The following is a 60,948-nucleotide window of genomic DNA, read 5'->3' on the forward strand; positions in this document are numbered from 1 at the left end:
TCTGTTTTAAATAGTCAATAGCTGTCCCCACACAATCTTTCAAGCAATTTTCTGCTGAATTACTCCTAAGCAAAGCTCCAAGGAATGGTGAGAACACATATGAAAATATTTTTTTATTGTTTTTGAGGTCACAGAGGTCCTTCTCCCAAACTTCTCTGAAATCCATGTTTAACTCAAACATCCTGGTGAGTGATGTGTAAATTTGTTGCATACTGTGGCAATCCAAGTAACGTCAGTGGATCACAAAGGTCATTCTGCAGGGCACCATTAGAGGTGTAACCAGGCTATTGAAAAGACAGCGCCCTAGTCCTGTTGGAAATATTTTTATTTCTGGCTCTTCTCTAGACAGAGTCTTTCACTGCTGCAAAAGGAAAACATATTTTCCCATAAAACAATTAGCAGTCAGTCCATTGAACAGAAGACCTTCCAAAATGAAAGGACAGTTTCATCTCATCTGCAGAGGCTGGAGCTCCCCTAACACACAGAAATATAAAACATTTTCAGGATAGTGGAGACCATACGCGGCTTCTTAGGGCTGTGCTTCCACTGCAGGGCTTTGGTCACAGACTGAGGGCAACACGTAGGGAAGGAATAAAGAAGCCCGGTCTACTACAGCTGGTCAGACACTCCATAACCCATGAGATTAAACTAGTGTTTAGCCTGCTCAGAATTAAAACTGACACAAACATGTTGAACTGCTGAAATCTAAAAACATGTTGTAAACTTTGATATTTACATTGTTGCAAGGAAATTCTTGTAATTTTTGCAAGCCTCCATGGCCCAATAAAACCCTGAAAAGATGGTGTTTTGTCCATTTTTTTTTTCAATTACTGTTAAAGGCAGGAGTGTATGTTGCTGGGACTGCATTAACCTTGGCTCTATTTCTGTTGCCAAGGGGAAATGGATGTCTAAATCTTTGATGTTTGTCTTGCCTCCTTTATTCTGAATATTTCCTTCCCAGAATGATGCCCAGATCCATCCTTCTCTAACAAAATCCTGACTGCTTCTGGTTATTCACAGTTTGACTTTCAGTTAGAGGACTTTCTACAGTTTATTATTATTATAGGATGTTTGGAACAATTCATTGAGGTTTGTAAGAAGTAGGAAAATGTCACCTGGATGTAAAACAAGATGTGTTGCCTGACTCCCTGAATTTCTCTTTGGCTTTGTTCAAGGCTTTGAAGGTAATGGCCATTATTGTGTAAATTTCCAAATGGAAAATGGAGATATTTTGGTGTTTGTTAAGATTTCAAAAATGATATTAAGAATGTGATTTTTTTTTAAGAATTCAAGCAATTTTAAAAAATATTGAGCCCAGATATTTTATTAATTAAATAAATTAATAACTAAATTAATAATTAAATTACCCCATTCCCAGCAATACAATGTTTTTTTCCCCAGAGAACTGTTTGCACCTATATTTGCAAAATGAGTATGAAATTCTGCAACATTCATAAATGCATCCTTTAGACCAGGGCTTTTTTAAGGAATAAGTCTGACGTGTTTGTTGAAAGACTTAAAGTACTTCTTTCCTTAATATAGTTAAAATTTTACAAATATATTACTATTGAGTAGTATTATTAGCTGTGTTTAAAAGTCCATGTTGTTTATTTGCCTATTTTTTTTTCCTGGCTTATGAATAGTAAAATTAAATATCCTTCAGTATAATATGAAGAACAGCTTTCTGTATTCCACCTTCACTCCCAAACTATCATACAAAGATGAGGAATTCTATGAAAGAAAAACCCTATACATAGGTCATCAAGAAAACAGTTTGCTTTGCTGTGGTTTTATAAGTCTTATGGAAGGTTGCATTTATTTAATTCTTTTTTTCTTGGCCAACAGTTATTCTTCATTGCATAAGTTGGTAGTATGTCAGAAATTGCTCAGGAAGCAAATATATTCTTTGGTTAAAAAATCAGAGCCTAGTCCTTCTGCCTTTAACCTGTATGGAGGACATGCATTTCATTCCTCCATGAGAATTCAGTTCCCAGGGTGCTGGGGGATGCTGTCTACCAGTGGGGAAGGTGCTGCCAAGTACTTTGGGAAGGAGCAGGCTCTGACATCTGCAATGTGCAGATTTCACCAAGAGCAAAAAGGCAGGAGTCTGCTGGTGAGCAATGGGCTTACTTGATACTTAATTTTTAATGAAGTATAGTGAGACACAAGCATTAAAAATCCCAGTGTTCTTCTCTTTTTGAAAAAAGCAATCATTTTTTTTTCAATGTTCCTTCAGTGCCAAAAGAAACTCTCATGCATTATTTAAATAGTCTTTCTTTATTTCTTGAATGTTTTTCCCATCTTCTTGGCAAGATTCTAATTTTTGGGTTCTTATTGTTTTGGATACCCAATCTTTCAATCTAGATATTTCTCAATTTTTATAAGAAAATAGCCTATATATTTTTTAAACCATCTTAAAATCTCTGTCATTAGATATTTGCTCAATGCTTGTCTGATGTTTAATGGCTATGATTTTCTATGACAAGTGCAAGATCTGTGCCCAGCCACCTTAGTTGCATAAGAGGTGACTGACAGCTTTGCCTGCTCAAATTTTTCTAAAGGATTCAAAGGAGGAGATAATATGATAATTAAATACCCTAATTTCAAGTTTTCCATTACTCTTTGTGGAATAGCTTATCTCAAATGATGGGCAAAGCTGAAAGCTCTAAATGCCTATAGGATCTTCAGCAATAGGGAGTGAGTTTTAATACCTCACTGGCTTCTAAAAGACACTTTGCTTAAGGGCTTAAAAAAACTCAGAGTAGATAAACCATCTTTAGCCAACTTTGTTGGGAGCAAAAAAAAAGGAAAAGAGAAACCAGAAAATTATTATGTTATTAATAATTTAAACTTATTTCTTTTGGTATAAATTCATAAATTGAATTGATGTGATAACAGAGTGGTTGAGACATCTATGAGCAATGGAGACAGGAATTTCAAAAGACAAGAAAAAAGTTTTCTTCTGTTACAGCTTCAAAAATGATATCTCAATCCTTTTGCAATGGATTGAGCATTGCAAAGCCTACGCTGGCTACAGCAGAAGGAAGAATTCACATCCATTTCAACAGATGTTCTGCAAACAATGATTAAGGCTCACCCCTGTGAAGTAAATGAATGCTGTCACTCTCATTTTACAGATGGTAAAACTAAGCTACAGAGGAACTGTAGGATTTGCTTACTGCTGCATGCAAAGTTGAGTACAAACCAGGCCCTTATCTTGTAATATGTCTCCTTAATAACTGGACTGCACATCCTTCCTAAATAAGAAATGCTGTCTGGACTCTTTAGAGATATATTTACCTGGCAACTCATATACTGGCAAAAATTCTTCTGTGACATACATACCCTGAAATACTTCTGAAGTCAAAGCAGAATTCATAATACAGACTTTTTTTTTTTTTTCTTTTTGCTCACAGATTTCTTAAATGTTTAGGAGAGAATTTTTAATAAGTAAAAAAGTCAGACATAAACAATGGAGGTGACTGGAGGTCTGTGCCTTTAGAGGCTCAGAGAAGATACATAAAAACACACTCTTTGAGGAAAAATCCCCTGCCTTTCACAGCTACAACAAAACACCATGGATCACAACACCAGGATTTGTTAGATGCTGTTTCCCTGATTCCTTTAGACTCCAAAAGTTACCATAGCCAGCAATGACCACTCTAGAATGCAGCATCTGTAAAACAGACTATGAGCTGACTGGCTCAAATGTCTCAACCCATGCAATTATCTTCCAGCAAATATTCCTACTAGAAGTTTCTTCTTTTTTCTGGCCTGTTAAGCACAGGCCCTTCTGCTGACTGTAACCTCTTAAGCAATTTCCAGGTCATCCTGTTCATGGCTACTGGGGTGGGATAAGCCTGGCCATAGCTGTAATGCCTGATCCTCCTTGTTTGGATGCAGAGCTTTTGCTGCAGATTTACAACCAACAGGCAAAAGCAGGAATATCTATGTTGCAGCCAATTCCATCTTAAAGACAATTAAAGACAATTATCCTATGCCAAATTTAAATGGGTTAAGTGAATCACTCAATAGGCTCCTACTTCTTCTCCCTGTTTGCAATTTGGAAAGCTTGAGCTTGCACAGCTCAGTTTTGTCAGGTGAGAGGGACCCCAGCCCTGGCAGGTTTGGTGAATTATGTACATGGTTTTACATTTTTCTTTACATGTTTTGGTTTTTTTTTCCCTGAAAAATATCCTGACATCCTGATAAGCAGTTGTTCCTTTCCTTCTCCCATGTGGCAGACCAGCTCTTGGAAATCTGTAACTCCCTCCTGTGCCAACCACTAATGGCAGTCACTACCCCAGTGACACATTCCTGAATACATACTCTATTTTGTTCTCCTCTTTGCACTTTCATGAAAAAAAAAAAAAAAAAAAAAAAAAAGAGAGTAGGGGTAAGTAAGAAAGATGAGGACAGGAACATAAAGAAAAAGGAATAATGTACGAAAATCATCTTGCAGAAAGTTTAGTGCAACAAGGCTGGTGCAACATAGTGGGATGCATTTTGACCAGCTTACCAGCAGACATTAACAGAACATCCAGGCATTGACAACTCCCAAGTGTGTCTTCCTCCTCTGACATATTGCAAGTAGACTTATCTCTGCTGATGACCTGGTTAAAGAAGTTGAGACATCTTTCCTTTTCAACTGGTGTCATTTTATTTATTCTGGTGGCTTTTATCAAGGAAGGCTTGTCAGAGTAGTGCATCTAATTTTTCTAAGTTTTCTAAGTTCAGGACAAGCATTTTTTCCCATTTGATCAATTTCAGGTGTATTTTTGATTAGATCTGACCGGAAAGTAATGTTGCCAATCTGAAAGGAATGTAATTTAAAAGAAAATATAAGTGCTTTTGAACTTATTCAAGCCAAAGTCTGTGATATTACCTGAAAGAAAGATAGATGTTCCATGGATATTTGCACTCTCTAACTCTGGAGCCCCTTGGGCAGCTCTGCCTGGCAGCCTACTCCAGGACCACTGATCTCAGAAGCTTGTCCACCCCTCTGGGTGCTCTCTTTTTAGTCCCTGCAATGGGCCAGAGGAAGATCTTACAGATGGATTCTTTAGACTGCTCAGCAGAGACCAGAAAAAATTAGTGCTGAATCAGCCTTAACAGTGCTGAAGCAGGAGCTCAATGAATTGCTGCTAGGGAACTTGTTTTACTGATATATCTCATTTGCCCTCAAAAGTCTGATGCACTTCTAATACGTGGTACAATAGCAGGGTAACTGATGAAATCAGAAAGAAATAAAAATGCTTTGTACTTTTGGTCATTTCCCTCTCTGCAATCAACATGAGGTTTGTCATGACTTCAAAGGGAAGTCATGGGAGAATTAACAGGTCTCCTGTTCGAAGTATAGCTTGCACGATTTTGAAGCATTCTGCGATGGCTCAAATGCAAGACAAAAATTTAAGGATTGGAAACCTCAATTAAAAAGAAAATCAACAACCTGAACCCCTAACTTTAAAGTCATAAAGAAAAGCTTTGGCTCTAAAGAATTTCTCTGAAAACCCTTCTGGGACAAATTATTGTAATTGTTAGCTTTGCACCAATGAGCAGTCACTTCCACTGGAAAGAAAGAAAGCAAAACAAAAGGAAAGAATTTTCATCTTGATTTTGTTGATTCATCATTATTTAACAGTGAAAATAGAGAAGAAGGAAAAGGAAAATACTTCCTAGCTGCTATAAGGCAGATCTACTGCTGACTTCATCTTCTTTAGATCAAAGAAAATAAAAAAGAGACTTCTCTTCTGAAGTGCCCTAGTGAGGGTTCCTCTGAAATAAACAAGTGCCCCTGCAGGGAGAGAAAGAGATTTTCTTCTTGCTTGTGTTGATCACAATTCCCTCAAAGAGGAAAAGGGAGAAAGGGAGACAATGCTCTGGCATGCTGTTCTGTGCTCCTCTAGCCCAGCAGAAGTGTTTCATGCTGGATTACTCTGCCTGGCACAGGCTCTCCTGCTTTCTGCTTGGCTGGGCTTACAGCTGAGGGAGCACTCACTGGCTCCTTCAAGATTTTCCTTCTCCTTCTTTCTTCCATACCCAGTGCAAAAAAGGATTCAGCATAGAAGTGTGGTCTGAACATAGGATCAGAAAGCTGACAAGGGTGGGAAATATTTTAACATGTTTGTACTGACATTGTCTTCTTAGAGGTTACTGTATGGACTTTACATAGGAAAGAAAAGACAGAAAAAATTGACCAGGATAAATGGCTGCTATTACTGAAGTCCTTGCAGGCATTGGCTTTGACATCAGAGAAGGTGTCTCATCTGAAGGGTAAATCTGTTCATAATAGCTATCAGAGGGCTGATAAATAGCAGCCAAGGTGACAAAACAATTATATAGTAATTTCCATATCCTTTGTGTTTATTTAGTAGCACATTTAATCATTTTGTAAACTATTGGTGCATCTGAGATAATGAACACTATATGGAGATAGATGAAGGACAGTGATGATACATGTCAGCCGACAACAAATACAGCAGTCAGTGTTAATCAATGAAAACATTGCTATGATGAATCTGAAAAGATGCTCTTACAAATACTTTTTCACTTTTCTTGAGAAATGTGTCACAACTTCCAATATTCCAGCTTGTCAAGACAAGACAGATGAAGTGTCACTGCATGATTAGTAATAGAGAAGGGCAATGGTTATGGTAAATAAAATCTGAACCCACATTCCTGATGCTAGGCCAGTTACTGAGTGTCAGAGAAAGGCCAAGGACACGTGAGACACCCATCTTCTGACATTCTCTGTTGCATCATCCTTCACTTAATCAGTCTCCACCCACTCTCCATACTTAGAATCATCTGCTTTCAGCCCTGATGCTCCTGCAAATACCTTTCCTTTTCATGGGGAGCATCATGTCCCTCGGGAAAAGCCTCTGCTGGGACCTGGCCCCCATCAGTTTGGAGTAGGCGTCCTGCAGGAGGCTAAAACTAAACAAAAACTGAAAGATCCAGCATGCACTGTCTGCAACCACAGCTTTCCAAGCCTGTAAATCCCTGTTTGCCCCCAGGATGTGCTAAACAGCAGCCCAGCATGGAGTTTTTCAGAGACATTAGCTGAGAAGTTGCAGAGAAGCAAAAAGGAGATACATAAGGAATTTACTGTAGAAGGTCAATAAGAGCTGGCTGAATGACTGGCTTACCAGCAAATAGATGACACTGAGCAGACATAAGAGAAGGGAAACCTTGAGATTAACCTCTGATGACAAGAAGTAAGAGTAGGTATACATCTGCTTGCATTTATTTTTCTCAGGTGCAGTATACAGCACAGCTGAGAAAACAGTTCTACAAATGCTGCCAGTGTTAAGCACTATTATTTTAAGTTAATTAAAAAGTAAAATTTATGTCTCTTCTACTACCTTTTTATTAGCTTTCCTCTGTAGAGATCTTTCTCTTCCTTTCACATCATTAGGAAAAAATGTCCAGCTTTCAAAGAATTCGTTGCCGGACTCATTTTTGACGAATTATTTCCATTTCTTATTCACTACCATCTTGCAGATTATGCCTGTGACTTGACTAGCTTCCCAGCAGAAATTAGTTCAGCTCCCCTTAGGCACTCTTGAGAGTATTAGAGTAGAAGAAGAAGTTAGATTTTTTTTTTAATTTTTAGTTTATAAAAAAGGAGGAGTTGGGGAAGAGAATCTTTCAAAAGGGAATGGAAGTATTATGCTGGGAAGAAAAGTGAAATATGATGAGTTTCCAAGACAAAAGAATCAAAAAAAGGAAAGCATTGAAAATCTTATAAGATTATAAAAGTCTTTTGCTTCTGCTCCCTCCAAATTTGAAGGACATTCTTAAATGCTGTGCAGACACACACAATTCTGAAAGCAGTTCCCAGAACTAGCACATATTAATTGGTAGAACTGGGAAAGAGGCATCCCACCCTGAATGATTAAGGGCATGTGCTTCTGGCCCTAACGATTTATAGTAATGAGGGTTTAAAGTGGTGTCTTGTCTCACCAATGCTTGTCCTTGGTGCTGCATGAATAAGTAAGACTCAAGTGTTTCAAATGCAGGATAGTCATTTGATAGTCATTGATAGTCATAGCATTAGGTGCTACCATGCTGACCAAATTGTTTTCTTTGAAGACACTCTTTTATAGATCAGTAAATCTAATAACTTCTTTTTCTGGAGCACTTCATCTCTCTGTAGGTCAGATGTATAAATTTTCAACTGCTCCTACCCTGTAGTCAGATTGGTAAATTTATAATTGTCTATATGGTGCTCCACTATAGTCCTCTCACGTATGACTGTACCAGTTTCTGCTGGTTTCACAAGCTTCTTTATCTCAGTGTCATATAGCTTATGGCTTTTCTGGTCATCAATTCACCATTTTCTGTTTTCAGAATAACATTATCTCAGAATTAAAGTTATCATCATGTTTATTGTTGCCATTAGATTGGTCTTCTATATAGCTGAATTCCTACTCCAGCAAAATTACAACAAATAACATTTTCCCCTATGAAATATAAATAATACCTTTTTTGTCTTCTAGGGCTGAAGCATTTCTACACGTGTTTCATCTCCTCTAATTTTAGGAATTTTCACCTGACAGATTGAAAATATCTGGGTTTGATGTCAATCTATGTGTTATCCATTTCCACAAGCATTCAAGTTACTGTCTCCAAACACTATTGTCCTCCACTTGATCTTGCAAAAGGACCTGATAGCTGCGGTCAGAAATGGCTCATATGAAGGGATTGTATCCTCATATCCTACACAGAAACACAGAAGGCCCACTAGCTGGTTTTTATCCACTGAGTTTATTCCTACTCATCCCTTTCAATTTTTTTCTTCAGTTTTTTTTTTCCAATTCTGCACGATGTAACAATCTGTTCTTTATTCTATACACCATGAATAGCCCATCAGCCAATTTTGGCTTTCCTGGGAGGAAAACTATGTCTATCCAGAAGGATAAAATCTAGATTTTATAGCACCTTCCTGAATTTATTGTAAAAAAAAAAAGCAATTATTTGCAGCATCATGTTAAAAAAATCCCTTCTGTTATTTCAGAGTTTTAGGCAGCTCAGTCCTACTCAACTTTAATTTGGTTCAAACATTTTCTCAGTTAAAATTAACAAAGCACACAGATGCTTCTCCCTCTAACCCTCTGCCCCCAAAATACTTCTTTTCTTTCTGTCGTTCATATTTTAACATAAAAAGCTTCATGTCTTGCCATTGAAGACAATGGATCTCATAATATTTCAAGTCTCATTTGGGAACAAAATGCAATTCATGATCTTCTCTTGCATAGCAGTCTGACAGGGACAGAGATATTCTGTTTCTTTCAACTCATTCCAATGAGCAATCTCATGCTACAGCATGCAACCCCACTGCAATGCAAAGTCAGGACAGACAGCATCCTGTTTTTACTAGCCAGTTCTTTACTGTTTTGAAGGTGATTAAACTTCTTCCAAGAATTGTTAATTTTAGAAGAGATTATGTTTAGATAAAACTTTTTCTATGTCACATTTTTCCAAGAAAATGAAAATGTGAAAGTCTATTTTGTCAACTCACTCTGTTGCATCATATTTTTTCAGTAAAGTAGTAGAGAAACAGACAAACAAGGTGGAGGGCAGAAATGGGTGTGGAAAAAAACCTCAGCTTTGTAAAATCTCAACTGAAAATTTCTGGTTGTATAAGCAACCATTTTCCAGACTTGAGAAATAAAAATGTTGACTATTTCTTTTTTTTTTTTTTTTTAAGATCTAAGAATTTTCTCTGGACCTTAGGCAATAAATGAGTTAATTCTCATTAGTGTTTAATTTCTAATGAGAAAGATCCCTCAGCCTTTCTAAATGCAAATCATATTTGTTACATAAGAAAAACTCATTCTGCAGTCAAAATAGCCTGAAAGACAGGCCAGGTATTATTATAAAATTACTTCATTTTACTGGAAATAGTTACGCCTGGAAAGTCAAGAATAGAATTTGTCAAGAAAATCAGTCTATTCCTAGGTCTGTGACAAAGATATATATTTCTTTTTTTAAAAAAACCTTTTCAACTAAAAGGTATGTGGTGTCAGTAAGAGACTTAAAAGAACAACATGCTAAATTCAAACCAAATTGGCATTTTCAGAGCATTTGTGTGCTCTGAAAAGTAGAGAAGGACACTGAGTTCCCCCAATCAGCTCATGGCATGGAAGGAGATAATCCAGTCCATGAGATGTTCTGTCTGAATAAAAAAGCTGTCCAGAGCAGTAGGGTGAATTAGGGCAGGGTCAGCACTGTGCTAGCTCCTCCACCCTTGGGACTGGTGCTGGTACCTGCAGAGCATTGTCCTGCAGAGCATGGATGCATTCCTTAGCTTGCAGCTGCCTTGGAAATGCTACACAATGCTTTTCCTCTGGAGCTGTTCTCTTCTGAAATACCTGTGTTCAGCCATCTAACTTGAATTCCTGAATCTTGATGTGATGCCACAACTCTAGTAAGTCCTAGCTCACTTCAAAATATATGTACATTCCTGAGTTTTAGCATTCCTTTCAGCAAATGCATCACTTGAAAAATGGATGTTAAACCAAAAAGACATAAGCCAAACATACAGATTTCATATCTCAATGGAAATGTTTTGACTAACTCTGTGTTCCTCCTGGCACATATGCATGTCTCAGCAATATTCAGACCTTTTCTTGACTTTTATATTTTGACTGAGGAGACTATTATAGCATTTGATTTGGAAATCTGAGAATATATTTGACACAGGAAGCAGCAGCTCCACCCCACACAAATTCTCCTCAGTCTTCTTAAGGTCCCACTCTCCCTTCCTCAACAAAACCATCACAGGACCAAACAACTAAAGGAAACTTACATAAAGTTGTATTAAGAGTAAAGAGTACCATCTACCAATTACCGTGTCTGCAGCTTCTACAAGTGAGTCAGCATCAAGTAAAACTCTGCAGCTACAAAAAATGTGGAAGTTGTGATGCGTGAGAATGGAGGTACCTTGCCAGGTTCCTTGAAAGGTTGCACACTGGCCAGGCTCTGCAGGTGACCCTAGACAGGAAGACATTGTCCACTGTTGTATTTAGCTTGTCACTGGGTGTGCATCTGGCGATGTCCCCTTGGCTTATTTGTAGATTGCTGTAGTGATGCACTAACGATATACAAGCAATTTCTCTTCAGCAGCCAGTCTCCTTCTTGTCCAGAAGGACTGTATGGAGGTTTTGGGGTAACTGTTGAATGCCCCTTTTGCTTTTCTTTCAGTGACTCTGTATGCCCACTCTAGTATACCAATTCAGTTTTCTAGGCTATGTAAAATCTCTTTCAAGGAAAGAATGATCCTAGGGTGCTTTTCTTATCAAATTTTTCTACTTGCTAAATTGTAGCAGCTCCTTATATCCTGCATGGAAACATAATTTTACGGGATCCTTGTTTCATCCCTTGACACTTAAAAATCGAGCTATCACTTTTGTCCTTCCATTTTCCTCAAGGCACCACAACCTTATTCATATGTTCAGCTTGGTTCTATATTCTAAAGGCTAAAAAGTCTGTAATTCAAAACAGCGTTTCCTGGGAAAGAAAAGTCAACAAGAGAGTGGCAGCTCTCTAGCACAGTAGGTGCTAAAAGGTCTGATATAATGGCATGAAGAGAAAATTCTCTGGTTTTTCTTTTCTCCTTAGTCATCTGTGTACTTCTTAAAACTGAAGTGCTTTATGCCTCCTTCCACCAGCATGGTACCTCTGTGCCAAATAGAGTACAGGTCTGAGGCATGGAGTTATTTAAAACCTCTGAGCCTGAAAGTTCAATTCATTCTTGTCTGTTTTGAAAACTATATTTTGCAGGAAAGATGGAAAATGTTCCATTCTTACAATCAAGACAGGAATCAAGAGAAATATCTGCTACCATCCTCTGAGCTTTCCTTGTCAGATAAAGAAGAATGAGCCACAGAGTGTATGAACAAATTCAGAAAGATAAACTATTCTTCACTCTTTTACCATAGACTATCCTCTGGCTTTAGCATATGGCCAGGATATCATACAGAACAACAGTTTCTTAATATAGATTAGGAACAGCACTGAGCCAACTGCAGTTTCAAACCCATCTGCCCATGCAAAAATACTTTTTCACTGGGATCTTCCTTCTAATGCTGAATTATTTCTGCCCACAAACCCCTTCTTCCCAAATAACTTATGAAACAATGCACTTTAAAAAGATATAGAGGACTCCCACTACCCAGTATCCCTACAGTGGCCTGTCATTAGGCATGAGGCTCACATTCTTCCAAGGTCCTGTCAGGACAACTTCATAATGCTTATCGTCATTGTGTTGATTCTGCATTCTGTGAATATCCATATGCAAGCTTTCTCCTGTAATCAGATTTATCAGAGCAGACTAGTGTCTATGCAGAGTCCCTCCATAGTCTGTAACATTCAGCATCTTTGCAAACATCTATGGCACTCCCCGGGCCTGCATCCACTGCGCCATTTCTTAATTTTCTTGTTGCCTATCTAAGATTTCTCTTTCTAATTGGAAATAAAATTGTGCTAGCTTTTTTCATGTGCTTGCTGGATTTTTTGGGTTTTCCGCAATCTGACTGTTTTTTGTTCTGTGGGGTGCTTCCCCCCCCCACCTCAATTTTCCTGTTATTCTTCCCAGACTCCTGATATTCTTACTCAAAATTTCTTTTTTGCATGATAATAAAAATACATCCACCATATTTTCAATCTCTTCTAATCATTATCAGCTCAAAACTACATTTCCTTCCAACAGAAACAAGACTTATTCAACAATTTGTCGTGAGCAAAAATGTTTCTTCTCTAAATTGTCTAATGAAAACATTACTCATATTTGTAAAAGGGAGTGCGGGTGTGGGATTAGACGGTTTAATATGACTGCTTTCTCTTTCGCATTTTGAATTCAATACTGCAGATCAGGCACTGCACTGCAGCATTCTTCCCAAAACTCACAGGAACCCAGCTCTCATCTCTCTTGTTTTGCTATCTATTGGTTTAACTCCATGCAAGCCTAAGAGATTATACCAATAAAAGCTTGAGATGACACATTAGAGAATCAGGTCTATATTAACTTGATTTTGACAAAGCCAAATCTTTTCCTAACTCAGTTCAAAGCATTCAGAATTGTTTCTAGCTATTCTTCCAAATGATTCCCTTCAATTTGGAGCCTGCTGTTGAAGTACCTTGTATATATCTCAGCCACTTCTGTGCTTTTGCTGCATTTTAGTGAGCATATACATCACTCCCAGAATGGAGAAAAACTTTTTGGACAGGCAGAAATGAAGCTGTATAAGCTGAAGTGGCTGTATGAATCTTCTTACTCATAGGTAAGTAACTATAAGGAAATTGAGATTGGAATCAAATACTACATTAACAAGTTAACAGCCTACGTAAATCGTAGCTGTCCATCACCCATTAACTCGAGTATCTATTACAGAATCCTTGGACTTTAGGCCTCTGATTCATTTCTAACTTTTTTTTTTAAGTGCTTTTTAGTAATTAAATCATTGTCTAAATACACATTACAGATTCATTGAAGAAGGATGAGATTTATGTTTTCCATTAGCTGTTGAAATGGTCCATTAGCTGTTCTTGGTCCCTAACAGGAAAACTTCGTAGGTACACAGTTTATAGTAGCAGTAGTTTGTAGTAGTTGGGAGTGGGGCTGAGACCAAGCCTCATCCCCAGTGGGCTACAGCTGTGAGAAGCAGGTGAACAGCATTGACAGCAATGAGCCATAGAGCGCCCAGGTGCACTGAGCAACCACCAAAGGGAAGAGGGCACGCAGGTGCAGTGAATGAACCATAAGGGGTATCAAAGATTGAGCTAAAGAACAAGGAGGGCAGCTGCTCAAAGCCTTCTGAAATGGTGTGGTACTGCTCTGTATGGGTTGAAGCCTTCTGAAACTGTGTGATGTTACTCTGTATATCATGGCCATCTCAACTGTGACATATGCTGTAACAAAACCTGTGAGTAAGTAAAGGTAAATTCCTGTGGACCTTATCTCACTTTACTCCTCACTGAGTAAAAAACTGGCTGGATGGCTGAGCCTAGAGAGTGGTGCTGAGTGGAGTTCCAACTGAGTGGTGGTTCCAGCTGGTGGCTGGTAACAAGTGGTGTTCCCCAGAGTACAGTAGTGGGGCCTCCTCTGTCTCAGAGGAGGGGATCAAGTGCACCCTCAGTCACTTTGCAGATGGCATTGAGTTGGGCTGGACCATTGATCTGATGGAAGGTAGGAAGGCTCTGCAGAGGAATGTGAACAGACTGGGTTGATGGTCTGAAGGCAATGGTATGAGGTTCAGAAATTCAAAGTGCCCAATCAAAAATTCAGAGTGCCCAAGGATTCTGCCCTTGGGTCACATTGGCCCTCTGCAGCACTACAGACTGGGGGAAAAGTGGCTGCAGGGCTGCCCAGTGCAAAAGGACCTGGGGGTGTCAGTTGACAGCAATTGAAAAAGAACCAGCATGTGCTCAGGTGGCCAAGAAGTGGCCTTATGTCAGAAATAGTATGGCCAGAAGGACCAGGGCAAGTATTGTCCCCCTGTACTTGGCACTGATGAGGCCACACCTTGAATCCTGCATTCAGCTCTGAGCCCCTCACTATAAGAAAGACATGGAAGTGCTCTAGAGAGTCCAGAGAAGGGCAGCAGAGCTGGTGAAGTATCTGGAGCACAGGTCCTATGAGGGGTGGCTGAGGGAACTGGGAGTGTTTTGCCTAGAGAAGAGGAGGCTGAGCAGTGACCTTACCACCCTCCACAACCATCCTAAAAGGAGGCTGTAGCCAGGTGAGGTTGGTCTCTTCTCCCAGGCAACCAGTGGCAGGACAAGAGGCAAGTCCTCAAGTTGCACCAGGGGATGTTTATATTAGGTGTTAGGAAAATTGCTTCATCCAAAATCATGCCATGCACTGAAACAGGCTGTCCACAGAAGGTAGAGTCACCAGCCCTGGAGGTATTCAAAAGACATGCAGATGTTACACTAAGGGACATGGCTTAGTGGTAGAGTTGGCAGTGATGGGTTAATGATTGTTCTTAATGATCTTGAAGGGATTTTTAACCTAAAGAACTCAATTACTTTTATTCTGGCTCTTTATTTTTTAGAGATTTTTACTAATAACAAGCTTTGAAAATGAGATTTTGTTTGAAAAACATTAACTAAAAAAATTATTAGTTTTTCTTCATGGTGGGGACATGTCTTGCGACATATGACAAGACATAATGCAAGTCATAAAAACAATGAATTTTAAAAGGTTTTCCATCTATTCTGAGATGGTTCTTTTCCATTCAGATGTCATGTGTTCATCTCAGCTTCTGTTACTTGGCCTAAGTAATTAGCAGACATTTTAAAAGAGATGACAACAGAAGACATTTCCACTTACTCCTACCCTTCTCCATAAGAACTGAAATGCAGAGGATTCCTGGTGACAGCCCAGATCTAAAATACACTCCAATAAAAGGTATCAACAAAAATATCCAGGTTTTCGGAATTTCCCCTCAAAAGAGATGAGCATATAGCAATTTTAGCTTTACTTCCCCAAAAAATGAGAATAAAAAATCTCACAGCCTGTGTGCCATGTGCCAGACCAGCCTTTTACCTGATAACTACTGACTGCAATCACCTATATTAAAAAGAAATTATTAAGGAGAAAAAGCCAGCATGGTATTTTTTTCCTGAGAGTGTGAGAAAATAGGGAGACCTTAAATTGGTGGTGTTAATGTTAAGTGCAGCAGTAATAAGACATACATTACTCTTTTTTTTTTTTTTTTCTCTGAGAATTTATAATAGTAAGAGTATAATATTTGCCATTGGAATATTCCATAGTAAAAAGAACTGAAAATGTACTTAGATATGTACATGCCTGGCAAAGACCAGATTTAACTCAAGAGCAAAAGTTCTGATGGACACAGCCAGGATGGGATCTGAATTCCTAGCATGCAGGTGGTTAACTGTATTGCTACTGGACTCAATTGGAAGCACCTTTTAGGAGGCTTCAATCCCATGACTTATGAAGTCTTCTGGGCTGCACTTAGTGAGTCTTAAAAGAGAGATTAGAAAACCCATTTACTTAGGAAAATCAGGGTAAAGCAAAGAGACAATAGGTCTTGCCTTAAAACTTGTTGATATGGATCTGCTATATTTCACAGAATTACAGAACAGTTGAGGTTAGAAGGGAGCTCTGGAGATCATCTGGTCCAATCCCTCTGGTCAAACAGGGCCACTCAGAGCTGGCTGTCTATGGCAGGTTATAAGCATCTGCAAGGATGGAAACTCCACAACTTCTCTGGGCAGTCTGTGTAACCTATTTCTTAGGTTATATATAGATTCTGCAAAGAACACCTGATTTTTCTCTCTAAGGATGATATAAGGAGGTTTGTGGTTTATTTATCAATAGTTCAAAAATATACAGAACCATACTCTAAAAATCCAGTTTTTACCTAAACTGACAATATACCACCTTTTTGACCAGCCTTTCAGTGTTTTCCATCATATTCACTCAATTATGCACTTTTTCCCCACTTATCTAGTCAACCAGTAATTTTTTAGATACTCATCTTTCTCCTTAGTGATTAAATACAGCCATTAATGAAAGATTTGCCAGAATAAAAAGTGAACAATTACTGCTCCGTACAAAAGCTAACAAGAACATTTCTTAAACAGCTGGAATAAAGTACATGGGAACTGTAAATGTCAGTCTTCTGCAAAATAAAGATAATTACAGCAAGATATGCACTCTTGAACTCTTTTAATGGGAGGCCTGAAAGAGTGATATGAAGCTTATGCTTTTTATCCAGGTTCTTACACCCTTCATTTTCCTTCTTTTGGTGCATCTTGTCATGATGAGGCAGCTCAGCCTCTGCCTCACCAGCTGCAGTGCTGGTGCTAAGCAGGGAGAGCCCTCCACTCCAGCATCCACCCAGCCTGATTCCAGCTCGGTTTCATCTTCCTCTTTGTGTCTCCAAGCATTCATAATACCTCTTACTCCTGGGGCTATCTGCATGTTCTGGTTGCTTAGAAACCATTCCTGAATGGCTACAGAGGATGTACAAAAATTGTCTTCAATAATTCTCCCACCTCTTTTCTCATAGTGGAGTACTGTTTTAAGTACTGCAAGCATTTCTTTTTAACTTTCATTTCCATTAAGTTTAATGTGGTGCTTGTTAGGTTGTCCTCTGATCTTACGAACACCACACTTAATTTATTTTTTTTTGCTTTCCTTTTCTTTCATCCTTATAGTCCCATGTAACTTTCAGCTCCACATTTCTGCAGGATCCTTCAGACGCAAGGCAACTGAAAAAGTCATCACAGCCAGAGCCCTGGAAACAGGATTTGTCTGAAGGGACAATGCAAAATCACAAAGGTCTAGTCCTAAAAATATTATAAGAGCATAAAAAAGAGCTGCTTCCTTTACCTATGCTAACTTGATGTTGTCATCAAATGCAGAAAACTGCAGGGCCCTCCCAGGCACTTCTGAGGCTGAGAAAAAAGTGTGTGATAAGGTCTTACCAGATTAACACCTTTGTGAAGATCAAAGGCTAAAATAGGTAGCAGATCCATTGTGAGAACCCAAATAAGAGCAGAAAAAAAGGCAAGAAGGCTCTTTGTCTTCACAATGACTTAAATGGACAGAGCATAATTTACCAGTAGCCCTGTAGCTACATTTTGCTTTTTTTATGGACACCATAAAAAAAAATGTATATTTTATGCTGTGTATTGATTTTCAACATTCTGATACAAAATAGCCAGCGTTAACTGTCCAGCATGAGATCTTTTAATACATGTTATTAAATCTGTGGGCAGAGTTAATGTTTTCAAAAAGACAACATATTTGTTTCATTTTTTGGAACTCTCGAATCTTTATCCACATTTCCTATAATTCCTTGGGTCAAATATAAATTTTATTACATTCTTTTGCACTACCAATGTGTGACTGAGTCTTATGGATATTCTAGCTGCCTGTCTAAAAAAATCTGTGAATAAGTAAGCAATAACTTACTGTGAATAACAGGCTATTTTGATTGTCCTGGATCACAAATAAACTCTTTGGTAGCTGAGCAAATAACTGCCCAATTAAAATGTCTGTGGAAAAGCTTCTAGTTAAGACCAAGAATAGTGACTACTGTCAGTTGTGCACCTTCCTCATCATCCTCGCCTGGAATCTGAATTTTCCCAGCATCCTGGCACAGGTCATTTCCTGATACTCTGTAGTTATAAGTGCTGAAGGATCTGCAGATGGACAGACTTGTGTGAAGGTTCATGAAAACACCTGGCTGTGCTAGTGCAAGCCAGGGCTAGAACCCCCTCTCTTTATTGAACACCAAGATACAGTATTAGTTTGTTGTTTTTCTCATCTGTGTTTTATGGCATTCCAAAGCCAGAACTACTGTGTCAGCTGTGAAGCTTCAAGAGCTCAGAAGTCAGATTTAGATAACTAAAAAAACTATTTTGAAAAATGAAGCTATCAGTGCTAAAACCAGAAGTGTGTTTGACACATTATGATTACAAAAACTATATCCCTGCCTGGAGGCAGCTATGTCTTCAAGTGAAGACACAGCATGATGGACCCTCACAAAGGGTCTCCCAGACTTCACTTATACTACTATGATTTCCATCCTGCAAGACCTGCTTCTGTAAGCTACAAGAGACAATGTGACTCTTCTGTCCTTCCCCTGGAACGTCACATATGTCTTGCACTGCAGAAGAGCAGCAAACAGACTAGCCCTTGATACAGGGCAATGTCCTTCTCCCTGCCATCTGAACATAAAAAACTGAGAAGCTCTTATTTCTGCCACTCTTCAAGTGATCTTATTGCTGCATCATACCCCATCTTAAAAGCAATGCTTATAAGCAGCATACATTCAGGGTTTAAAATTTGTGCATAAGCACCAGTTTAAGCACGGTGGACTCTTCAATAGATCTGAGACAATTCAATGGTTAATTGTTGTTTTAGCTTAGTCCTGTAATCCTTTTACTTCTCTTACTTTTTCTGCCATCATTTTAAAGAACAGCTGAGTGCTTACACCTCAGTGTCCTATACGCTGGGGAAGGAGGGAGAGGGAGGGAAAACTATTTATTTTGCTGCCTTTATTCCCATGAGAACGACTAATCACGTGGGAGTAGAACAACAAGTTCTGCTAGGCACACAGAATCTGCTTATGAGACATCTCTGCATGCTCTTGAGGTTTCATTAGCTTAAAGTGGATTTTTTCCACTCCTCCAGATCATTGTTATTTCAAAACCAAATTTATTCAAACTAGGAAAAGACACATCTCTTCAAGTATGTCAACTTCAAACTCAAGCACAAAATGTACTATATGTATTTTTCAATTATTAAAATATGCATCAGTTACAACAATGGGTTTATGGAAAACTCTCTTTTCCTGCTGTAGGGAATGCTAATAACTAGCAGGATTTTTGTCATCCTTCTAAGACACCACTGAACCAGGAGTTATTATGGAGAAATACTTTTTTGATAGGGGCTGTCTTGCAAAAATAACCAGTTCTGCGTTTGTTCTACGATAGTCTAGGGAGAGAGTAACACAATAGCTACACCCAATGGCAACTTCACTAACAGCTAGTTTTCAAAGTAAACTAGGATTTTCTTACCAGAGGCTCAACTAACAAGGTCAGATATAAGTACTGAGGCCAGTTTTAACAGTTGTTTTTTCTTGGAGATAAATGCATTTTTAAATGGTGATACATTGAGTAATCTTTGATAATTCAATTTTTTCTTGCAATTTATCTATTAATGCACGACAGTGTTGTACTTTTGCCTGGTTTATTATTTTCACTCAGACTAATAAAACTAATTGAGCCACTTATTCTTCTCCTTACCAGATTCTCAGGTTTTATTATGTCTATGCCATTGTTGTGACAAAAGCAGCTTTCAGATTATTAACCACAGGAATTTTTGCTGTGTTACATTGTGGGTTTGCAAAGAAAACTGTAAGTGATGCTCTCATGTGCATAAAGTATGTCTCCAGTTCTGTAGAACAACATACTAGTCCCTGAAACTATAGAAACCAATAAAAACATAAAGGACCCCAGTTCTTGGCTTCTGAATTTTATTAGGACAATGATTTTTCCTACTGCAATGTTAGAAAATTTTCATGGAAGTTAAGAATTTCCATTTTGGCTTAAAGATAATGAAAAACCATATTACATAGTTTCTCAGTAGGTACAAAATTGCACATTAAGTAGAAAGAAGTACATTTGGGAGCTTTGCTACTAATTGAACCAGACCAAGGAAAAATAAAGTGAAGAAAATAATAGTCTGAAATTTTAGAGTCAGCAGTGCATAGGACACAATTTTGACATCATAAAATTAATGTCAAAGAAAGACCTGAGAAATAGGAAGAATAAAACAATGGACTTGCAGCCAATGTTTCTGGTGAAAGGCAGAGACCTCCATACTGTGATTTTTCTAAATTTTATTTTTGCATCACTGCTATTTTAAGTTTGATGGATTAACTTTTGCCTCAGAAAAAGTGTCAAAATATTGAATTTCAGTTAAGTTTCACTACTAGGAATTTTGGGGTAATTTCTCTAAAATTTAATACATGAAAGGCTAGAATTTACATATGTCCTTATAGCTTCTAAACTTGTATAGTTCATACAAGTTTATACATTCATTTTCCAGTCACATTCTGCACCAGTGTGAAAGAAAAGGGATTCATGAGCTGTATCATGCTTTCAGAGCCATGAAATTCAATGGAGAACTGATACATGGTCCCTGCACCCCTGAGCAGTTCTGTTGCATGACATGTTGCATGTCACAAAAACAACAGTGATGTTCCTTCTAGACATATAAGAAGAGTTGATCCTCCTCTGCAGCAAAGACTCCAAGATATAATAAAATATAAGGGCAGAAAAGGTGCAAGGGGATCCTAGGTATGGGATTAGCCAGTTTGCTTCCCCCATACCCCGACTCTAGGAAAAACCCAGAGAGATGCCAAGACAGTCAAAATGACACAGAATGATTGAGCACAAGTCATCACTCAAATACACCAACATGTTATCTCAGCTTCACCTCAATAGGCTTTGGGGCACCAAAGCCTCTGCTAAAATCATCTGGATATTTTCCTTTGAAAATACCTTCATCATTGTAACAAAAAAAAAAAAAAAAGCCTTCATGATTGCCCATGGAAATAAAACACTCTCACTGTTTCAAGCATCTTTTCATACTTAGCCTACATATTTCCTCAAAGCTTGGAACTGCTCTTTGGATTCATAATTGGAAGTTCAACCCAGCTTAATATTTACCATGTGGAAAACTTAAGTCCAAAGTTACTTGCTTATTAGCAGAAATGCTTTTACTGAGAATCTTGTAGATCGTACTATTTAACCATATGTAAGAGCCTCCCACACCACATTCCTCAATCCAAGTTCTGCTAAAACTAGTTATGCTGATTGCAATTTGCTTAAAGGACAGTTAAAGGTTGCTGGAAGGATAACAGTGAGTCTATTGCTGGAATATATGCATTAAAAGACCAATGACAGGCAAAAATACAACAGGAAAACTTCAACAACAAAACAGCTTAATCAGAAACCCCTGTTTTAGCATAACAATGATAGCATAGAGTTTTCATTTTTCTGCATACAGTAAACCACTTGTTACATAGAAAGATCCCTGAAAAAGCATTTTTTTCCTCAAGATTTATCACCAGTGTTAGCAGACACCTTGCAAGGGTGGCTCCTCCTCACACAGCAGTGTCCTCATAAGCAAAAGAAGCAACTTGGTTCTGATAAGCATGTGTGTTCCCAATGTCAGGAACAGCTCTTCTTCAGTATTTGTCATTTATCAAGAAAAATGGGAGGAGTTTCTGGTGAGACTGATGACACCTCAATGCCTCAGTTTTAGATGCAGAGCACCCAGAGATTACCCTGTCACTTCCAACACAGCTTCACTTCAGGCTCTTTCAGATCCTCAATACAAAATTCATGCAGAGAAAAACAATAAGAAAAAAATTATGGGATCCTTTTGAAGGAGAGGTGGCTGGGTTTTAGATTAAGCTTATCCATCCAAGCTGATAATTACCTTCCCTATAAAGAAGCTGATGTCTTAACAGCAAAACAACTTCAGCATTCAAACAAACAGAAAGGACTCTGAGCTCACTCTGCAAAACTTTCCAGCAAAGACACTGTTGTGGTAAGTCCATGTCACAGTCCTTTTCCTACTGAAATCAATTAATTCACAGGAGCACTGTGTTTAGGGAATTAGATCTGACAAATCGAAATGCCCCATTCTTGCACTTACTGAAGACAAGAGAAGAATCATCACTGACTCTGAGACTGGAATTTTTTGACTCATCAAGCTAAAATATCAGTTTATATACGCAGCTTAGCATACTGACTATGACTAAGCTATTTGCTAACTTGGGGAACAAAGCAGCAGCATGAGCAAATGGCAGTCCATGGGCATGCCCTGGTTTTACCTCTTTTTCCACCTTTGCTTCCTTGCACATCTCCAAATTCATCCTGGGAACCAAAGGCCCCTTGTTTCATCTTTTTGGCAAGCCTTCTTATTTATGGTGTAAAGGTCTTCAGGACTGAGGACATTTATGGTGTAAAGGTCTCAGGTCTTCACACCCTGAGACCAAACTTTCTCTTGAGTTCCAGCAATCTGTGGACATGAAGGGTGTTTTATAAGCACATGAAGTGACAGCTCCATAACCTAAATATCTGACTTTTTATAGCTGGCTTCACACAGCAAGGGCCACAACAGGGAATGGCAGGGTTGAAAGAGGACAGAATTATGAGCAGGGCAAGCAAGCACTGAGATGGGCTTGGTGTTGTGTGTCCACTGTGAGAAAGATGTTTTTGGGAGATCTCGCAGGCACACATATATGGGATTTTGTTTTTCCCCCAGCATATAACATCGGCTGGTTTTTGTAGTACTCCTCAATCAAGAGTAAATTAACATTTTCTTGGTAAAAACTGTGGAGGGTTCACATCTAGGCATTTAATTCATTCACTTAAAAGGGTAATTAATTCACAGATACCACCGGTTCCTTCAGGCTACTTCTTAGCATGAAACTAATATAACTGGTACCATCAAATAAGCAAAATCGTTTCTCTGAACTGTTTTATTTTGGTGGTGATAGGGGAATAGACAAAGATCTGAGTCAGCCCCACACATCCCTGCTGGCTGTTTGGTCAGCCTCATTTCACTATTTGTGTTCGTGCCTGGCTGCTGCAGGATATAACACCACACTTTCCCTGGAAAGTGAGCAAGCATTCAGAATTCATTACTCACAGGCTGCAGCTCCTGGCAAAGTCACCTTCATGCCACGTAACTTGCAGGTAGGAAACACTGCACAGGGACTGCAGCTTGAGGGAAGTCCTCAAAACCACTTGCACAAACTCCTGCACTATCTTGCGGATAACTATAGGATGAGATTCTACTTGAGATTAAGCAGCTCATTAACTGTGTCCTGTTACGTGTCAGGACAAAAAAGACCATTACAGCCTTATGATTTAATTTTATGCCTATCATAGAATGTGACAAATGGCCAACTTTCCTCTTCTGAGGCTACTTTCTCCTTGTGCTCCTCCTACAACCAAGGGAGAAGGATGCTCCTATGTATGTCTATGAGTTCAGACTTCTTCTGTACCTGATTCATTCCATCTCCTCTGACTATATAATGAGAGATTATAGTGAGATTAGCCCCACAAAGTTAATAGTTTTTGCAAAGACTTCTTAGTCATGCTTTGTTGGCTATTACTGAGCTCAACAACTCAGTGAAGTGAACATTCATTTCAGAAAGGCATCTGTTCTTGAATTGAAGGCACTACAGATGAGATTATCTGATATCTTTGTCTCAGCCATCACCCTCATTTTGCTTTCTAGTCCTTCTAGAAAAATAGGGCATGCAAAAATACTTTGGAGAAATGGTACTGTGGAATGCCTTAAACAAAAGGGATCACTTTCAGAGACTCAGATGAGATGAGTCACCACTGCTTCACTGCTTTCATTACCCCTAAAATTTAATTTTCATTTTTCACCTTGTTGGAGGTTTTTCCTGATATCCAGAGAATCACAAGCAAGTAAATATCATCTCTCAGTAAAAGGGAGAGACAGAGAGGCTTCTAAGCCCATGTATCTGTGCAGACATGCTCATAAACATAAAAAACCATGTCCTACACTCTCATAAATGTGGAGGTTTAAAATGTCAATACATTTTAAAAATAAATCTCATGATTTGCAGACCTTCCTAATCTTTGAGCAGTTAAGGTTGACAACATTGTAAATAGCAGCTTCTGGGCAAAAACACAAAGCAAATTTTAAAACTTAATGCAGAATGACACAAAAGATAAATAAAGATGACCTTAAATTTCTGTCAAAAAGTTCATAAACAAGATAAGCCATTCAGGAGAAAGGTATCACATTTGAAATATCTGCTTACACCATAAAACAATCTTTCAGATCCACAAGGCAGATTAGCAAAGAGTAGTAATAAATTTCCACCATCTGCCCCAGGGCAATGAAAAGAGAAATATACGACTTTGTCAACAGATCCAGAAGGAACTCCAAACCTACAGTCTGCACAGCAGGTGAAAGACAAAAATTTAAGTTTGGGCTGAGTCTTCAACAAAGTCATCAATCCATTATCATGACCAAAAGCTTCTTCCAGTCAAGTTCTCTTTGCAGTGAATCGTTCCTGTTGACAGCTCATTTCCAGAATCGGTCCACCTGGAGCTCTAGGCTCTTCTTCTCTCAACCCAAACATGCATCCCTAGCCCAAACCCTAAATGAACCAAGTAGATTGCCCTCTTTCAAACCCACACTTCCTACATTATCTCTACTATGCCATCTTTGTGCAGACTGGGTGTATAGATTTTGTGAAGGAGCTGGGAAAGCAAACTGCAGCATGTCAGGCTCAGGTCCTTATTTCAATTGCCTCAGGTTAGTTACTTGTCATACACCTGGCATTGCCTTCTTCCTGGTACTTATACTGCCCTCTTCAGCAGATCTTATGTGTCTCCTTCAGTAGTCTTGTATGATCTAACTCTCCAAGTTTCCATTTCCAGGTGTGTCAGATCAGAAGATCCCTGATGTACATCCAGGTGCTCAGAGAATTAGGTTTCAAGACAACAGGACAGGCTTACAAGTTCATTTACATAAACACAAATAGCTCATCCTGAGAAGGTAGGCCCAGGAGAAGGCTGCACTTTGAAAGCCATTAATTAGATTTATAAGAAGTCTTTCTGTAGAAAAACTCAATATTTTTTTCTCTTTTACTTAGCATTGATTTGTTAATCACTACTATTCACCTAGACTATATTTTCAGGACTTTTCCTTTGAATAAGGTAATTAAAAGATATTTAGAAAATTAGAAAGGTATTCTTAGGCACAGATCACTCTAGAAGCCTGAACTTTGACATGGTCATCACATACACAGAATAAAAATGTTTTTCCCATTAAGTGCTTTCATCTACCACCTGCAATGAAGGATAAAACATGAAAGAAAGTGAAGAAGACATTACCTTCTCAGATGCAAAGCACAGATTATTCAGATGTTTACTTTAGTTGTCAATACCAAATCATGACCGTGAATCCCTACATAATTATATTTTAAATTGGTGTACTGGGTCTATTTGAGATGGGGTTAATTTTCATCATAGCAGCCCGTATGGTGCTGTATTTTGATTCTGCAATTTAAGCAGCGTCAGTAATACACTCAAGTTTTAGCTATTTCTGAGCAGTGTTTGCTCAGGGCTGCCTCTATTTCCCACTTTGCTCCCCCAGTGAGTAGGCTGGACAGCTGACCCAGATTGACCGATGTGGTATTGCATGTCATGCTCAGAAATAAAAACTGAGGGGTGGATGGTTTAGGGAAGATACTCATTGCCTGGGAATGGCTGGGAATTAATCTGCCTGTGGGAGGCAGAGAGTGACTGCCTTTATATTACTAGTTTGTTTTTCATTTCTTCTAAGTTTTTTTATCTCTCTTTACGTCAACTCATGAATTTTCTCACTTTTTGTCTTCATATTCTCTCCCCGATCCTACTGTGGGAGCTAAGCTGACAGCCAAGGTCAAAACACTGTCATTGGGACAAATTTGAGTCAGGGGAAAACATAGTTCCTTCACAATCTTCCTTCACTGATGACTTTTGCCTTGAAAAGAAGTCAGAAATTGTCCAGAAGTAAACAAGCTCTGGTTTGCATGTGTTCACATGCACTTGTTGAATGCAAGTACATGACCTCAACTACTGTAGGAGACAGTCTTGCACTGCATGGACTTGGGCACAACATGCATTCAAAGACGTGAGCTAATAACACATACTGTGTGCTCACCACAGGCTACTGTGGGTACAGGAAGTTGAAGAAAAACTTCAAAAATATTCCAGCTGTATCACATGGACCACAGTCTACAGTCCATATGTTGACACTCGGTAGTAGGGGAACTCTGGAATGACCACATCCTTGGAAAAACTGGTTAAGTATCATGATTAGACCATACCAATGACATATACCAGTGGAGTTTCTCTGGTGACAGTGCACCCACATGGTGTTGATGGGGTTGCTTCTACTGCTGTCTTCACCCTGGGCTGTGGGATGGGTCCAAGCAGGTCACATCGCCCGCCTTTGCTGCTTCCAGCCACAAGCAGGGGCCATAACTTCCATTGCACATTGCCTTGATGCCTTAAAGTGTCCTGGGCAAAAGAAGCCCATCTAGGAACACCTGCTGTGCATTTATGGCAAATGAGAGTGCTCTGGCTGGGGGCATTGCTGGCCAAGCAGATGCTGAGAAACAGCCAGAGGGGTGGCTGTGGTCGCAGGCAGGCTGGTGAGAGAGGCCAGACCCCACAGATGGGACGGGGCAGTTGTGCCTGGTGAAGCAGCCTCTCAGGAGGGCCAACAGAGATCCAGGGGTGTTAGGAATGCCATGGGAGACAGCCAGGCACTGCAGGGGGGCAGCAAAGGCAGGTCCTGCATGGGGAGAGAGAAATGAGGGCCACGAGGCCTGCAAGAAATATGGGAAAGGGGGTCATGCTGATGGCTGGCACAGGATACCATCAGGGTCCACACTCTGCCAGGGCCAGGCAGGGACCACCCCTGGACACGTGATGACCCACACCAGCAGCAGCGCCCATGGCCAGGGAGAGCACTGAGCCATCGATGTCAGCCTGTGCCAGTGTGGGACCCTGGGATCCCCAGAGGCGTACTCCGGAGTCCCTATGTCACATTGTGTCCCCCACCAGGCAGGAGTGGCTGAGAAGCACCAGCCCCATGGTGTAAGCGGGCGCTGCTCTTGCAAGGATGTTTCTATTCATAGAGCAAGGAGAAGAAATTAAACATAAGGGCCATGTACAAGCGTTGTTTTTCCTGTGGTGATGTAACAGGGATTTACAGCCCAGCTCTGTAAGACTTTCGGTGAAGAAGGGCCCTGGGCTCAGCTTGACAGTAAGGAACGATGGGCTCATGTTGTCATCTCCATCATTTCACACAAACAAGGTTTTGCTCCTTCTTCCACGCATGAGCTGCAGGACAAAACCAGGTCTGGATTTACTGACAGCTGGGTGCAGAGGCTCTTTAGCCCCTTTTACCTTGACCCTCAGTGCCCAAACTGTTTCATTTAGGTGGCACTTTGTCTGTGACCGCAAACGACCGCGCAGAGCTCGGTGCTTTTCCCTTCTCCGCGGCCGATGCCTCTCCCCAGACCCGCGCAGCAACAGCAGCATCTAGTGGCGAGTGGGCTGGTGGATGCAAGCGCAGCAGAAACCACCTCCCAGTTAAGGAAGGATAAACCAGGCACAAATAATCAAGGTTAGAAAGTAGCAAACAGAAAAAAATAAAAAAAAATCTGCATTAATTTATATTTAAAAGTTTTATCATGTTTGCATGCATACATAACATATAGAATATATATATATATATCAAAAATAAACTAGTCTTAACTCGTTCTTTGCTTCACACGACTGACACTCATTACTTCAAACACCAACTGATTTGATGACAATATGTTTATATCCTAGTTAGCATGCTTAGATTTTACACATCAGAAGCATAACGACAGAATTTCAAGGGAAATTATACATGCAATTATGGTTTTGTTAGGTACTCAGACAGTGAACAGAGCTGTACAATAAGACATTCAGTTCTCCTGCAAGGACAGGATTTTACCTTGTCTTTCCTATGTAAGTTTCAAAACAATTCAATTTTGTTTCCTCTTTTTCCCTTCTGGCACAAGTCCTGGGTTTTGCAAACTACCATTTTTCAAGATAGATGATTTTTTAGTTAAAACATGCACTTAATCTACATATCCTCATTGCCATTGTACTGAGTCTGGCTGGGATGGAGTTAAGTTTCCTCACAACAGCCCATATAGTTCTCTGTTTTAGATCTGTTATCAAGCCAGTGTTGATAACACAGGTGTATTTTAGCTATTGCTGCACAGTACTTGCACAGCGTCAGAACATTCTCTGTTTCTCACTCTGACCCCACACTGATTAACCTTGGAGTGGGAGAGGGGGTGGGAGAGGACATAGCAGGTCCACAGCTGACCCAAACTGACCAGAGGAATATCCCATATCATGAAACTTCATGCTCAGTGGTAAAAAACTATGGGCAGTCTTTCCGAGGCAGCTGCTGCTGAGGGAGTTGCTGGGCATCAGTCTGCTGGTAGGAAGTGGTGAGTGATTGCCTTTGCCCCCCTTGGAGTTTTTTGGTTTGTTTTTTTTTTTTCCCTTACTCCTTTCTTTCACTTCTTAAACTGTCTTTATAATGACCCAGAAGGTCTTTCTTGCCTTTCCTCATTCATTTTCTCTCTCACTGCTGGGGTCAAGGACTGAGCATGCAGTGGGTCTGTTGTTGTGTGACTGCTGGTCAGTGTAACCCACCACAACCAAGCTTCCTTTGCTTAATATCCTGTTTTATATATGCACATTACACTGTGCCCAGAGCTACCCAGTGTGATATTTCACATACTGCTGTGATATTGCTATGAAGCTCCCAGTTTTCACAAGTTAAACTATAGGAACTAAACTAAAGGAAATACAACATCGTTTTTCATACCCAGAACGTTTCTTGTGTCTTGGCTTCTTCATGAACTCATCCCTGGACACTGCTTTGCCCTTGAATTGATCACTTACAACCAAGGTTTCCACCCCCTGAGATTATCCCAACAAAACTCAGTCTGGACTTGTGCTCCCCCAAGTCCATTCCTCATTGATGATGCTTTTTCCATGAAGAACACTTTTCATAGATGAGAGGAACTATAACAAAAGGGCACCTTTACCCTTTATTCAGTTTCTGGTTAGAGAAAAACTGTCTTCAGCAGCAATGTAGGCAATGCATATACAGAAATCCATGGCTTAAATCCTAAGGAGGATATACAAAGAGTATGTTTATTTCTCTAATAGCAAAACATATTACTAACCCTGTCCAGACCATGCTGTTCTATACCCTGCACCTATATGTGTCACAAGGAGACTTAATTCATTTGCTAGGTTCTTTTATTTTTTTAATTTCCTGTATCACTCATTCCTATGCTTTAGGACAGAATTACAGGTTCCAAAGAGGCTCATCAAAAGGAGTTAATATTTTCTCTGTGCTGTATCAGTCCACAGGGAATGTGAAGAAACTGGGAACTCACTACAGTGAAGACTTTTATTTTACAGGAAGCAAACAGAGTACAATTTGAAAATTGTCTTTGTCAAGTACTGTATTAATGTTGGAAAAAATATAGGGGTAGAACATGAAGCAGAGACTGTGAACAGATAAGGAAGTATAATCTCTACTTGGAAGACTTTTTTCATAGGTAATTTCTTATGAAGTACATGTTAATTTATTTTTCCCACTCTCAGAAAACAATCTGTATGTGTTCAACAGTCAGTGTTTCTACTGATAATGTGTCAGCTTACCAAAGGGATGATTGCCCTGAATAAAAACTAAGTGGATAGCATATTTCATTTTCCCACTTATGCATGCAAGATGGCAGAAGAAAGAAGAGAGAATTATTTCCTTCCTAAAACAGCATCATAGAGTTTTCCTGTCCTCTTTACTTGAATCACTCCAAAGCCAGCTGCCTCCAGGAGCTTGCTGTACTCTGCTGCTGTCCTCTCTTTCCCTTCTGTCTGGACCAACATATTCATTGAATACAGTTGGGTTTCTACAGGCCCACTTTTATCTTCCTTCAGAAGGGATTCAACCAGCAGCACTCCCCGTGAGGAGAAGAGAAAGAAAACACAGCCTGAGCAGTGAAATGTTGCATTAAGTCGTATTTCAGCATCACAGAAGACAATGAAAGAACCAAAGCACCAGAGCATGTCTTTGCTTGGGCATGTAGGTACTGATGCCCCAGGGAGGAAGGGGGTGCTATCACCGGGATAGAAATTCCCCATTTTCCCCAGCTGAAATTGACAGGACCTTACTGATTTTGCTCAGAAGATGACTCTGTAGGCAGTGCTTTCAAAGCCCCTAGGGTTCAGTTCAATGCTTAATTGGATTTTTTCTATGATGTATACACCTGTCTAACAGCACAGTGTTATGGCATATATCTGATATTCCTTCTGAGAGCAGTTATTTTTAAAATAAAATACCACAAAAATGAAAGTATTAATCCTTCTCAGAAAAATGTCTTTTAAAGAGCTCACAGAATTTTCTCATAAAAAAGGAACAAACATTGGTAGACATTAGATAACCACTCTGTTAGATTTCATTATCTTGTACAAAAATAAGCTAAAATATGGCAGCTGAATCTGAAGCACAAAGACACTGCAGGGTCTCTCCCCCTAGAGATGGCTGAACCTTATCAGAGGCACGTATGGAGCCCTCACTGCCAGTCATGCAGACACAGAGTTCATGAGAGCAAAGAGACAAAGGCTGATGAAAGAGAACTGTGTCACCTCCAGCCTAATGGTAACACTCTAAGTGGCCCCTGGCATCAAAACACTGGCAATCACAACTTTGGTATTTATAATGTGAAAGGAGTCACTGCAGACTAGCCTTCTTTGGCTTCTTCTTTCCAAGATGGGAAATTAAAAACAGAGCCACTAGACCAGGCACTGGGAAAGCAGCAACGGAGCCCACAAGGGAGCCATATGACTCTTAGGAATCCTGGCAGTGCTCAGCAGCACTAGGACAGCAGTGTAAGAGGCTTCTGAGAGTCTCTCAACCTAATGGCACTGACTGAAGGGCAGAAGGGAGAATCTGGCACCAGAAAAATGTATCAAACAGGCAAAAAGAGAAAAAAACAACAGTTGCCATTTATGCAAGGGGATAAACCACCCCTCGCACAAATGAGATGGTAGAAAAAACATTGAGCTTCCTAAAGCTCTCATCACTCTCACATTCTCCTTTTTAACCCAACCAAGACAGTAAAATGCTCCCTTTACAGTTTACAAGATTCTGCCATATGTCCTGTTTTCCAATGTCATACCCATCATATATTATAGGAGTATTTTTTTTTCTTTTCATAGTTTCTGAAAGACAGTTCAGAGGCTTGTTAAGAAAGATCTATTGTCAGTCACGTCCCAGATCACAGACCTACCTGAAAGGGAAAAAGTATAATGCAGCAAGAATATCTCTACCACATTTATCCACAGAGTTCTGGCCAGTCATTAATTTCAGCATTTCTATTCAGCATTAGTTTAATTGGAAAACAGTTGTTTTTATATCCTTCTTATATTGTGGAGCTCAAAGCTACACACAGTGCTCCAAATGGGACTGCACCTAACCTGAGTACAGTGGGCCAACCACTTCTTTCCACAGCTCAGTTACACTGTGCTTCAGAAACCCAATGAGGCAGTTGTCCATTTTGGCCACCACAGCAATCTGGTAGTTCCTATTGAGAACCAAAACCCCCAGATCCCTTTCTGCAGAGCTACACTCAAGCCCAGTACCCCAGTCTATAAGTACATCCAGGATTACACCATCCCAAGTGCATAATCTGGAATTTGTCCTTCTAAAATTTCATATGGTTGGTGATTGTGCACTGGTCTAATCTATCAAGATAATTCTGTAACTCCTCTCTACCCTCAAGGGAGTCAATGCTTCCCCCTAACTTAGCAACATAAGCTACCTAGTTTAGCATCATTGGCAAGTAACTTGGTAACATCCATCTGAGGGAAGACTCCTTTATCTCCAGTTAGAATATGGCTGAGATTTCTTCTCAAAAACATGACAAGAATGTGAATTTTGAAATCACTATAGATTGTTAATGAGGAACATTCAAACTGAAATTGAATAGAGGAATTTTATGCAAATGCACATACACACAGGAAAACAGCATCAGCAAACATTAAGGAAATTGAAACTGCTCCCTGTCTGCCTTAATGATATGCTGTCTGGGAGAGAGTCATTATAAGACACTCTGTATTCACAGTCCCTTCCATCTGAAGGGACATAATATACAAATGTTATCAAACTTAGCCATCTGCATGACAAATTAGGAAAGAGCAGAAAATAGGTGAAAAATCTTGTTCTTTGCATAGTTTAACAGAGGGGGGGAAAGGTAATTGAAGTCAGCCCTTTGTTTCTAAAACTTCAAAAACTAAAAGTGGGAAGAAATCCCACCACAGAGGAAACCTTCCACATTTAAAGCAATCAGACAACAAACCCTCATGTACAAACCTCATGTTTTTAAATCTTCATGCAGAGACAAGTTCTACTCAACCAAGCCTCCAAAGGTGAGTGGGGTCTCAGTAAATGTTAGGTCCATCCTGAGGGCTAGATCTGCCTTAGTTTTTTGCTGGGGATTTTTTCCTTTAGACTTCTATCATGCTTGTTCAAGTTCAAAGTCAGTTTACATTATGATGCTTTATTATGAATGATTTTATTCCCAGAGAAGAACGTCCCTGAGCATTTCAGTCTTAGACATCTATGTAAGACTGAGTTATATTTCTCATCTTGGGGATTAAAAATCTACTGATGTATTGCACAATGATTTGAGAATAGTCAAGGTCTTCTGTCAAATTCATCTTTCTGGACTGAGACACAGATTTCCTGGCTCTCTTAATTTAAATAAGCTTCTTTCTACCAGACACAGAGTACAGCATCTGATCCACATAATCTTATTGCTTCTGAGAAACACACTGGTTTCAAAACATGTTATTTGGCTTTGATGTGTTCTTTTATCAGGTTCAGCTGTTTCTTCCATCATCAAGTATTAGGCTAAAGAAGCAGTGTGGATTAAAGCTTGTATTGTCAGTTCTTCAGTCAGCAACACGCTGGCACCTGAGAAGCACTTGAAAGCTTATAACAAGGAAAACAGGAATCAGAACAGAAGAATACCAAGAACCTGAACTCAGCATGATGAACCAGAGTTCATAAACAGAAGCAGAATCTTACTTTAGGCTTGTTCAAAAGCATATAGTCTCCACTGAGCTGGCTTTTGGTGTGGGAAGGTTTCACAAACAGAAACAGAAGATAGTAAGGGATAGAATGTAATATGAAGAAAACCTTAATTGATCTATCATGCAGCTCAGCCAGACAGATGTGGGGAAGAGCAGCTTGCAAAACATGATCAATCAGTAAATTTTCCCTCACCTTTTCTCTATTTCACTAGTCTGGTTCCTCCCCTACCCACCTTGATTCCTCCATTTCCTGCCTTTGGTCCTTTCTCTAAATACTCCAAGTTTCCTACAAGTCCCACAGTAATTACTACAAGCCTACTTTAACTTCCCATGATGTTTTCACTCTGATAAGCCTTTTGATCATTTTGTTTCCACCCTTCTTCTCAGCTAAAAATATTTGGCTGAACTTCTTCATGGTTTTGTGTTCATCCTCCGGGGGTCCTCCACTTAGGGGACAGGGAGTTTAATATTTGTCACTGTGCTTCTCATTGCCTGTTTGCTAGCTTTTGTACCTAGATGTGGTTGATTACTGCTTTTGTCTCTTGACTTTGTTAAAGGCTCTTCAGCCTCACAGACTGAAGAGACTTCTGTCTCAAAACTCAGGTTCCCTCACATTATGGATTTCTTAATATTCTTAACATTCAAAATGTCGTAATATATACAGCTCAGAAACAGTATCTGTTTCCCAGCTTCTAATAGTACAGGGTCTCCTGTGTTACCAAAATACTAGGCCTAAACATATAAAAGTCAGAGCAAATTCCAAGCTCTAGAAAAATGTACAACTCCTCATTCTGGACAACATAGCCCAGAATCTGTGAAGGTTGCATTTAGCAACACACCATTTTTAATTTTTGCATGTTTTTAATAAGCATTGAAAGGTGAACAGTTTTTTCAAGCCATGACATCCTTAGCATTCCTATCACAGCCTGGAACTGCAGTCTTCCTTTTGTACTATGAAAGCTGAAAGAAGAAATCAGCAAGGCATAACACAGGCACTGCTTCATTTATCACACCGAAGGTTTATGGGTTTAAGAGTGTATTCCATTTCAACAAAGCATTTCCTGTTTTAAAGGCACAAAATACAGCACAGAACAAAGACTTAACATGTATCCTTCTGACAGCATGAGTCTTAAGTCATTCTCAAGCCTCATACTGAGATGTTGGAAAAAAACCAATAAGTTTTATGTGCTTTAAGTCAGCCCCTGACAGCCAGATTGCACCAATATGTAACATTAAGACCCATTTCCTATTTAAAGGAGTCTGTTTCACCCTGTAACAATTAAATTGCTTTTAGCAAGCCTCAACATGTATATTGCACCCTTTCAGAAGCTGCATGGTGTGAGAACACCCAGTTCTGAAAAGGCTACCCTACTGGCAGCCTTTCAGAAGACATTGTGCTCAGGGAGTCAGTGTCTTAGGCCAGGTCTGCTCTTAGGGCCTGAGAAACTCATGTGTTAGTAAGGCAGTCTGTAATCCATAAAATATTTGGGAAAGGTAAGCTGGAGGTGGACCAAGGGGTGGAAAGCATTGATCTTGAGCAGGAGCTTTTTGTAAATCTAGGAGTCAATGCCTCGATGGCAGCCGTCATGCTGCGTGCCCAGGGTGGCCTCAGGCCTGGGCTGTGCCACAAATATCCCTCAGCTGCAGGGGGGCTCAGGCAGCTCCCACTCCTATGCCACCATCACAGCCTTGCCTTTAACAATGCAGCAACAAGATCTTGTGAGAACAGCCTCTTTCTTGTGAGAAAATGATAACTCAAACGACCCAAAATGAGGCGTTTCCTTCCATGGACAGTGTCTGTACAACATACTGTGGGAAAATCCCACAGGGCTCCATCCAGTGCTGGATGGAGCATGGACATATATACCTGGCATCTGAAGAAACACCAAGATTTACTTGCTATCTATCTGCCTCTTCTTCCTCATTAAAACAGTTGTTTTATCAAGCCATTTGTTTCAGGCCTTCCTTGCTGAGTTCCAGAAAGCACCCCTGCCTTCAGTGTAGAGCATACTCCATAACCCTGAGAGAGATTAATTCAAAACATTGCTTCATTCAAAGTGTTGCCCGACACTAAGCTAGTCTACAATAAGGCTCTTTTGAAGGGCTAAAGCATTAGAAGGGAGAACTGTGGAGAATTTTGGGGGAAAATCCACACATTCATAGAAGCACACAGCTCAGGACAGTCTGTGGACAGGTCCCAGATGCCTCAAGGATTCTCTGGAGCAGGTCAGTGGAAGAAGGAGAGCTGAACCTTGGAGCCAGCAGGGAACCTGAAGCATGGGTCCTACTGTCCCACAGTGGTTCTACAGCCACAGATACCGTGGGACAATTTCCCACCCTTCTGTCCCCCATATGAGGTCTCCTTTGGGAAGATGTTTCTAGCAGCATTCAGCCCCCAGCCTGTGCCTGATCCTGCTGCAGTGAGGCTGTTGTCTTTCTAAGCAGGGATTCCTTACTCTGTGCCTCTCCTGCTTTTTTCTTGCTTAGTCGCTGTTTCTTTTGTTATATTTGAAGCAGCATTTTCCTAATGCTCAAGGCTGTGCTTCTTCAATGACCCACAACTATCAGCAAGTTCTGAAAAGCAGCAGCCACCAACTTCCAGTTACCACATTAAGATGGCAAATTTCCTGGCTTTTCCTGCCCTCTGCTGTTTCCTGTAACTCCCAGGCCACCAGGCCAAGGCCCTGCTGGACGTTTTTGTCCTCCCAGACAGAGCAGCCTGGGGCACAGCTGACTTCACTCAGCCCAGCCAAGCACAGCCAGTCTCAGCTGTTTGCTGCCCGGGGCATTCTTCTGCTCTGGGCTGATTACCTGCAGCTGTGGCCAGCTTTCATTCATTACTCCTAAGCCATACTGAAGCTAGAAAATGTATCTCAGTCTGTGTGGCAAAAAAACTCTGTGGAAGGGGGAAAGAACTCTATTGGCAGAGCCATCTGCTTCAAACAGAAAACCTCCCACTGCAGCACCGTGAAAGGGCATGAACATGGGAACAGCTTTCACTACCCAAAAACATGAGTGACTTGGTAACCTCCAACCTTCATTCCTTTCTTCTGGCACAAGCTTTTTAAAAGTTAACATATCCAAGAACAAGCAAAAAACAAGGACAAGAGATCTTATGTATAGCAAGGTGTCATCAGAAATGTCTGTTGGAACATGGGAACTATAGAACAAACAGGGCTTTAATTTGCCTACATGTAGCCTACTTGTTTCAGGTTCTCTTCACAGTGTTTGTTATTTAGGAAAAAAAAAAAAAAGACAACTCTCCAAAACTGAACATTTCAATCATGCAAGCTGTCCCATCATGTCTCTGTAATTGCAATGATATTAAAGCTTTGTGTCTCCTGTGTGTACTGAGGCTACTTTCTCCCTGTCCTTCTCCTACAGTCACATGAGTGGGAGGCTCCTTCTCCAGTGGATGGGTACTGAGTAAACTATATCAAGCTCCTCTAGTATCCAGCTTAATGGGCAAATGCAATTACTGTTCCAGAAAAAAAACTGCAAAGTGACTTTTTAATGCCTTCTCCAAATGTTTCTCACTTCAGTAATGTATTATTCTGCTTCCAAGAACAGCATGGGTAATGGCAGACTGTGTTTGATCAAATGATTTAAAGAAATGGCAGGAGGCATGCAGTAAGGACAACCCAAGTACATAACAGAATTACTTGGTTGCATCTTCTTCCTACCTGTCTTGTAATAAGAACTAGTCACTAAAGTACAACACTTTTTCATAATTTAAATCAAAGTCTAAAGGAAATAAAAAATTAATATATTTTTTCATGCAAAACTCCCCAAGGCTCAGACAGGGTTTCTCCTGGAACTCTGAAAAGCACATAAGGAGATGTAATTTGGTCTGATTTTATTATATCAATATTTCAGGAATGAAAATGCTGGCACAAAAGCTCAGTACAGGGATTATTTTTATTTTGCAGGAACTCAAGTACAAATTCAGCTCTGCTTTTGTCAGATACAGTATTAAAAATCAGAGACTGATACAAGCTGAAGCAGACACACTACACATTTCTTTTGTGGATTGTTTCTTGTTTCTTTCTTTTCCTCACAGATCCAAAGGCAAGCCAAGACAGCTTCCGGATTTGTAATACATGCATGTTGAAGATCTGTTATTGGTGAGTCTTTTGACAATGTATCAGCTTCCAAAAAAGTTGGCAGCCTTGACTAAAAGCTAAACTGATCATTGCCCACTAAGAAGAGAATAGCACATTTCTCAACCTTTTCTGTTTTGTTACATACATAAAACACATTCTACTATTTCCTTCCTAAAACAGCATCATAGAGTTTTCCAGTCCTCTTTACTTGAATCACTCCAAAGCCAGCTGCCTCCAGGAGCTTGCTGTACTCTGCTGCTGTCCTCTCTTTCCCTTCTGTCTGGACCAACATATTCATTGAATACAGTTGGGTTTCTACAGGCCCACTTTTATCCTCATTCAGAAGAGATTCAACCAGCAGCACTCCACCACCTGGTGGAGAGAAGAGAAAGAAAACACACCCTGAGCAATGAAAAGTTGAACTATATTTGAACTGTTACTAGGACAGATCCTAACCTTACTTTCAGGGAGAAGCAGTCTCTACATTAAGTCACATTTCAGCATCACAGAAGACAATGAAAGAGCCAAAGCACCAGAACATGTCTTTGCTCAGCTATGTTGGTACTGACATACCAGAGCTGAAGGGGATGCTATGGCTGGGACGGAAATTTCCCATTTTCCTCAGCTGAAATTGACAAGATGTTACTGATTTTGCTTTGTAGGCAGTGCTTTTGAAACTCTGAGGCTTCATTGTGATGCATAATGGGATTTTTTTGCTGTGATGTATGCACCTACCTAAATGATAGTAAGACTCTCTTCGAGAGTTCACACCTACCAGGTTTGCAAGCTTTGTAGACTTTTGCCAGCAGTTGTTTGCATTTGTCATCATCCCAATCATGCAGTATCTTGGATAAAATATACAGTTCAGCTTCAGGTATTGAATCATTAAAGAAGTCTCCTGTAAAGCAAGAATACATGCCTTATACAAATCCCCACAACACTGAGAGCTGAGTTATGCAAATATTTTCAGTTCTGTTTGATTTAGGGCTTGCAGTGTCCTTCAGACGTATCAATCAGCAATGGAGGTACCAAGTGAAAGTTTCACTGCGTAGGGAATTTTGCTCTTGATCAGTCTTAAGAAGATCTGAAACTATTAAAAGCAATAACTCATCCTGAAACAGACTGATGCTCAAGAAAGCATTTGAGTTTAGGTTTTCTCCAATGACAGAAATTCAAATTCATACTGCAGTAAGGACATAGGTTCACACAGTTCCTGTCATGAAAAAGAAGGAGGGAATATTGCCTTCTCTAAGAAAGTTTTCAAAGATCTTAGGTAATCACGGAATTACTTCATAAATCTGTAGGTAAAAATACACCTCTCTCACCTCCTAGCACTAGCTTTGTTATTCCTTTTGTTTAGCACCTGCTGTACTGCATTCAGGTTTTTTTCTCAGCATTTTACTTTGTCATTTCTTCTCCTATTTTGTTGCATCTTTGTTTTTATACACTTCCCTCCTCAAGGCTTCTTTTCTCTCTCTCAGCTTTGAGCAATTTTTAGCACTTCTAGCACTTTGAAGACTTTTGTAAACAGTAAAAATGAGATCTCCCTTTACTCACTTTTCTCATACATAGTACAAAGACTATGCAGGATCAGTGGTCTGGGCAAGAGGAATAGGAGCTAACTCACCACTTTCATGCTCTAAAATATCTTAGGACTTGAAGATCAATCAATTGTGACCAGAGAAGGAAAAATCCTTGCTCAGAGCAGACCTGGCATCCCTCATATCTGCCAGGAAGTTTGCAAAGGAGAAAAGGGGAGTGTTAGGAAAATTTATAACAAAGCATAGCAGATTTCAAAATTGCATCGTGCTTTTTTTTTTTTTTTTTTTTTTTTTTTTGCTAATGTACCCTTGTTGTTAAGAAATGAAATAGTTCTCTTCAGGAATTGATGTTGCTGAATAACTGAGCTGTGTCTCTGACAGCTGCTGGTGGACAGCTGGGACAGCTGCAGAGTGCAGAGCCAGGTTGGGGAGGCTGCAGCCTGAGACACTGTCCCCATAAGGGGCAGCTGGAGACCTGAGCCTCCAGTGTGACACCTCTGAGCAGAGCCAGGGTTCTGGAGCAACAGCCATGACAACATCACACCACTGTCCCCACCTACCTTCGTGGAAAGTGATCTGATGATCCTCAGGGGAAACAAACTGTTCTTTGGCCACCTGCACAACTTTGGGCAGGTCATAAATCGTGACGGTGGAATTGGGATACAAAGAAACACACTCTTGGGCCAAAGCTCCTCCACCTCCTTTGGGGACAGTAAAAGAAGGTCAGTACTGACACAAACCCAACCTATTCAGTGACACCCTCATGAAAGTATACAGACAATGGTGCATTCAGCCTCATGGACGTTGGCAATGTACATTTGCACCCCATGTGTTGCTGGGAGGGAAGAGGAGGGGCAGGAGAAGTCACTGTCTCCATGTGTTCTGCAGGAAGGTCTGGGGCCTGCAGTACCCAGGCATTTGGGGTCAGCCCCTGCCCTTACCATTTTTATACTCCCTCCTAGCCAGACCAGCTGCAGGTGCTGGAAGGTGAAAAAGGAAAAAGAGTCACTAAACCAGGCTCTGGGGAAGAAGTGAGGGAGACCAGGAAGGAGCCTGCCTTGTCCTGTGAATCCTGACAGCACTCAGCAGTGCTGGGACAGCAGGGTGCTGCAGAATAAGAGGCGGTAGGCAGTACCTGAACAACAGTGACTGAAGGGGATGAAGGAAAGAGTCTAGTACTGGAAGAATGCATCAAGCAAGGCATGAAAAATGCTAAAGCTGCCACATCCACAAAGGGATTAGTGACTGCTTACATAAATCAGAGTGTAGAGAAAAGCATTCACCTTCCTAACGTTCTCATCACTCTCACATTTGTTTTTAACCCAGCCAAATCAGTAAAATTCTCCCTATATTGCTATGTCTTACTTTCCATTGTTTTGCCCATCATATAACATAAGAGTTGTTTTCCATTGCAGAGCTTATAAAAGACAGTTCAGGGGCTTGTTAAAGAAGATCTTCTGACACTCACCTCCCAAGTCATAGATCTGTGTGAAAGGGGAAAGGTCAAATGCAGCAAGAACATCTCTGCCACATATCCTCCATACTGAGTTCTGGCCAGCCATGAATTTTAGCATTTCTTCATCTGATCTAGTAATGCAAACAGTGACAGCACAGAGAGAGGGTTCCTTACCACATTCTCAGAGATTCCTATAATATAACTTCTTCTACATGTTTTAGCTTAAACAAAAAAATCTCTGGTTTTATTGACACAGAATATGTCCTTTTTGCATATAAACCTACCTTGAATATTACTGTATCAGAAATGTACAGTCATGGATTCCTGCATTTAAATAGGGAATTAAGACTAATGAAATCCAACAGTGTATTATGCTGCTCATTCTCAGAATTTCCAAGGGACTTTTTTTTCCTTCAACTACCACTGCCTCTGTTAGAGGTCTGTGATGTTTTTCAAATTAGGAAATTATATACTTCTATTCAAAATATCAGACAGTTTGCCAGTAACTGATATTGTTGAGAAGTAAAAACATTACATGACATGATGAGAGGAATTCTCACATCATCATATTTAATTGTCCTGAGTCATAATTAAAAACATTAGTTTCATCCACAACAGGAAGAATAAAATTTCTATAAATATTCTAATTATTACCTGTACATTGCTCCAAAAGGGTCTTTAGATGAAACACCAAAAGCTCTTTCATACTGGTTTCTTCCTTCTCTAAAATAGCAATTGTAAAAGCCTATGAGAGTGCTGATATATTTCTCAACCTCTCACAAGTATGACAGGTTCTTTTCAAGGTCAGGGAGGGATGGCACTTTGAACAATCTGATGCAGTGAGTGGCATCCATGGTAGGAAGGTTGAAACTAGATGATCCTTAGAGCCTCTTCCAACCCAAACCATTCCAGGATTCTGTGATTTATGGGAGCACACCCAAGGTAAACGTACAAGACTGATGCAATCATCACCATCATCTACACCATGTTTGGTCATCAGTTGCATGGACTGGAACAAGTGAGACTCCAGACCCACATTAAACTGCCCCTATAAACCTTTGCAGCAGAAGGATCCTTAGCCATCACTACTCATTTTTTACTTTGTTGATGCCACGTCCAGTAAGATCCATTGTAATGATACAGTGCTTTACTGAAGGTGACACATAAAGAAATATGATTTCTAGATCATCTCTACAATGACAGGGAAAAGGAAAATAAGAACATACACAAATGGAAAACAAGGGGGGGAAAAGCATACATATTGGCCATGTTAACAGCTGAATTATCTGTTGCTTTTAATTTCTGAGAACCAGCCAGCATCCTTACTGAGCTCTTCCCCAGAAACACACCACTCAGAGCAGTGACACAGATGCTGCAAAGCACCAGACAGCACACAGCACTCCTCCTTACCTCACAGCATCAGCCAGGTACTGCCAGCACAAGTAGACTGTGTTGGAATAATACATCATAATATGATACTGAGACTTCGGACTTGATTTTGTAAGGTAGACGTTGGAAATTTCTGTGTTTCTGTAGAGAGCTAAAGGGTAAAATAAATATATTTACTAACATATATGATATAACACCTTGCCAAGTCTGTTGTACAGCTTGGTGTTTATCACCAGAAGATGTCTATACAGCCAAAGACACAGCCACATTACTTCTACAACCAAAACCTTCCACTGCAATGAGCAGTGGGGCAGGGGCATTTCAGCAGTGGGTGAGGGCTGCTGAAATCTGTGTTACCCCATTCTATCTAGGTAAACACCATCTCCCTACGCTTACCTCCAGCCCCAAACATTTATTTCAAGGAGAGCAAAAAAAAAAAGCCTTTAAAAAATGCTATAATTTACATATGGGCTTCTGCTCTCTGAGGAAGCTTTTGGTGTGTTCTATTTAAGTGAGAACTCTTTGTGGACAAGTGTTTTTCCTGATCAACAAGGTCAGCAGAGCGAGGAGGAAAGTCCCCAAAACATCAGGCCAGCCACACCTACCCTACCTCAGTTCACTAGGATAGGACCTTCTGCCAACAGAAGAATGCCTACAGGACTCCCAGAAATCTCCCCCATTCCCTCCAATGCATCTGCAGTGGCATCACTCATCCACTGGACTTGCATACCAAAGGAGTATAAAAGATAGATCCTTCTCTCCCCAAACTCATTGGGCAACAACTATAATCCCTACAGCAGAGCATGCCAACACAAGGCAGAGCAGAGGACACAGCTTGTGAGATAGCTGGTCCTGACCAGCTGTCTGGTGGCTAGAGATCCCTTCTGTCCAAGTGGATTCCATGTTTCTGACATAAGAAAAAACTTTTATCACCTCTCAATTCTGATCAACAAGCTAATAAAATAGTTCACATAATGGTAAAAACCCTAAGAAAAACAAAACCTGTTTTAAATCATGCTGTTACTGTCCACCCCAGCATTTTGTTTTAAGTTTAAAACCCTGCCCATACCCCAGAGATTTCTTCTGGAGAATTCTTTCTCCACAGAGCTTGTGGAGCTATCCTAAATATCTTCTCCAAAGTCACATGGGGCTCTTGTACAAAGACATTCAGGGATATAGAGCCCTACACCTGTGTTTCATTTTATACTTGTGATCATGCTGACATTTGCCTCCTCTTTCAGCTGAAGAGTAAATCCTAAGAGTGATTCTCTCCTTCTTACAGCTACATTAACTGACTTAACATTTGGTATCACCTTTGCCTACACATCTTACCTCACTTTCAAAACCATCAGAGGTTTAAATCTTGCAATTTATTTCCATTCCTCTGCCTTTATTACCTCCTTCTTGGGTCATCTCTACTGCCAAGAGCTTCAATCCCACACAGGCATCCAGCAGTCTTCTCATCCCCATTGTGCTGGCACCCAGACCTGCAGCAATGGCATCTGAAGACAGAGGATTTCCTGACTCCAGAAGAAGATCAAACACCCCCAACTCACAGGCAGTGAACATAACCTGGAAAAGATGGGAGTGAGGGATTAGGTGAAAGTACAAAGCCTACTGCATTTCACAAGCTGCTTAATCAGGGAAAATATAAATTTAATAATATTTATTTCAGATAAACTTGTATTTCATATAAACAAGTCTAATTATTAAATTGTAGTTTATCTGAGTTCCGATATAACATACTATGCATGTAATGCACTCATTAATCTTATCTTTTTCCTTTTCTAGTGAAGCCAGCTAATGCTTTTTGGCTTCCAAAAGTCCATATTTAGAGACCAGATTTCGTGTGTAAATGTCTTTGCCTCTTCCTTAGTTTAGGAACACATTCTCACAATCTCTTAGAAAGAACAAAGGCAAGACTGGGTGGGGGTGCTTGTTGTCTGTTTATGTTTCTGTTCTTTAACAAAGGATCTAACACATGCTTCAGTGAACCCTGGAGACTCTCTCATGGCTTGCAGTAGGGGGAATATCCCATTCTATGGAGCTTGTTTTCAAGGACTGATGTGAAGGACTGTCAGGGTCTCTGAGGTTGAGATGACCCCAAGGTGTTAGAAAGTCTCTTTTTCCCAGCCCCGAGACTGAAGAAGAAGCCGAGATGCATTGGTTCTGCTTTTCAAGGTTGTTTATTTTTCCTTATCTATAACATTCTTTCTCTGACCTGCGGAGGTGCGTCTGGCAGGTCACTTTGCGGCACACTGACCATCCCCGAGGCGGTGTTAGTTTTTTAAACTAAGAACTATGTATATTTTATTTACTATAATTTTCCACTACCTATCACCTATGTTAGACAGTTTGTCTGTACTCTAAACCAATCCAAAAGTGTCACTATCACAGCAAAAGATGGAGGACAAGAAGAAGAAGGAGAAAGGCAGAAGATGTCCAGATTCCTCCATCTTGCTTCTTGAACTCTTATTCTAAAAACCCCAAAATTCTACTTTTTCACCCTGTGATAAATTAACTATCATTCTACTTAAACTCTCGTGGCTTGTAAATATTCATACAAAGCTGGTAATTTTTTCCATGGGTTAAAATCGAATGCACAGGTGTTTTTGACTCCGTGCCAAGGTCTCTGAGCCCCCTGCCAGGGTCTTGAGCCATCCAGGGCAGTCAGAGGAATGTCCTGGGTTCCAACAAAGGACTACAGTGATCTTCCAGAAGCAGGGAAGTTCCTTCCATCCAGAAGAACTGCTTTATTTAAATGAACAAAACTGCCCAGTCTTTCCACAGAGTTGTGCAACTTCTCCAGCAACATTCATCAACCTTCAGATAAACATAGCTAATCATTCAAGAACCAACCATCTTTCTTTAGCTATACATAGTCAACCTTACAAGTATCAGCCTATTACTCCGGACACATAAACACTCCTGAAACAGTAACAAAGACTTCAATTTAACTGACTGCCTGTTATCTACAATGGTTTGAACTACAATGATTCCCGTACAATGAAGCTCCTTTTACCCTGAGTAAGAACATGGCTTAACGTGGCCAAAGTTGAAGTTGTTTCTCTAAAACATAGTACTAACAGCACTAATTTGGAAAGCACTGGGCACCTCTTTTTCTCACAAAGTGATTTTTCATTTTCTATTTCTCCTCTCTTTATTGTCAGCTCTGCCTTTCAGGAGCTCAAAGTGCAGTGGTTTTTGCACAATGCAAAGAGCATTACTTCTGTTACCATGTTGGCCAGAAGTACAGCAAGGGACAATAGGAAAGTTAAATAATAAATGAGGAAAAAGTCATCCACTGCACTGGATATTATAATTTTATGCCCATGTGCTTAAGCTAATAACATCAACAAACAATAAGAAGAGTGGGATTACTAGTTTTGCCTTTGTGCCTTAAAAATATGTCTGGAAAACCAGTCATTATACCAGTGCTTTCACCTCTTACATTCGGGACCTAAAGAGAATTCCCTGAATATTTCTTTCTGCATACTTTCTAAGAGTTATATTTCTTACCTTTGAGATTAAAAATCCATTGCTGTATTGCATGATGATTTGAGGATAGTCGAGGTCTTCTGTGGAACCCATCTTCCTTCTGGACTGAGACACAGATCTCCTGGCTCTCTTAATTTAAATAAGCTTCTTTTCACCAAACACAAAGCGCACCAGCTGATCCACATAATCTTATTGCTTCTGAGAAACACACTGGTTACAAAACATGTTAGCTGAATTATTTGGCTTTGATGGGTCTTTCTACCTGGTTCAACTGTTTTTTTAGATCTTCCATCATCAAGTATTAGGCTAAAGAAGCAGTGTGGATTAAAGCTTGTATTGTCAGTTCTTCAGTCAGCAACACGCTGGTACCTCGGAAGCCCTTGAAAGCTTGTAACAAGGAAAACAGGAATCAGTACAGAAGAATACCAAGAACCTGAACTCAGTGTAATGCACCAGCATTCATAAACCAAAGCAGAATCTTGCTTGGGACTTGAAATTTGCTGTGGGCACAGTCCAGGGGACCCTGGGCTGGCAGTGGGGTACACATCGTCCCTAAGTGCAGAAGCAGCAAGTCCAAAGAGAAGCCGTAAGAATCTGTTGCACTTTTCTTACTGTGATTAGTTTGCTCTGATGACAATCACTCAGATGAAGCCTACAAGAAATTAAATCTACATTTTTTTACTTCTCTGTATTTTGCAGGTCCTCCCACCCAACCTGATACCAGCTTAGAAAAGAATACCTAGAGCACCTCAGCAGGGGTGTCCTACTTGTGCTTTGCCATATTTTGACAGAACAGGATGCTGAGGGATGACAACACATTTTACATTTTCCAGCTGATTATTACAGTTTCCCTCCCCTTCTCTGCAAAACAAATCAAGGGCAGCAGAAGCCCTTGGGAAGAAACAATGAAATGACTGCAAAGTGCAAGATGGGGCATGGATTTCTACTTCACGCAGAACATACCTCATAGGTTTTCATCAGAAAATTAAACCCCTGGACTACTTTCCTGAAATCTTGCTGCCCCACAGTTCCTATTTCTCTGTCTCTGACATCTTGCCCATCTCACCTTGGGGTAGATGTGGCAACACTGAGGTGAGGAAGATCAAGGAAAAGACTCAGATTTTACATCACACATTTAGTGACCCTTCAGGAAACAATAAATTAAACCTTATTTAGGTAGTATACCAAAGGCAAAATGTTACAAACCAGCATTTTTTTCAGTGGCAGCTTTCTCCATGCTTCAGATTCCACTGTATAATCTTTCTCTGAATCTGTACTTTCTAACTAAATTGTACATAATTACACATCACCAGCCAAAGATAACTATTGTTAACCAAAAAAAAATTAGGAAGTTGTATGGAAATAAAAAGAAATATCTTCTAATGGCCAGTTCTATGTGCTTCTGAGAAACTGGTGCAATTTCATGAAAGCTTAAGGATTTCCCACTCCTGGGAACATAACAGCTAAGCAGCCCCAGGCCATAAATGCACTTCACTTAAGGCAAAGTTATATGGTACACGAGTCTCCACTAATAAAATGACCACACAGTTGATTAAATACACTTGAAGTTCTTTTCCAATTATGACTAAATCTGTCTGTTGAGGATACCAGTTATAATCATCTAATGGGATTACTACAAGAAGTGAGATGTAGGGGAGGAGGCTTGCAGATAACCCACACCAGATTGAAAAAAGCCACATGCAGAAGCTGTTTCCAAGTAAATTGTTAGTGAGGCTTAGAGTTTAAGCTCCTTTTAAGCTAGAAATGCATTCATGAAGATGAAATTGCAATGGCTTGCTTTCTCTGAAAACCCTATCAAGATTTCTCTCACAGGGCTTAGACCACATGCAGGCTAAAGCCCTTTGTTACCACCACAGTCTATTTCAGTGATGCATTTTTCTTTGTCTAAATGACTTACTACAGTCAAATGCTACACAAAAACCAATTATGTCATTTTTGCGTAACATTTGAAAGTAAGAAATTATCTATGAACAAAGGAGATTTAGTAAAATGAATGTGCCTGCCAGTGAGAAGTGGCAGATGACACTATCTTCTCACACAAAACCTTCCTTATAAGGAAAAACTACAAATCCTGGGGATGTGACTACGATGAGTTTCAATAATGCCAGTAGGGAGCAACTGTGCCTTGCTATCATGACTAAGTCTCTAAGCATACCCAGTTTATAACACATGCCCTGGAAGGACCCTAAGGTAATGGTTTGTGGTCTTTTTTTAAACAATCCTAAAAAAACAAGATACTCAGTATCATACTTTTTCTTTGAAATAAAGTATCAAGTTTTAAATGCTCCTTTTCTTCTTTGTAGCTTCTAATTATTCTCATATTTACAATAGATGCATTTTCCTAGTAACATGACTATTATTTCCATCACTTTTGACACACACCAATTATACTTTTTTCCTGCTTTCATCACATATGCTAATAGCAAATATTTGTAGTGGGCACAAAAACCTGTATATCAAGCTCATTTTCTAAGCAAACTCTCCTGAAGGAACCCGTGGGTTTCGGGCTGTAAATCCCCCCGGCTAGCTTGGGATTTAAGCCCGCACGGATCCTACATGGACGAAGTAAAGGACGAGAAGCGCTCTTTCTCCACGTGGTTCTGATGTCCTGTTTATTAGCTGGAAGGGGACATCTGCATCGTAGGGTTTCCAGGTGAAGAAGAGAGCGCGAATTCCAATCTCAAGGGACATTTATAACCACGGAATGGGAGGCGGGGACAGAAGGCCACAGCTAAGGGGACACAGTGAGGAGGGGCGAAGGGAGGGGCTTCAAGGGACAAATCACCTTACCAGGGGGTACCATGGGAAAAGTTCACCCAGTGCAGAACATCTAAATACCTATCTAGTGCATCACAACACTCTCCCTTCTCTTTAGATTCACTTACAGTAAAATGCTCTGAGAACATCTTTTAAAGTATATCTCAGGCAATCCAGAGTTGTTCTTGGTTTAACTTGTATACTGCAAATAATCTCTCAACAAATAATTAACTACATAATCATAGAGATTTCTATCAGAGGAAAGTCCCAGCAGATAAGTCATAGTCTTCCTGAAGATATCCAGCTACATCAGCTACAAGTGGTAGATGCAGAAACTTTAGAGAGAGAGACAGATGCAAACAGAAAACCAAGATGGATAGCAGCTGAGGCAGGCTCTGATTTCAGAATTTGCTTGTGTTCTGTCAAGCATCACAAAGGAAAACCGTGGATATACAACTGCCTTAAACAGGTTATTTTAGAAGCTTGGCTTTGCTGGAGATGGCAGGAACACCTTCTTGCCCAGGGAAGGTGGTGAATAAATTCCTCATTTTGCCTTGCTTGTGCATGCAGCTTTGGCTTTACCTTTATATGGTGTTTATCTCAATCCATGAGTTTTCTCACTTTTACCCTCACAATTCTCAATCCCATCCCACCAGGGGTGTCTGAACACCTGCATGGAGTCTAGTTGCCTGCCACTATAAATGACAGCAGCAAGACATGTGCAATGAACAGAAAAGGGTTTTACAGCCCTTCCTTTTTACAGGGAAGGTAGAAAGTAACAGACACTACTAGGCAGTTCCTCAAAGTGTTGATGAACACATGTCCAGGATCATATGCAGAATTGCAGGGAAAATATAATTTGAAGGTGATCAATTCTTGTTCAGACATTTTGCTGGCAGAGCCTGGGAATGACATCCCTTCATATTGTCCTGCAAATAGTTCAGTATCATGGACAGCACATCTGAACATCCCATGCAGAGCAGGTAGTGCTCACCTGGCAGGTGCCACAGTGCACATGCAGTTAGATTAATTATCAATTAGAGAGCAATTCCAATCAGCCTTAGCCCTTCAAAAATTTCATAACATATGCTATGGCAAAGCATTAGGCTGAGTTAACCTATGAATTCTTTTTTTTTTTTTTTGTTAGGCAGCAGGAGATTCAGGAGTTGCGGCACGTGAGGGGGTACCAGACCAAATTGATTTTCCGTGCAGCCACTAAAGAAGAAAGGATAGTGGTGCACATCACGTCAAACAAGTCTCAAGAGCGCAGTATTAGAATAATATAGGACACTTGATTCATTCTGTGCACCCAGTTCTGAAGAATCAACAGCAACTAGATTGCTGCTTTATACAAACACTAGAGACAGCTGCAAATTTACTGCGAAGCAGCAAACGATCCCTTCTGCAAATAATCTGCTCATTAGACTTGGGAAAGGCCAGATCAACAGAAGGCAATGTGAGCTTACTGAAATGGGTGTTGTATCCAGAATAACCAAACCTCAGAAGCAGGATACCAGCTCAAGACACAGGCAATGCATAATAAACACAAATTTGATCTGTATTGTAATGCAAGACATAAGTGGCCAATTTTGTCCACACTTTTATAAATTATTTGCCAAACTAGTTCATTTAATATCTGTCTTTTATAGAATGTAAACTCTCTAGCTCTGCTATCAAACATGAGCAGCCACAACAGTCTGTTATATGATCCTATACAAGAACTGCCCTAAAGCTGACATTGGTGCAAAATCCAGATAGTCCTGATCACCAATCAACTGTTACTAGTTTGTCTTTATAGCCTTGTGGCACTGATAGAATCTTGTGTTCACAGTTTTGGGAGCAACTGCAAAAATTCCCCTTTTCTCTGTCAGCTTTAAAGACGATGCTTCCAGGTAACATATTTTTATACACATACCTAATTACGCCTATGTCTTTATTTTAGGATGCTGAATAGATTACTCTGCAAAGGTAGAGCCAATTAGAAACAGGATTTGGATATGGTTACATCTTTGGTAATAATTTTTACTAATATAAATTACGGATGGCAATTTGACTCACACATCAAAATTCCATTACCACAGCAGGTAGTAATCAGATGGAAAATATCACAATAATCATACTGAAGGGCTTTGGCCTTGCTGTTGTAGCAAAGCTGTCGTTTGACTAAGCTGCTCCCCAAGCCACCTAGTGCAGGCTGAGGCCAGGAAATAAAAAGAAAATTGCAGGTCAAAAGCCTGGTACATGCAGAGGCTCATCAGCCCTCAGACAGATACAAGAGGAGACGTTCCTTAAGAATAAAACATCACTATGCAGTAACACTGTCCATAGCAACAGGAACTTAGATTTCTTACCCCTTTGAGACTCCTGTTCTTCTTTGCTTCACAAGGGCTGCAGAAAACCACTCCTGGTTGCCACTGCCAACAGCTATGAGGAGGCAGCAGCACATGCAGAGAACACATGCACCAGCTCTTGCCCAGAAAAGGGAGCTCAAGAGCTTTGGCCCACAAACTTCCTACCCTCTTCAGCTCAGACCTTGCTGAAAGCAGTCTGTGATTAGCAGGGTTCACACCTCCAACAGGAGGAGGTCACATGCTGCCTTGTATCGCTAGATGAACAGTACACTACAAAACCCTACACATCCTCAAGAGCAAAGAGGGTTCCCACTTGATCCTGTCCTTCTGGCAAGGACAAAGGAGACATTGTGGTGTCAGATGTGAAATCTCTCCTGGAGCCAAGTGCAACAACTGAGGTGCATACTCACAACCGAGAAAACTCTCCTCCTGTCTCATCACGCGAGTTAAGAATGATCAAGAATGACAGCAGAACACTGGAATAAACACTGGGCATTTCTTGGGACTCAGTACATGAAATAGGGCTCAGAGGTCTCTTTCACTGCTGCCTAGGCTTTCCAGCAGGCATGAACACAGGGCTGCAGCATGAAGTTGCCCAATCCATGGTTTAACGGGATTTACACCCTGTATTTATACCACACCAATCAGGCTCACTGGGGAAACTAGTGAAGGAAATAACCTACCAGTTAAGAGTGAACCTGAGCTTTCCCCAGCAACAAAGCCTGATTTTAAACTAAGCTTAAATTGATAGGTATGGCTGCCTGACACAAGGTGGGTGAGTTCTTGACTTTGCAAGGGAAGATCTACAGATTTTGGATATCACAGAAACAATCCCCTCCCTTGACCAGATGGCAACACAGTAAGTGATGTTCCCCAGGACACAACTAACTCTCCTGGCTACACTGAAACCCACGTTCAGCCTGCCATCCATCACAACCCCCAGGTCCCTTTCTGCAGGGCTGCTCTCCAGTGTCTTGCTCCCCAGTCTGTGTGTACATCCAAAGCTGCCCCATTCCAGGTGCAGAATCCAGCACTTGCCCTTCGTATGGCTGGTGACTGCCCAGCCCTCTGATTCGTCTGTGCCCCTCTGCCTTCGAGCGACACAACAGCTCCTCACAATTTAGTGTTGTCAATGGCTGATCTTTTCTGTCCACAGCGAGTAACTATAAAGATTTCAGCAGCATGGTCTAGTAAGAAACAAACCCACATGGATTATGAAAGTAAAGCAGACAAACTCAATCAGCCAAGGATCCAGCTGAGCTGCAGCACTAATGTGCTTCTCAGACACCCCAGGAAATGGATACACTTTGATTTCATGCATCAGTGTGAGGAAAATGGCATCTGAAGGCTGTAGTTAAAGAGCACACATCCTGCTGAATTAAGAGCTGACATAGCTGTAACATAACAGGACCATCAAGAAGAGAAGCTGAACTTCATTATTCAAATGTGCTGAGTGATGCTTTCAACAAACAGGTTCTTAACACAACACTTCTGCAGATTTTAATATACTGACACATGAAAACAGAAACTTCAGTTCACTGGAAACAGTTTTCTTTTTAATTTTACCATAAAAATGCAAAATAAACTCTTTCACTGTAACATTATAGCTTTTAATATTCCTGAGCTGCATTTTAAAAGCAAAAGTATTCTTAAATGGATTTAACAAGAGACACTGCAGCCTTACTTTTCAACAACACAAGTAAAAATAATTTAGCAAGAAGGCCCCTTTTTCAAGACAATGTTTAGCTCTTTATGTACCTGAAAAAATGTTTCAAGTAGCTCTATGCCACCTGAAATAATTACAAAGCCAAATATGTCAACAAAATATCAGAACAACTTTCAACCGTTTTACCACTGCTTGTTACTTCCTACACCAGGTGTGCCTCTCTTACACGGAAAGTACTATACAAAGGCATTACACGCCAGAATAATTTGGGCCACAAAGCTTGGCATCATACAAACATATGAAGGAATCAAAGCAGTTTCAAAGATATCATAACTTTATCGACAGTTTTAAGAAAAAATACGAAAGTCCTGCTGTCCATCTCAATCAATAAAAACTCTACTTTGTTAAACATGATTTCATTGAATGCACCAGGAAACACTCTAAATCAAATCTGTATGTAATAGCTTGTCACCTCTGAAGTTCCTGTAACTGGCACCCATGTATTTCTTAAGCCAAATAAGGTGATAAAAACTAAAAACGCTAAAATTAAGGTTTAGAAAACTGAAACTGAAGAAAACAGGCTGCCTTTCAGCACTTTAGGAACTTCAGCACAAGCACAAGTGATTATGCCTACATTGGTGGAAATGTAGTAATTAGTGGTGGAAAGCTAGAAAGAGACAACAAAGGAAGGAAGGTCAAAAAAATCAGGCATCTCTTTTCTCGATTTCAAGGACTAGATGCAAACTAAGAATTGGTTGAAACAATTGTGTTTTCTATAGCAGTCACACCGATGAGGTCTGGTGTCCAATTTGTGGCCCTTTTGTCCTACCGGAGCCTTTCAAAGGAGCCAAGGCCTCCATTACCCACTCTAAGCACTCCTTTGCTTTCTCAGCGATCACCTCCGGTGCCTCCGTCTCCTGCTCACACTTCGGCGACTACGACTCCTTTCTCTTCTGTCCCGCCTCCGTTCCCTACTGCGCGTTCTTCTGTAGCGGGAACGTCTGGGGCTCGCGCTTCTGCGCCGAGGACTGTGGCTTCGGCGAGGGCTGTAGCTTCTGCTGGAGTGTCTGTAATACCTCCTGTCTTTCCTATGCTTTTCATCCCGGGAACTCACATCTCTTCTGTGTCTGCTGCTCTCCCGTCTACCCTTACTCTCATCACTGTTTATGCTGCTACATGAATGGCTCTTTCTTCTCCTTGACTCCGTTCCACGTTTGTCCTGCTCACAGGGCGAGTCCTTCTTGCAAGTGCTCTGGTCATAGCTAGAAAAGCTCTTCTGGTCCTGGTTATCAGCGGGAACACATGGAAGTACCCCCGAACCCTTTTTGTCAGAACACCTCTCAGAGTTTGTTGTATGAAGATTCTGACCTTCTTTGACATGAACTTTGTCATGAATGTTGCCATTCAAGTACTTGCATTGAGTGTTTACACTTTCAGGGGATGCTACTTCTATTTGAGAGCCAGGAGCCAGTTTGCCCGTAATGGCCTGTCCTGAGGTAGAAGTGATGCAGCTGGATGACACAGTGTGGGGGACAGCACTAGGGCTTTTCAGCATGTCAGTCTGAGATGCTTCAGTTTCTTCTTTGTTTTGATTGACTGCATCCATTTTCTTGCTCAGGAGATTGTTCAGTAGTTTCTCCCGCAGTTCCTTTTCTTTTCTCTGCAATCCCAGTGCTCTCTCTTTTTCCTCTTCCACACGTTTAAGCTCAGCCTCCTGGAGCCTCCGTCTCTCCTCTAGCTGCTGAAGACAAATCTTTTCTTCATTCTGCTCTTGCTCCAAAAGCTTTACTGTCTGAAAGACAGTCAAAGGGAAGAGTAAACAAAAAATACCTCCTCCTGTTTCCAAGTTAAAACATAACACAAAGGCAGCAAGAAAATGTGGCAAGAAAATAAAATCTAACCAACAGGACTTAACCATCCCAAAATAAAATGGTGTTTCCTTTTAAAAAGGGAAAAAAATCAAAACAAATCAACCAACAAAACCCACCAATCCAAAACTGCTGTAAGTTGAAACATTATTTGTCCACAGTTCTTAAGAAAAATTTTGTCTTCATGGCTCCTCAATATAACAAAAATACATTTATCATGGTCATAACTTGAAAGTCTCAGTCAAATTTAAAATTTAAAATTTCAAAATTCAGTCAAATTGAAAATGTTTTAAATTTTATTGAAAATTACTTCTTTTAGATGATTGCCATCTGTGACTCATAGATGATTTTACAGTAAGTCCACAAAAACAGCAAGTAATTAAATGGACAATTATTATGTAGAAACTGATTGTCGTGTTGTCAACCAATTTAAAAATTCACAACACTGGAAAAGGTTCAAAGCTTCTTCTATTCTGACCTAGTCAAGTGGCTTAGTACACACCTCAGAATTCTCTAAATGAATGAAACACACTCTCTGTTTCATCAGACAACCTTTCTATTCCACAGCTACAAAGTTAAAAAGTCTGCAAAAGAAATTTCTCCCTTCTTCTAGTATGTAACTGATCTGTGAGTTCAAAAACACTCCTGAAGTGCACTGGCATCAAGAAAAAAACCTGTGCTTTTCCACACAGCTTTTCATTTCTACAGAAAATATTTCACATTCAAAACACCCAAATACGGTTTTATCCAAGTCTTAAGCTTCAGTGTTTCAGTGAAAAAAATAACAATACTGTTAGAGAGACAGGATCTAACATCTGAAGCCTTTGCTGACAGTACTTTTCCTACAGAAGAAACATTCTGTGCATTTCAAACACTGACTAATCGAAGTTCAATGCCTGAAACTGCGAAGAACAGTGAACAGAATTGCTGCAAGGCAGATGGGAAACAGCATCCAAACCAGAATTAGAAAAGGAGTCTTGCATCCTGTCCTCTGTGGTTAGCTCACTTCATCATGCTCACACGTTCTTCTACTGGACTTAAGAAAACCTGATCATTAATTTACAGATAAAAAATGCTATTCAGGACTACAGGTTCAAGTTCACTTTCCATTTACCTACAAGTGCTTATCTTACCAATATAGAAATACTGTTTCATTGTGCTTTTCTGAAATTTTGGTCTAAGGAATAGCAACTGCAGAGGTAGCAAACCTTTTGTTTAATGAACAATGCTCCCCACCTCCTCTCAAGCCAGCAAAGGGCTTTGTTCTCTTGGGTTCTTCATTAACTTCTGAAATAAATATTGAAATTACCTTTGCTCTGCTTAGCAGTTCTGCAATTAGTCTAATGGACTGAAGATTTCTCTGAGCTAACAGAAGCTTCCTTTCTTCTAGCTTTATCTTCTCTTGAAGTTTTCTCTGTTCTTCAGCTTGAAGCTTTTCAAGTTGCTTTTTGTTCCGTCGAACTTCACGATCTTTCTGTTTCTGTTCTCTCTTGCGCAACTTCTCCTCTCTTTTTCTCTCTCTCTCATATTCTTCAAGCTCTCTCTGCTTCCTAAAAAGAGATAAATATTTTTGCCTTATCTAGGCAAAGCACAATTTCAAACTCCTACTGTATGTACAATACACTTTATGCTTTAAGTAAATTTGCTTCTAAATTTGTTTCTATATTTGTTTCTAAAGTCACGTTGATGAAGAACAAAAGTAGAAAACTGAACATTTGAATCCTTACTTGTGACAGCAAACAGTCATGTTCTATCTATTCTATTCTGTTCTATTTAACAAGTTGGAATTCAAAGAAAAAAATTGCTACAGCAAAGAATTGGTTTTTAAGCTTTGACCAGAGACAGTGCATAAGGCAGCTGGGAAGAGAATTATCACAGCCGCAAGAAGAATACCAAGCCAACAAATGTGTGCAATGGTGGTGGGTTTTATTTCTGTGACTAGGTAGCTTCTGCTAAAGGCCAAGGGTCTCTGAAACTAGGTGTCTAAAGGCAAGACTTTTAGGAAATTGAGTATTTTGCAGGTTTAATATTTGGAACTGAACATAAATACAAGTGGTGAACTAAACCACACTCAGCTCTAAGTGCTTAATTTTAGCTAGAGACAAGTTGTGTTTTTTTGTTTTCTATCTTTTGATGCTGATATGAGGGAGCAGTTTTCTTATGCCTGATTGTTAAAACTATAACTGAACAATAAGCAGTAAATACCTTTCTTCTTCTTTTTGTTTTTCCTCAGCTTCTTTCTCTTTACGTTTTTGTTCTTCTCTCTGCTTTTCAAGCTCTTGAAGCTTTTGCCTTTCAAGTTGACGCTTCTTAATTGATGCATCACTGAGGTGTTTTGTTGAGTCAAAAGAGACCTGTACAGGATACAATTGAAAACAGTTTTAAGGAAACAGAAAAAAAATAAAAAATTACAACCTGACAACTTTTACTTAGACCTTGGTATAAGTACAATCAGATGTGTAAAACCTTCTTCAAAACAAAGGGAACTTCTTCATGTGCCCAGAGAAAGCACCACCTATTCTCATCAGGTAACTGGGTACTAAATGTGTGCACACGTATAGCAAAATCAGATACCACTTCTATGTCTCACAACCAAAAATAAACCGCAGTGTGGCTGAGGCTCTGTCTGTCCAATGTTTTCAACTGGCAGAATGGGCACGTACAGAACTCTGAATTAATGCAAGCTGTTAGGGGCTGTACAGCACTACATACAAATAGGTTTAAATAAAGGCCTTCCTTTCTGTCTAAAAGTGTGATCCTTAAATTCAGCAGAAGACAGAGTTCTACAGCATTCAGCACCTGGTTCAAGCCTCCGCATGAGTTCTAAAACCAAGATTCCCAAATTGAGGTACACTGGGCAGAAGATCCCAAGTCATAGGAACAGAAAGAAAAGAAAGACACACACATCTGAAAAATGAGGCTTCAGAGGCGCTCAGCTTCCAGGATATATGAACACACCTTGGTCATGTCCAGCTGTGTGCTGGAACAGGACACCACCAGACATGACAGCCCTGGTGTCCTAATCTCCAATTCTGAGTGCAGGCAGGCAGGGATCTATAACACGTTTCCACAGACCCATGGCCACTGAACAATGGGGCAGAGAACAAGGAGCACAGCCTCTGCAGTTTAATCTACTCAGGCTTTATGCAAAATGATGTTTCACTAACAGACTGAGAGGACAAACAGGTACAAACAGACAAGGTGTGGTGACCTTGCATGACAGAGAGCTGCCGTCCTGACAGGGCAGCTGTCAGGAAGGCATGACTCTTCATGCACTGCCATACTAAATTTGGGAACCCTCATCCCCTGCACGTAAATGACAGGTTGAGTTTCACCAGGTCAAGGCACAGTTTCTATCCCACAACTGACAAGCTTTGGTAACAAGATAAAAGATTGCAGTATTTTACTTACACAGACTAAACTACAATTTGAATATATGCACGTTCCCACATTCCACAAAGGAATACTCAAGGGTTTTTTTCTGAAATACACTCCCTGGTTTGGTGAATGACTAATGAGCATACCAAAATACATCCACAAACATTTCACTCAACTCATATGTAAATGCACAGAGCACCCCCAAACAGAGTAAGTTTTCTTGAGGCTGTGCTATCAGAGACACTAAATCTGAACAGACTGCCTTGTTCCCTCCTGTCACAGCTGTAATTTCCAAGCCAATAAGGTTACAGAAAATTACTTCTGGAAAACTCTGTATGTAAATATTACGAAATAAGCACAGGAAATTCACAGGAAGCTGTGCTACAAATGAAAATTATCATTTAAGTTTTTGTGGGGCCTTCCTGTATATCAGGTACACTGACGATTAACTGTGTATTTTGTGTATTTTCCAGACCAAACAGGCCACATACTACTAAGCCTTTTAGTTCTGACCTTTGACTGGTAGACCTAGCTATCAATGCAGGGACCAAAAACAGAGACTGTGAAATTCTCCCCCAAAATGTCTCTCTGCAGTGAACACATTAAAGAATAAGGCACTTTACAGTCAATCTTCTGGTGAAATTTGCCTGAACTTGTTCAAAACTGGAATTTTAAGTGAAATGGTGATCTATAAATTTATTATTTTCTAAAGCAATTTAGAAAATTGTGTTTATAAACTTGATCCTTTCATCAGCAGTTCTCATTTCTAGAACCATCTTGTTAAAGAAAAAAGCAAAACCCCAGTAACTTTAGTTACGCAGTTAAACACATTTTTCTACCAACATTTTCCTTTGAAAATTGTATGATGTCTGTCCCATAAAGCTACATTAACGCTGTCAATGTCACCTGTTGCCACCACTGTGGTATAAAGGTTTCAAGCACTATGGAAATAGCATTTAGTTGTACTCAGTCTTTCATGTGGGTTCCCACACAAAAGGCTGCAGTTTCTCACCTTTATATTGCAAGCCACGGCTTTGCCATCATCGCCCTTGTACATGAGCTTCATCCCTCGCAGGGCATTCATGGCCTCGATGAATCCTGCATACTCCCGGTACTGAACATAGGCTTCAAAGTTTAAATGGCCTCCAAAGCTGAAGGTGTGAAAATTCCTGCCAGTCATTTCTTCTCTGTAAGGGTCCAGCATGGGTATGTCCACATTACGGATTTCTCCAAATTTCTGGAAAACTTTTATAAGGACTTCTTCACTTGGCTTTTCTGAGCCAGTCTCCTTTGCTGCAAACCACTTACAAGGCAAACCCTCCAGGTGGATAGTGTCTGGCCTTTCCCCAGGCAAGGTTTCATTCATATCTTTAGCATCACGGAAAAACGAGTCCCAGTCATGTCTGGTAGGAAAGTCAATCTTGTATTCCGCAGCACGCACTTTCAAAATGTCAGAGAAGCCGCTCAGCTTTATTGTTTTGCCATCAAGGCACGCCAGGAAAGATTTAACCAAACTTTTGTTCTCGACCTCTCCTTCAAACCTAATGAAATCCATTGTGCTTTTAGAAATCCGCAGAGTGGAAAACTGATGAGTTTGCACCATCCCCTTCAATCTTTCCATCACTTCCCAGTTCGAAATGGATTTTCCCGGTTGCTTCAGCTGAGGAAGTGCCACACTGATGGTCATTTTTGTAATGGGTTTAAGGTATAACCCACAGGGAGCACAGAGCTCTACAGCTTCTGATGTATCATGAACTATTGTTGCAGCAGCCATAACAAAGAAAAAGCATAGGATAAAAAAATAAAAGATGCAAGTTTAAGTTGCAGGCCAACAGTACTCAAATAAAATAGCCCTTATCCATAAATAATTTAATTCTTTGGCGATTTAACCATTCCCAAGTTAAAACGATGTCTCTTAACACAAGAGTGAATTAGATAATTACAACCGAGCAGTACAAACATCTTAAATTACTTTACAACCACTAGAGCCTATAAGTAATTAAATCTCTGTAAGGCCTCTGAATAGAAAACTAGGAGCTGATGACAGTCTTAGGAATACATGAGGTTGGTATGTGATTGCTCAGAAAGCAGCTACCCTTTCTCAGGAGGGAAGGGACTGGCGGCGCGATGTCACACCGCTCCCAAATCTACTTAACAACCAGTGAACCCCAGCAGGCTGGCGCCGAGGCGGATCTCACGTTCTCCGGAAGGAAGACCTGGAAAGTGTCTGCAACGAGAGAAAAGCGCCCCTTTTATTTAAAAGCCCGAAGCCCCACGGCCCCTCCCCGCCGGAAGCGCCGAGCAGGCTCCGCAGGACAAGGCTGGGTAACGCCGCGAATCACACCGGCAGCCGCTGCCGGCGGGCGGAGCCCGGGCGGCCGGGGGACACCCCGGGAAGACGCCAGCGGGAGAAGCGCCCCTCGCCGATGCCAGGGTCCACCCGCGCCCCGTGCCACCGGCTGCTGCGCGTCCCCCGGCAGGCAGAGCCTGGCCTCGCGTCCCTCGCTCCCGCTGCCCGGACGGGACCCCCGCCCGCCTCACCCGCTGCCGCCGGGACGCGTCACCCCGCGTGCGCCGCCGCCGCTTCCGCTTCCGCCAGGCTGCGGCCTGCGGGAGCGCCTCGCTGCGGCCGGACGGCGCCGCCTGGCGGCGGGGCGGGACGAGCGGCCCCGGGACACGGAGGCTCGGCTCTCCAGGGAAACACGGCCCGCGTTCCCGGCCTGCGCAGGGACCCTCCGTGCGCTGTGCTGGGCTGTGCTGGACTGTGCTGTGCTGAGCTGAGCTGTGCTGTGCTGAGCGCACAGCCGGCGCCTGGGACAGCTGGGGCTCGCTGCATGGCAGTGCTTCCCCCTGGCACAGAATCCGTTCGGTGGCAAAAGCACCTGTGAGTCACCGAGTCCAAGCTCTGACTGAACACCACCGTGGCAATAGACCGTGGCACTGAGTGCCGCGTCCAGCCTTTCCTTAAACGCCTCCAGGGACGGTGACTGCCCCACCTCCCTGGGCAGCCCATCCCAATATCTAATCACCTTTTCTGTGAAGAAATTCATCCTAATATCCAACCTAAACCTTTTCTGGCACAGCTTTAGGCCATTTCCTCTTGTCCTGTCGCTGGCTGCCTGGGAGAAGAGGCCGACCCCACCTGGCTACAGCCTCCTTTCAGGTGGTTCCAGGGAGTGACAAAGTACCTCTGAGCCTCCTCTTCTCCAGGCTTAACAACCCCAGCTCCCTCAGCCGCCTCTCACAGGACATCCACTCCATGGTCACGCACTCCATAGGAAATGTGTTCCCTTTGTAAGCTGTAGGACACGAGGGCACAGCCAAGGCCACCCTGACCCTGGAAGGCTGAGCAGGGCTGACTGTGCTCACCTGCCCCTGCTCCACCATTTTAAAACGGGCTCCAGCTCCGTTCTATCCAGCCTTGGCTAGAATTCCACCATTTGAGAAACTGGGACTGCAGAAACCTTCAGCAGCAGTAAATAGTGTGTGTAAATAGTGGCTTTGAAGCAGCACTGACCTCAGTGCAGGAGGTCACCCTCAATCCAGCAGCTGCAGCAAGACCGCAGCTGTTGTGCAGAGGTGCTACTTCACACCACGGATGCCGGTAACTGCTGGTCCTACTCTGCTTCTGTTATGGTTAAGTAGTAGTATAAACACCGAATAAA

The 60,948-nt window shown here is 40.8% G+C and overlaps 2 protein-coding genes across 6 annotated transcripts; both read right to left on the reverse strand.

Moving 5' to 3' along the window:
* Nucleotides 1-37,155: 37,155 nt before the first annotated feature.
* Nucleotides 37,156-50,676, reverse strand: ASMT (acetylserotonin O-methyltransferase). Of its 3 annotated transcripts, none has more exons than XM_038138425.1 (10): nt 50,372-50,676; nt 45,264-45,452; nt 43,142-43,316; nt 41,766-41,895; nt 41,010-41,078; nt 40,368-40,486; nt 39,914-40,048; nt 39,460-39,600; nt 38,134-38,256; nt 37,156-37,730 (listed from the first exon to the last, which is right to left on the reverse strand). In XM_038138425.1, the coding sequence occupies exons 2-10, from the start codon at nt 45,333-45,335 to the stop codon at nt 37,519-37,521; spliced, it is 1,176 nt and encodes a 391-aa protein (XP_037994353.1). In that variant the 5' UTR covers nt 45,336-45,452; nt 50,372-50,676; the 3' UTR covers nt 37,156-37,518. The 3 variants fall into 3 exon arrangements, with proteins under 3 accessions (XP_037994353.1, XP_037994364.1, XP_037994370.1); XM_038138436.1 differs by having other exon boundaries at nt 39,914-40,006; nt 45,264-45,629; XM_038138442.1 differs by lacking the exon at nt 39,914-40,048 and having other exon boundaries at nt 45,264-45,629.
* A 1,169-nt stretch (nt 50,677-51,845) lies between these two features.
* AKAP17A (A-kinase anchoring protein 17A) lies at nt 51,846-59,877 on the reverse strand. 3 transcript variants are annotated; one of them, XM_038151193.1, is made up of 6 exons: nt 59,825-59,877; nt 59,379-59,510; nt 58,296-59,038; nt 56,111-56,259; nt 55,215-55,455; nt 51,846-53,829 (listed from the first exon to the last, which is right to left on the reverse strand). In XM_038151193.1, exons 3-6 carry the CDS (start codon nt 58,968-58,970, stop codon nt 52,933-52,935), a joined length of 1,962 nt encoding a protein of 653 aa, XP_038007121.1. In that variant the 5' UTR covers nt 58,971-59,038; nt 59,379-59,510; nt 59,825-59,877; the 3' UTR covers nt 51,846-52,932. The 3 variants fall into 3 exon arrangements, with proteins under 3 accessions (XP_038007121.1, XP_038007129.1, XP_038007113.1); XM_038151201.1 differs by lacking the exon at nt 59,379-59,510 and having other exon boundaries at nt 59,825-59,847; XM_038151185.1 differs by lacking the exons at nt 59,379-59,510; nt 59,825-59,877 and having other exon boundaries at nt 58,296-59,154.
* Nucleotides 59,878-60,948: the final 1,071 nt, after the last annotated feature.

This window comes from Motacilla alba, chromosome 1, assembly GCF_015832195.1.
Source record: "Motacilla alba alba isolate MOTALB_02 chromosome 1, Motacilla_alba_V1.0_pri, whole genome shotgun sequence".
Lineage (NCBI taxonomy): Eukaryota > Metazoa > Chordata > Aves > Passeriformes > Motacillidae > Motacilla > Motacilla alba.

Coding starts and splice junctions, on each gene's coding strand:
- AKAP17A (XM_038151185.1), bottom strand. CDS start 59,057: ATGGCTGCTGCAACAATAGTTCATGATACATCAGAAGCTGTAGAGCTC. Junction 55,456..56,110: donor AAACAAAAAGAAGAAGAAAG/GTATTTACTGCT, acceptor ATCTCTTTTTAG/GAAGCAGAGAGAGCTTGAAG. Junction 53,830..55,214: donor AACTGCTAAGCAGAGCAAAG/GTAATTTCAATA, acceptor ACTGTCTTTCAG/ACAGTAAAGCTTTTGGAGCA.
- ASMT (XM_038138425.1), bottom strand. CDS start 45,335: ATGGGTTCCACAGAAGACCTCGACTATCCTCAAATCATCATGCAATAC. Junction 43,317..45,263: donor ATGGATTTTTAATCTCAAAG/GTAAGAAATATA, acceptor CATCTTTTCCAG/GTTATGTTCACTGCCTGTGA. Junction 39,601..39,913: donor CACTTCTTCCCCAGAGCCTG/GTTTAGTGACTC, acceptor CTGTCCCCAAAG/GAGGTGGAGGAGCTTTGGCC.